Source organism: Pecten maximus, chromosome 8, assembly GCF_902652985.1.
Source record: "Pecten maximus chromosome 8, xPecMax1.1, whole genome shotgun sequence".
Taxonomy (NCBI): domain Eukaryota; kingdom Metazoa; phylum Mollusca; class Bivalvia; order Pectinida; family Pectinidae; genus Pecten; species Pecten maximus.
Window position 1 is genome coordinate 34,005,138 of NC_047022.1, and position 70,069 is coordinate 34,075,206.

Genomic DNA, 70,069 nt, shown 5'->3' on the forward strand with positions numbered 1-70,069 from the left:
GAAAAATTTAAAAGAATTTGATAATTTCCTGCTGGGCCCTGCCTTCAAGACCCTTTGGGGCCAGACCCACCGTTTATTCATTTATATTTGTAAGTAATTTGCTGTCGGAAAAACGTTGAAATCTAGAAAATAAACTATTTACAATGATATACCACATCCTATGTGAATATCGACATAGTTAAAGCCTCAAACTTTCACTAATGTTGTTTTGATCGTTCGAAGCACAGGCGTTTGCATAGAATTATTTTATACCAGTGACATGTGTATTGTGGAAAGTTAAAGGTTGGCATTTCCGTCATGGGCGAAGAAACGACACTCTACCTCACTTCAATAATGTAAGCGCACGACCCTTCAACGATTTAATAAATGAGAAATCTAGACAGGCTGAGGGAGCAGTTTGTAAAATGGGGTGCTGAAGGAGGAATTCGGCGATGTTTTCATGGATTATTGTGTTTTGGATATAACAATTCGCATTGAGTGATACCATAGGTTAAAGATGAGTGTTTCTTGATGGCAGCCGATTATAGTATCCGCCGTATTAGTGTTAAAATGTGTTTTTTTTTGTCGAATTAAGTGAGGTGAGGTATCGTTTCGCTCATGAAGAAGTTTCCAGCCTTGTACTTTACAGAGTACACATTCCACTGCCATATCAATTTTTTTTGAAAATCACATTTTCTATGCAAAAGCCTGTGATTGGAAGCCGAGTATCACGTGGCTAGTTTATTAACTCTTTCCGTACTTTGTGTTCTTTTCGGATTCCGTACCGGAAGTAGTTATTAGGCTCGCCCCCGGAAGTTAAACAAAATGGCAGACTACATGTGTATTTTTGGTGTGTTGTTATTTTCATATAGAAACAGAAAGGTTAGTGTTATCTTTGTACATGATTAAGAAATATTTAACAAAATAATATCTAGATAAGATTTATCACTCTGAAACGTTCTAGACTCTGATATCTAAAATGCAAATGTAGCAAGCCGCCATATTGTTTACATTAAGAACATATTGAGAAAATATCAACTATTATTCTACCGAAAAAAGACGTAAAACAAACGAAATAAAAAATTATTTAACAACCAATGTGTTTGTTTCAAAAGCTTTGAGCACATTTTATAAATCATTGCATTTGGTAATTGTATTTATCGGTTGATGCTGCCAACAAATCAACACTTTAAAAACGTCAACTTAGTCTGTCGACTATAGTCGACAACGGGGAAGAGGGAGCACATTTTTATTATGTCGACTATAGTCGACGACGGGGAAGAGGGAGCACATTTTTATTACTATAGTCGACAACGGTACTGAAAGAGTTAATTAAAGAAACATCGAATTTCGAGGCCAACTGTCAAAATTAAAGTGTCACGTAGCGGCTCGAAAACAGGCTTGTTTGGTGAATAATGTCGGCCATGTCCAATGTCGCATTGGCACCTGTGCTACAGTGCGAACAATGCATCATACGACAAAATTACCAATCCGACAGAGCGACATATGCTTTTAAATCGCAATCGTTTACATATAATCACAGAATAACCAGCATAGGCTGTAGAGGGTTTGGTTTTACACACGTCTTATCAAAGAAATCACAGAATATGTGGCTTTCAGCGTTGTATCTTCTGTAGTAAATAACTGACCAGAAACTGACCTCAGTTTTTACTTGATCTGGTTTATTATTTTCAGAATGGTCAAGGTTGACCTTTCGTTCGGTGTTACTCTTACTGTCCGAAGGAGAACCAACCTTCCCTGAGGCGTCATCTTGAGCACTGTATACCTCAGCATCAGCCTGCTTTTCCTTGTGTATATCAACACACTGTTAACTGTAGTGCCTGAATAACGACGTTTCCGGTCAAGTAGCCACTGTTTTTCTCTTGGCAAATATATGACGGCGACTCTTGCTTACGTTGAGGTAGTTGTTAGGCGTATACACAAGTGCAGTACCTATTTCCTGATCCTGTTCACAACCATTATCACTGCCGTAGCCCTTGTTAAATGATTTGACGATTTGTTCCAGGTAATAGAAAAAAAAGTATTACCATTCTCCTTCCTTGACAATTCACGTTGGAATTCAGTTGTGTTTTGTTTTTGTTATTTTTTGCATTCAACACTGTAATTATTACTGAAGTAAATTGTCCGGACAGACATGCATGTTTAAACAAGTTCTATCGGGTACTAGTTCAAATACATTTTCCAAGCTGCCATTCCCATATGTTCAGACACCTTCAACTGTTCACATTCCTGTACGGGGATACTTGCAGTTGAATGAAAAGTCTAATAGCAGAAAAAATGTCTCCTTTTGTCGTTTAAATGATCTCCAAATATTTTGGCGGAAACCCAAGGTTACATCTAATTCATGTGAAATGAAGCGTAATACGGACAACAATTCCGGATACTTCTCTGGAGGTCTCAAAATATATATAACATATATATAATACTAACGAGTGTTATAGTCTCATAGAATTTTATCAAGTTAGTTTGACCAGAAATAGCTATAAATATCTGAAATTGATATTAAACTTTGATAGGACTTATCACTTTTTGAACAACTGGGCCCTGATAGGTGAACCATGAGTACGTGATCATTGTTAAATATCAATGCAAATCTTAATATAATTAACAATACACCAATTTCTGTTTCTGCCCAGATGGAAGCCCTCAGAAATGGAATAACCTTGTATATGACCTGATGGTCGAACAGAAGAGTTTGTCACGTTCAAATCAGGCATCCAACCCAAGTCAAATCTACACGTAAGTGATAAGTGAGGGCGCTACCAAGATCCGTCTGTTCACATACCCATGTCTCTTACGGGAGGGGAAAGACAGCTGCTCACAAACTAGTAACGTCATCATTTCATGTAAGGTACCAACGTTGCAAATGCATAGCGTCATCAATTTTGACGCACATTTTCATGATGGCGCGATGAAGAAAATAATAAACATGACCCTGCACCGTAGTCAGAGATATTTCAACCCTTTTAAAGTTTAGCTGGCCAGCACTGGGCAAGCCTCTTGCTGACCAGCCAAACTCTTACACTCGGGTCGATATTTACCTATCCATTGAATAGGTCCATTTAAGATTCTATTAATTTCGTTGTAACGAGAAAGCCTTTCGTGTTATTACAAAAAAAATTATTTCGTTATTAAAAAGATCTCCGGGCTTTCGCAGTAATGGTAGGAGTAATAAAAACATGCCAAGTAAAATTTGATAACATCAAAACTGATCTATTAAAACATTAAATATATAGAATGGGGAAGTAATTGAAAGAAATGCTATAAAATCCACATAAAGAATGTCACTGTTGCTGTTAGGCCGTAAATCAAAGGTAATTGGTAATAAAATTTAGGACTAGTTTTCAATTAAAATTTAACACTCGTAAAACAGAATAAAACACGGACAGATTTACGAAATAAGACAAACTAATAAATTCCTGACCTTGCTAATGATATTCTGTTCCGTTGCAATAATTTTAAGATATACTGTCAATACGCACGCCTTTTGAGAATAAATGTACCTTTGTATTGGTTTTTTCAACGCAAAAATCTCTTTTGAATGACCGGGGAAAAGTAATATTGAACAATTGCATGCTCATGTAATTGACCTCTGTTAATGCGGTAGGCAAAATATGAAAACTATAATGTAAACTATAGCGTGTGTTTGCTCAGTTTCCATGTACATATGGGTTAGTGCGTGTTTGATTAATTACATCGTTTGAGTTTCAAATTAGGGCAAACTCGTCATAGACGCACACATTGTTATGGAATATATAACAAGGTTTGAGTGGAAAGGAGAGTAAATTAACGATATAGTTATTTTCTTTTTTCGACAAAGTTTATTATTTTACTTCGTTCATTTCGATTCAACCTATATCAGATTTACATGCCATTCCAAAGAAATATGTCCTTATTTGTGTCAGAAATAAGTGTCGATACTTCAGTCGTATATAGATTCAGTATAATTACTGAGACAATTTTATCATTTCTATCATCTTAAATGTGATTAGAATTAGCATAAGATAGACAATGTGGTGTCATTTCTGCTGTCTTCAAACAGAACTTTCTGATGTATTAATATGTGAGGACATGTCTAACTGGGTACTCCCAATCATTTACATTTCGCGTGGGATTAATTTTCGCGTTAATGAACGAGGGGAGGCAATCGCCAATTCCAATCCTTCCCAATTATTTGTGAGAAACTTTCGGTTACCGATAAAGGTAAGTGCGGAGTCGATGACAACAGTACCTCATCATTCGCCATTTAAAGTCATTTTTAGATCAGCCTTAAGTCCGCGAAATAAAATATTCATGAAATCTAAGTAATTTACAGTATACGGGAAGAACTCTCAGGCACATTGATATATACTTATATACCCCAGTTCCCTCGGCACTGTACTTCTCAACATGTTTCGTTGAGCTATGTATGGTATCGACAGGGCATGAAATGTCGTGATGTTATTGTGTGACGAATAAAGAAACATCCAGGGAAATTCTACAGGATTGAGCAGAATATAGTGCTAAGCTTTTCGGAATTTAGAGCGTATATTGCTGAATTCACGTTGCAATTTCCTTTTCAAGCATTGGAAAAAATAAAATCAGCAACTCCCGCTGAAGATATGTTCTGCAATATTACACGAATACAGACATTTGTTTGGAGCAATCCATGGTTTTACGGCCGTGACGTGGACTCTATTCACTGGAGCCGAAGGCCAATTTGTGTGTACATCTTTGTATCTACATTAATATTAATTATACTTTTATTGATATGTGACCATACAATGAGATATAACCATTCCTCTCTCTTAAAAAAGTGTACATATTAATCATATAATATGAACAAATGAAAAACACTATTTTTTGGAAAACGACAATAACTATCTTTGGTCAATATAACCATGTATAGATCGAAATTGAAACGCTATAATTGTTTTATCTTTATTTCCCGATTATGTAAGAAATCAGAAAATTGGGTCTGTAGATGATACAAAAATCATTATTATATTATATACATATGAATCAGGGAAGCCCTTTTAAATCGATGACTACACATGTTCAATTTAACAAGATATCAAGGTTATTCTTTATCATATATATTGATGATATAACTCATGCATGAACAGTATTTGTTGTTCTAGGCCCAAATTTACACAACTTGACTTAATTTTGAGATAATATGTTGCTCATTTTATATCAAATGAGGTTAATATCTCGATTTCCTTTCTCTATAACTGGTCTTTGAATTTTCGTATCTTCATTGTTTTAAATGTCTCCAGCACGTCTGTGATATATTTGGAGACCGTTGGTTTTACAACTCCGTCTGACACCGCTGTTGATTTTACGCTTTGTTCATGTTGGCCCAATGACACAGATATCTAAAAATAGCGAGCAATATACGTTTTTGCAAACTTCTGGAAGCAGCGGTCAATATGTTTTATAGAAAGTAATGTGACCTCTTTTTAGCCGGAGAAAATTGGCAAAATATCAAGACCAATACTATTGTTAGCTTTTCAACTAGAATGAGTAACAGAAATGCAAGCTTGGAAAGTATCTAATTACTGACACACTTTTGGGTGACATTTATAATTTATATATAGATATATATATGATTTATTTTTTGATAATTTACTTTTTATTCTGTTTTATCATGAATACAACATACAAGTACATAACTTTCTCACACATACACACCCACACACTATATATATATATATGGATTCTACAGCATATTGCGTTGTCATTTGTTTGGCTTTCTGTGGCAATAAACAAATATATGGTAGTTATTTGATCCAACAATTCCCGTAAAACTTGTTGCTATGACGACTTTATATTCGGATAAAATCGCATAATAAAGTGACTAGACATTAAACACAAACACATCGCTGAGAAATCATAAGCCGATTTACTTCTATATGTTCATTTTTCTAATTTGTTTTTGCCATCCGTCAAATCAAGTTATACCGTTACAATGTCAACGTTTGGTTTTGTCTACATTTTCACGTGTTCGGAAAACGTGCCAGCGGTCAACCCGTGATACTGTAAACAATTCGAATTAAGGATGGCTTCAGCGCTACAGAAAATAACGATTTACGATGGTGTCTTATTATTTTGTTTACAGTTGATGTACTGCCGAAGTCCGCATAAAGAAAATAGCAACATCTTTTATTCCTAAAAAACACAGAACACAAATAAAGTATGCATAATGACGTAAGCAAAAAATTATTCATTATACATTACTTATGTAGTATAACACGTAACAATTTTTTTTTTTTTTTTTTTTTTTTGGATATATTTATTTTTATATTTGTTTTATTTTTTAAGACATTTTTAAAACATAAATATATAAGAACCACACACACACAAACACACATCAATTCCAATTGGTATGGTTTGCCTGTCATCACAATCATAATCGTATCATACTAATCATCATCATAACCTCATCATCATCATAGTAATCATCATCATCATAATCATCATTGTAATCTTATCGTACTCAACATCATACTAATCATCATCATCATCATCATCATCTCATCATCGTCATCATAGTAATCATCATCATCATAGTAATCATCAAAAATCTCATCATCATCATCATCGTCATAATATCATCATCTTCATCATTATAATCATCATCATTGTAATCTTATCATCATGCTAATCATCATCAGCTCATCATAACCATAATCTCATCATCATACTCATCATCATTGTAATCTTATCATTATACTCAACATCATACTAATCATCATCATCATCATCATCATCATCATCATCATCGTAATCATCATCATCATAGTAATCATCAAAAATCTCATCATCATCATCATCTTCTTCGTCATCATCATCATCATAATCAACATCATTGTAATCTTATCATCATGCTAATCATCATCAGCTCATCGTAACCAAAAACAAAATTTGTTAAAAGGCAGCAAGGACTAGTTGGGTGGTTTTAAACTGGGATTTTTTTTCTAAAGGTCAAAGGTCGTGGTAAAGGTGTGCAAATGTAGTACCCATAGGGATATGTTGTGGTAACGCATGGTGATTAATGTCGTACTCCCTTCTGTACCACATTAATGTTTCCATGTAAAGCATTACTGTACATTGTATGTCATCATTCGGATGACGTCACACTATTAATATTATGTGTTTTCAGCGTTCGCGTTAGATATGGTGAAGTCGTAGATAAGACGATAAAAAATACTGTAACATTAAACAATGCCAGACAGGAACGATTTTTTACCAAAAAAGGGCAAACATTTCGAACCAGAAGTCAACTTACCTCAGATTTACTTTCACATTCATCAGTTACTATTGCCATTGGTATTCAACAACACAGAATAGTTTCAAAATTTGCGAACCAGCATAAACACCCATACCGTAAAGCAGGTTGGCGTAACTTTTTCCGGGGGATAGGCGATTAAATTAGAAAATTCAATGGAAACCGTATTCACTGAAATGAACGTTGACAAATTTGAGCAGTGACGAAATATTCTTGATAACGTCAAATTTAAGTTTGGTTAGTCGGCATCCTTCCCTATTGTTCCATTTCCTCATCTATACTGCGAGTTGAAACTTTTCCAACATGCTGCCATGTATTATTTCTAAAAGTTCGCAAAGGCCAGTTGAATCTGAAAGGGAAATGCTTATACGGGAAAAAGGTTGCCCCGTGAGAATTATTTTTAGTCACGTGACCCGTCTGAACGAACGGTTAGGCGATATGTCACCATTCAAGGTCAACGTCTTGTCACAAGAAACACACCTGTGAAATACCTAAGTTATGTGCTGACATACCACTATTAATAAGTACTGAAATTTAGCTGTAATTGGATGCCAGGGCTTTAGCAATAGCTCCCTTCAACATCGTCTCCGGATAAAAGGGCTGAAGTATTAGCTCCCTTGAACTTCGGGGCTTAAACAAAAGCTCCCTTGCACTTCGTCTCCGGATAAAGGTGCTTAAGCAATAGCTCCCTTGAACTTCGTCTCTGTATAAAGGGGCTTAAGCAAAAGCTCCCTTCAACTTCGTTCCCGGATTAAGGAGCTATAGCAATAGCTCCCCTTGACTTCGTCCCGTAGAACAGGGATCGGCACAATTACTCTACCAATGTCATTGATTAAATTACAATTACTTTAAGGTTTTGCTCAATTAAATCACAATTACAATTACAGCAGTTTTACAAAGTAATTAATTGAATTACAATTACTTAACGTCCATTTCATTTTAATATAATATTAAATTCATTATCCGTGGAGACAATATAATAACATGTGCTTATGAATGTGCACCATATATTCATATTGTCTAGCAAACCTTTTTATAATTTTATGGTTATATTTTTAATGTTTCACACTTCTATATGTTAGAGAGCGGAAATGTTTACACCTTGCTTTCAAAGCATTGAGATATATACTTGACAACTTGAACAAAATCTAGATATACTTGTACCGCCTTGAAAACTTCCCCTTGGTCTTTATCAGCCGGAATCTCTCGAAACCCTTTTGTTGCTATTTTATCAATCATCAGACGACATCTGTCTCTGTTTCTCCGTTTGGGGAACTGAGATAGCTCATTCGGTTAGAATTGGCTTACTCAGCCTCGGGTGAAGATCTGAGGTTTGTCGTTCTTACCCGTGTCGGTTTGTGTTTCTTGGGAAGCTGAGAAGCGGACCAACTTGTCGTCACGTGGTAGTTTCTAATAAATAAAATGACAAATAATGATAATTCGTCTTATTTCTATTTTAAATGATTTACATAATTTGTGTTTTTAATGTACGTAATATCCTCGACAGGGCAAAATGTAAATGACAGGATGCATGCATTCAGATATTGTCCATTTAGAGAAAAGTAATGGTGTTTCAGGTGTGTAAAGTACAATTAAAGGTGAAACGAAACGTGATACAGAATGTAATGTCAATTGTGTTTAGGATGTTCTCTGTCTCAGATATATTAAGTTTATCACATATAAATCAATAAATCAACAAGACTAATGATGCTGTTGTCCAAGAGATATGAGCTTCAGATTGTCCAACAAATGTCTTGAATAGCTTTTACTACATTTTCCTTTTAAATGACTCAACGTTTATGCTTATACATTATTTCGTTCTTTAATTTCAGTACTATACACTAGAATGCATAAAACTTTTGGAACATTACACCTTTACTGTTTATTTACTTTACTGTATGTTAATTTTATTCGAATCTGTGTGTCATGTGTGAAAATATATCATTTAGCTTAATAATGCCAACACGGTAAGCAGATTTAACTTATCTTTTCCAATCACAGTTCAGCGGTATTAATTCGTTACATCTCACTATCAAGCATAGTGTACGGATAAATAATTGACGTCATTCGAACATGGATCGTATTTCAATATATCCACGCAAATGTCGCTGAGGGTAATATATCTTAGTCCCAATGCTAAGTATGATAAGGTATGGGGTCACCTGACCGGGTGCTCCGGTTTCCTCCCATAGTAAGACCCTCGCGCGCTTCAGTTCGGACCAACAAGCGTGGTTATTTAAGAAATAATTAGCGATGATTCGTGTATTGTTGCAGGATATACAACGAGGACGAGGATTTTTTGCAATTAAATTAATAACGAAGGCCGCGTACTGTTTAGCTCTAATATCTACCTCTTCCTAATAGAAATGTCGCTACATGGCTGTTACATTTCTCAAGAAACGATATGGCGCGCGTGCTAATGAATATTCAAAAGCTGACGTCAATCCCAAGCCACTTGACGACAACGTTACGAGAACTTTCGGGGATTTCGGCCAGCAATTAATGTAGACATTCCCTCCACAGGTTGCCTGTGGAAATTGACCTTACACCATATTGTTTAGCAAAGTCTGCTTTGGGTGGATAGAAATTAACAATCTGGCTAATTTCTCCGTTGTAAAATACACGGTCTCCGACGTTCAAACGTTTTGGTGCCGCCATGTTTGTTACAAGTGCACGATTTTGGAGGGGAAAGATTGCAACAGCCGTGACACACGAGCGTGTATTATTGACACGAGAGTGGATTACTGGCAAATCATACACGGTTTAAACCAATAAAAACTGGCGTTGCATAGCAAACGTGTTAGAATATAAGTTTACACAACTTGTTCCGCAATTATTGGAAAATAAAGTTCCTATATCTATATTGATATTTTAGCATGTTGTGTAGATTATCAACAACGTTTAGTGTAAGGTTACCGTAACAATTTGTCAAGTACTCGTTTTTGTCTGGCGCCATCAGAGAGGTGGTTATAGCAATATTTAGCCTATGCCAGACAAAAGGGAAAAAACGAAGGAAATCCATCTTGCAAAACTAATCTAATCATTATACGGTATAGTATTAAACTTAAAAAGTAAAATACATTTACAATATTGTTAACAGCACCTGCTGTTTCTGATTCTGTTAAAATCCGACGAAATTAATCATATGGGAGACGTAGCAATTATTGTAAAATATATCTGATATTTTGATGATATCGAATTGACATGATGTTTGCTGGAGTATTGGTAAAAAAAATCCCAACGCTACCATAATATAGCATAATGGTTATCAGATATATATCATCAGGCAAAGTGAGATAATTAGACATTTGTCTGTACTTATAGGACAAGACGTCTTCTTTAACCTTTGGTAAGGTAACTTGGTAGAAAGTGTTAGGCGACTCTAGGTCTTTCTTGTATATAGCTTTGAAACTAATGCAAGCATGTTGCCCTTGCCAAGTAACGTTATTTCTTCTCGTAGCGACGCGAAACATTACGACTAGGGAACAGTACATGTTCAGATTTAAAGCAACTATATGTATTAATTAAATTATGTGCAATTTGTACTAGAAAGTAATATTATGATTGTTTAATTTTTTTTGAGAATCGGGTAATGTAATTTCTAAGTTTGATATCCTACAAATGACTTTGATTTAATATAAGGACGGATTGGGCAACACTAATGTGTAATAAGCTTTCCCGGGGTCAGTACTCTATTCTCATTTTACGGTATAATTGATTTTAACCAATATTGTTCACTTGACATGCCTACAACAGGAAAAGACCACCCGAAATAACAACGGAATTACTGACTATATAATGCCTATAATTCAGAGAAAAATACCACCCAACCCTGGATAACTAAGAGGTATAAGTCCGAAATATACTACATACTTGACTCTATGAAAGAGAAAGAAGAACCGGCCAGCTACATGTAAGCCTCTGTCAGACTGTCGTATAATACTAAAATTCCCAGCCATATAACTAAATTTAATTGTATGCCTCGAAATACACCTGCAGTTTGTCCTAAGACTATAGATAGACCGATACCTGAGTATAGAGTAATGTACAGGTAAGGTGATTATAAATAAACACATACCAGGCACATTAGCCAATCAGAAAACGTCTATAAATACAACCGGAAGGGATTCCCCCTTGACCTTCGAATGACATCCTGGTAGCAAGTAAACGCATTGCCGTGTACTTTCTCTCTCTCTCTCTCTCTCTCTCTCTCTCTCTCTCTCTCTCTCACCATCAAAGCCTTTTTATACTTGTTTCTTGGTTTTTCAGAGAAATGCTTTTGATTTTTGGATCGTCATCATTGGAATAAAAGAGAAAAAGGAGCGACATCATGGAAATGTTTAGAATAATGAACGACAATGACAAACTTAGCCAACAGCCGAAAAATTTCCAAAACAACATTCAAGGCTGAACAGAAGGGAATTGGTTTTGGAATGATAGTAGTTGATGACTGGAACGGCTTGTCAGGCGACGTTTTAAATCTCGCCTGAACCGTTGCTGGTAAGACATTTCAGTCAAGTTTAATCCAAGCTGATACAATGCGCAGTTCCATTAGCATTGATGGATATGAGTAAATTAAAACAGAACTATAGGTACCAGTTTCACTTGGGGCCATATGAATCCACCAATATATGAACAAGGAAAAGAAATCAAGGTGATCGAAAAGCTTACAGATAGCTTAAAATAGAACGGCGTATAAATGATCAGATAATTAAAATGACAGAATTTTGAAGACAAACGTCATATCTCTCGCTAGCAATCTTCTTTTGTTTAAGTCTGGACTTTCTGTCTGGTTCTGCTTATTATTTTTTTCGTTCAAAGCTTCAACGACGAGACCTAGGACGAAACAACCCTACATTATTTTTTTTCCATTATTCAGCGTAAAGTTTATCATTTTGTTATTATATGCTTGTCTTTTGCACATAACGATGGACCTCCTTATAAAGAAATGTTAAGTGGATATATATTTGCTAAAATACGCCGACTGTTTCTGTGTTATGCGCCGACTGTTTCTGTGTTATGCGCCGACTGTTTCTGTGTTATACGCCGACTGTTTCTGTGTTATACGTATGCTGATACTATTTTCTCTTATTAATACTTATCCAAAATGTAACTCCTGGCAGGTATAGATTCTACAATTTTAAGGCATATTAAAATGTATGTTGCAATTATATTTGAAATGTCAGCTAACTGGAATGAAGGCATGCAAGTTTTGTTCAAAAACGTAACCTTCGAACATGTTCAAGATTCCATTAAAACGTGTCAAAAGATTTAAACGACTTTCCCCGAACATTTTGAAGGTCTACCTTCATGACATGTTTTATAGAAAAATGTTAAACATGGTACATTATGGGTATATGATGAATATAATGACGTCTATGTTGTTCCCATTAATTTGTGATGTGGTACCCTATAGCTCTCAGAACGATGTCAAGGATAGTTATCGATAGACGTTATTGTCGGCAGTATGTTATTGACATTTTCTTGATAGAAAATTTAGAAACATTTCAATTTCCAGAATTTACCTCAAGAGCTCAACTAGACATTTAGTAATAGTTTTAGTTGTTCATCTGTTTTGAAGTATGTTCTCGGTATCACAGTGTATCCCTTGTTTCACCGTTTACAAAATAAATATCGGTCCTCTATCTACATGGACTTTTTATGAGCCAATGAACACCTCAATAATCATTAAGGGGGCAAGTAAATGAGTTAAAGGAGTGATATCTAAATCATTTGACATTGTCAAAGATCAGCAGGTCTTCCAATGGAAAGATCTTGTCACATTGAGCACACATATCATTGAGCACACATATTAAATAGCTAAGTTATATCCTCATAAGTACTGACACGGGACAGTTTATAGTAATTTAAACCTAGCTGTATACGGACGCAGATGCCGCGATTCACCAATAGTTCCCTTGGACTGCGTCCTCGGATTAAAGAGCTATATATATAGCTTCTCAGGACTCCGTCATCAAAATAAGAGCCTATAGTAATAGCTCACCTTGAAGTCGTCCTCGGTTTCAGGGGCTATAGCAATAACTCGCCTAGACTTTGTCCTCGAATGCAGGGGCTTAAGTAATAGCTCCATTGAATTTCGTCCTCGAATTAAGGGGCTTAAGCAATAGCTCCCCTGGAATTCGTCCTCGGATAAAGTGGCTATAACAATAGCTCTCCATGACTTCGTCCTCGGATTAATGGACTTCGTCTTCGGATTAAGGGACTTTAGCAATAGCTCCTCTGTACACCGTCCTCGGATTAAGGGACTTTAGCAATAGCTCCTCTGTACACCGTCCTCGGATTAAGGGACTTAAGCAATAGTTACCCTGGGTTTGACATATCCATTATCGTTTAATTGTCGAACTAATTGGTTTCTTTATCCATCTAGATAACAGAGAATGAAACAAAAGTCAATTTATGCTAGCTCTACCTGAACATCTGTTGTAGTATACAGCTTTGCATATTATAAAAATGATATGGAATTGCATTTAATACGCGGATGGTAGAAGGTTTTACCTTCGATACTATACAAACAGTCGTGCCTTGAGAGGTGGGTTACAGGTTAGAGAATGGCATACTTGCGCCAGGCCAGTTTGTCCTTCCGATACACATTTGTATGGCTTTAAACCCTGTGTACATTTTATCCTCTAAATGTCAATGATGCATATTGTAACAAGGAAGCCTCATCAAGTCATCAATGACGCCCTTTAATGTGTACAGTGAACAACGGAAAGGAGCAGAAAGAACTATTAATCTTAGCTTAAATTGATAATAACGCATAGGCATTTCTGACTTCTTCACGAAATATGTAATATAAAGTTTTTATTGAGATAGCCGTCACAAAAGCACAAGGAGCTGATGTCATTTAGGTAATAGTGCTCACGTGATTAAGAAGCTTCATTCGTAAATTGTATCAATTCATATCCTTACACATTGGATACATCTTAAGCCTTATTCATACACTGACCGAATAACTGTATATTGCATAAAACTCTTCATATACACCAATTGTATTTAATTAAGGCTAAATGTTAAAGCAAAAAGGAGTTTAATTGGTTAATACTTCGTGTGGCTGCAGCGACAAAACATCATTTTAAGGAAATATATGGTTTATTTTCCATCTGTATCAGTTGTAATATACGTCTATCACAAGGAGCAATAGCACAGACGTCTGTTATTGATTCTAATGACGTTCCGATACACACATTTGTCGGGCTTTAACAATGATCTCGCTATATTCCCTCTCAGTAACACGGATGTCACACGTGGAAACCATATTAAGCCACCGGACATGTCATGCGGACGTGTTCACATGGCTAAAAGGAAAATAAACATCCCTCACGTGCACAGGCACGTTTTTCTCTTTGTTATTTATAGTAAGATCTCTAAAACTTTAGTCTGGTTGACAGTAACGCAAAATTTGTGTGGTTTCTTCACAAAACAACAAATTCACATTTTCTAACAATGGTATCACATCAGCAAAATTTAAAATCTCAAACGACATATTTCATATTTGTAAGTATTGTTTTTATGCCGACTTGGTTTAAAACAGTGTTTATGTTTGGTTATTTGAAAAATATCACATGGCTAGCTTTTCTGTTCATATTTGAAAAATTACTATCTTTGAATATAGTAGATAATTTTTGTAAACAAGCTAACGCTGTAGATTCTCTTCCCAAAATAATTAAAAACATATGAGTATTATAAAGACATTTGCACATAACAAAATATATGATAAGTTGTGGGAAAAAATAATTGTTTTAACATTAATTAACCGGTAATGTTTGAAATGAACGCAACTGTCGTATTTAGGAATACCAATAGTTACAAGCTTAAGCACGTGTATATCAAATTTCAAACAAAGACAGGAAAAGAAAAGATATAATTGAACTAAAATGAAATATAAATACATTTATTATTATCGAATTTCCAAAAGCAAGTTAAGAAAAGCCTTAAAACTTCTTATTTGTCATAACATATGCCTAATCCTTTATTTATAACTTCCATTGGCGTTCCCGTACAATGAATAATAGTCTTTAAGGTTTCGACTTTTTTGTTTTCTTTAATTGCTAAAAGGATGCATTTTAGGGTTTTGCAATATATTTTATTGACTAGAAAATTTACAAATTCAACACAATCTTAACTGAATGAAAGTTGTTTTGATACCCAAGGTTGATTGCGCTCAGCCACACTACATTGATCAGCCTTGAGTCATCTCGGTGAAAAGTCTTAGTTTCAATGACGTCATCCTATAAATAGAAGCTAATCAGCATACATTTTTCACAATAAGAGGTCTTAAGTAAAGCAAGGTAAAAACTACAGGTAAACAATTTGGCTGCACCTATGAAGGCGTACAGATCCTGTGATCAACATATAGTGGCAAGAAGGCGACAGGTTTTGCAATGTTTTAAATGAGCCTAGAACGGCAATGATTTTTGGATACTAGGACCAGCCAAGGTGTGCGTAGTATATAGTTTGAACAATGACTAGACGGTGTTAACATAGGCTAAACTGTTAATAACAGGCTTATCCACCGCCTAAGCGTGTTTTAAATGATATGAGGACATCTATGTTAGACAAATTGGCATCAATGATATTCTGCTGAAATGGTCAAACACATTCATATTAAATTTCTGAGAAACGTTGTTGACATATCTCTGCCAATTTTATTGATATCAATTTCCTATAAACGCATGTTACCTTCAATCTGATTGGCTGAAATTCAAATAGAAAAATGTGATTAAGCCAATAAAATAGCCTCTATTGAAACAAGTATTTTCACTGAGTTAACCTGATGAAAGGTGTAGCGTAGCGTAGAGCAATTAACCATGTGTATCCGACGATGATGATACATGTATCTATAGTAACAAGATCACTTTTCTCACTCGGACGTATTAACAATAAGCAAAGTATAAAGGATAAGACAATTATAGAAATTACAAAATAATATCTCCGCGGCTACGCATTACTGTGTTAACTGTTTATGTGGCATTGACCATGGACATTGAAATTAAAGAGTGTTACCTGGCACTGATGTATGAGATTTGTATATACTTTCTTCAAAATCTGTCACGACATGAAACTGATGTTGGTCTATAAACAATAGCTAGTAACCTTGACCTTGGTCATGTAATCATTCTATGCAAACGCATTCGAGGTCTTCTTATGCATGCCATCTTATTGTAATATGATCAAAATGAAAGCTAAATAAAATATTTCTTATGTGTTTACAAAAATAAGGGAGGGACACACAACATACAGGTAAGCCCACCCGACCCCCACAACCCCACCCCAAAAAAGAATTAATCCAAATTCTGAATACAGTGGTAACTTTTGACTTTTGATCGAGCCGCACGCGGTAGCTATAAAAAAAACATCCAATATCGTAGACAGCCATGCTCCAATACACCTGTGTATCCATATTACTTGACCTGGCATTTGTTACAAAATTCAAATTACCCACTTAAACTGCTCCAGAGTACTAAAGTTCATTCGTTTCTGTCAATATGTCGCTGAATGGGTACTGTGTGAGTAAAACTAAATTTCACGGTTATCCTAGTCGGAGCTAATTTCTGAGTAATAAATTTCGCACCATACCGCCTTGACCCTTTAAATATTCTCCAGTAAACACTTTCAGTTACACATTAATATTCGCTGTGAATCAATGTATACTATTATTAAATGTAATGATCGCGAACATGGCAATATTGAACCCCCACGAATACCATACAATACCTCTACAGAATTGGCTGTAAATGAACTACGTACATGTAGTTAGAGAGAAAACTTCGGCAGTCGCGGTCAATAGTTGGCAGTGTCAGCACTGAAAGCAAATTTTTACCTAATTTCCCATTTTGACCCCGTCCTTGTATATACAAAATGTATTGACAAAATACTCATTTATTTACACACCTTCTGTTATTGATTGTCCTCCTATATGATGTCCTTTACCAATATTGGTTAAAATCTGTTTAAACATTTACGGTAGTAGTATCTTAAGCAATCCTTTAGTTGAGTTCACCTTTTGGGACTTCTTCCTCCGTCCCCCTTAATAGATTGTTTTATTTACATTATCCATGTAAATTTCCAATAAACACTGGCTATAAACGCTTACTCACTTTGCCAGGATAAAGTCAATCTTGTAGGAAGTGTGGTTTAAAGAACTGTAATAGACATCCATCGTCATGCACGATCTGGTTTCTACTCCACTGCCCTTTTTAAACGATATTCACCATGGGTAACGCCGCTTTTGTTCTAGATGCCATTGTATTCGTATCGTTCAATATTGTTTTGCAGACGCCTTTTTGATCGCCATCTTTTTCCTATATACTTTTGTATACGTTGATAATTGAGATTTTGTATCATTATGTAATAGCTTTGAACACAAATGTTATGTTTCTATTATCAGAGATATGTAGTGCTGCACTAAGTATTCGAATCAAATAATAGATTGACAATCACTCGCAATGTTCACGTTTGTAACAATGTATGCATATACACGTATGTCTGCAGCATATTTGGACAAACAGAGCTTCAATGAACTCTTCATCTGTTTTAAACTTAGCATAGAAAATCGCGTGTTTATTATGACCAGTTGTTTAAGATATCATCATTGTAGCAATGAGAATAGAAGCAGTTCGCCTACGAAAATTAAGATCCCACTTTTTAGGAGTAATGTGTTGAGTTTAATGACAAGCGTATACAATATCGTATTGGCATACTAACCTTAAATACTAAGGCTTATGTAGTTCAATGAAAGCAAATGCCTTGTAATTACTGAAATTTTGGATCTTCGAACTTGTTTATCGTAATTTCATGTTCGTAGATGAAACAGAAGATGTTTACCCTTCTTGCACTTTTTCAATTACTTGAACAAATTTAACTGATCCCTGATTTCACTTTTTTTACGACCTTTTCCTTATAAAAAAATGTATTGTCCCCCTTCCAGGTAAATCCTCGAATCATTGTCCGTTGGTGTTAACACTTAACACGCAACATTCTCGGATTTAAGGATACAAGGATTTAACGATACATAGGCCACAGTTAAAATCCTAATAATTGTCGTGTTGTTCTATTTCCTTCATAGTTTTTACCACTGATTTTTATTTTTGTTTCTCGACCACAGATTACTTTAAATAATAAAAAGCTGCAAGACATCTTAAGATTTATCAACATTGATGATGGTCCTTTTAAAACATTTTCTATGCAACGCTTAAAATGTCGCTCAACCAAACGTTTCATTTCGAATCCTGATCAAATTTTTAAAGCAAACCGTCCATAAGAAAATTTAGTGGCAGTCACTTTGCAGGAATATAGTCGAGCGTTGCATGGTTGTCATATCATATTTATCGAGAATTATATATTTCTCTTAAAAATGGTTCGATGTTTGCCGCACCAAATATTTGATATCAAGTCCGTATCAATGCATTTTCATTATTAAAATGACTGAGGGGCAATTGCCCTTCCTCATTCAAATTTTTCATTTCCTTTGACCAATCTTCCTCTGTCGTCTTCTTGGCACAAATACTTGAGACCAATGCCTCACTAATAAGCTTTAGGATGACGAGGTGTCTGTTTGTTGCCGTTTTAATTCCTAATTGTCCTGACAACAAATGCTAATATGTTCCTTTGTTTTGTGTCTACCGAAGCCGTTCTTCTAATCACGTATAAGAGATGCATTTATCTGAAAGATACAATGCTTAAAAAATTAATTTTCTCTGCATGTTTTAATTGACAAATTTTATGTTGGCGAAAGAAGTTCAAGGAACACATTGTGCAGAAATAAGCATTACTGTACGTATATAATATAAACAATACAATTAAAACGTTCTTACAATATTTACTTACATCGATACATATGCTACAGGGAAACACTGAGCAAAACGGGAAATGAAATAAACACGTCATGTATGTTTTATTATTTAGCTTAAAAAATGTCTTGACTTACAGATATTTCACAAAAAACATCGATAGCTCAAACATTGCAGATGTTTCAAGACTTCTTGCAATCAATTTTATGAACTTTCGGTTTTCTTAAAATAGTTTTCTCTGAATGTAGAACATATCAAGGGTTTTGTTTGGTTTAGTTTATTTTGTTTAACGTCCTATTAACAGCTTAGGTCATTTAAGGACGGCCTTCCGTGCGTGCGACATGTATGCGTGTGGTGAGTGCGTATGCGTGTTTTGGGAGGCTGCGGTATGTTCGTGTTAAGTCTCCTTGTGATAGGCCGGAACTTTTGCCGATTTATAGTGCTACATTGTATCTCACTGAAGCATACTGCCGAAGACACCCAGCAGTGCACCCAACTCGGTCACATTATACTGACAACGGGCGAACCAGTCGTCCCACTCCAAATATGCTGAGCGCTAAGCAGGAGTAGCAACTACCAATATTTAAGACTCTGGTATGTCTCGGCCAGGGGATAGAACCCAAAACCTTCCTTATAGCAGCGAACGCTCAACTAAAGGCCAAAAGTTAGGCATTGTCAAGGGAGACATTAGGAAGAAAAAATTGTCAAGAAAGAAGAAAAAAGATAAGATCCCAAATTTAGTCGCCTCTTACGACCATGCAATGGGGCAGCGGGTACAATTCTTACGCCCTACCTTCATGGCAGACATATCAAGGAAACATATGAAACAAAATGTCAATGTCTCAATAATTTATCTTTATGTGTATATACATTGTATTCATATCTAACTTGTCTTTATTGAGCACAGTTGCAAAAATGCATATTGTCTTATAGCAATGTATTGCCTAAACTGAGTTGCCTCATCAGCATATAATTGTTTTACATGTACATTGTATGTCGGTAACATATACTTAATGATATTTAGTGATACGATATTATCATCACGGAATTTGCGTTTTACCGGAACTGTTTTTTAAAAGAACTCAAAAATAGTAAGATAAAGTACAATGAACGGATGACAGCATTGTATCATTGTTCCATTGTTTTCATCTTTAACACGATTTCAGTGATTTTAAGATACACAATCCTCTATTAGAATATTTAATTGCATTAATATTTCCTTTATGATGAATGTTAAAGTTTAAAGATACGGCCCTTGGGCAGCTTATTTAATGTTTTGATGGTGTATTGATAATTAAGACACATTAAGACTCGGCATTTTTATTATTATTTTGTTAGATACTTTCGATCAAGATTTGTTAATCATTCTTTGTGGAACGGATTTAATCCAAAACTTAAAATTTTAATGTTCCCACGCTAAAACTATTCCATTTTCACCTTGTCCCTGAACATGTATTTGATAATTAAATTAAACACCATTGCGTACTCAATATTTCATATAATACCATCAACGTCTGTGGATCAAATAAAAAGTCCCCAGCAGTACCGGTCATACGAGTACTACAGTCTTGACGGATTTCGTCAGTGGAAAGTTATTCACAGAAAGTATACAATAGAACCAGGATGAAAAGGACAATGGCACATTTCATGGAGTTGTGATACGAGTAGCATTCATATTATCTTTGGTGAAAGAATGAACCTTTTGATGCCAAATATACTCATTTCATATCAACTGTAAATTTGACATTAATGTGCATGTGCCACAAACATATTTACCAACCGTGAATATTAACACCTGCTTCTCTCAGCTGCCAGTGGGTGCAATGAGGTCAGATGTTTTGCCCTTTAACAAACAGCTATCATGTGATACAACATGTCACATACCTTGTACCAGAAAAAAATGATATTTAGTCAACATTTTTCCGTACATGCTTTCAGTATGAACCAATGAGGACCTGTATCTATCTTAAAAAAGTACTTCAGCCGTATGATTTTAAAAATAATGAATTGTGAATTATCATCCGATATTTTCATTACACCGCACGCCAACCAATCGAAGACTCGAGGACAACAAATTATTACTCATCTAGTGTTTCGATGTCTTATATCTATCATTGGATAGTTTTGCTAAAGCAGAATCCATATCTGTACAAATAAACTTTTCACTATTAGTAAGAAAACCCCATGCGTCCTCCTTAATTTTTCGATATTATTGATGCCTCAGTGATGAGATATCTTACAATATCATGTACAGAATGCCTCTTGTATACCGATATTTTTTTATGAACCTGACGGGTTGTCGGCCTTATATCGAATAAACACCTACAAACGAACAAAACACAATCACAAAGTTCTTATTATGATCTCTTATATATTTATCTCCTGGGAAATTTAGATATACCGAGCATTTTTATTTGTATGTGTAATTACTATTGCACATTGCTGCATTGGATCTTTTACAAAATCAAGATACACGGCGGATATATTGGAAAACATTTTAACTTGTATGTGAATTTAACTTCTTGGACATAAATCTCCACTGTATACTGTACGATAGCGAGACGAGGGAAGAAAGATAACTATTTCAAGTTTCTATTTTCCCAGTGTTGCGCTGAATATTCTAATCATTCAATAAAGTGGCAAACAATCGAAATTTTCACATTTGTTACACGGTATGCATGTGCATGTATGACTGCAACATCGTTTGAATTGAGCTTCTATAGCAGCCGTTGAATTCTGCATCTGTTATTTACTTAGTATAGCGAACGCAAATCGCGTGTTTGTTATGACCAGCTATTTCATTATTTTAGCGACTGGGATTACTTGACAAAGGTATGCAATATAATGTTGGCATATAAAGCCCTTAAATTCATTACAACTTTAAATAATCATGCTTGCGCAGTTTATAGCTGAAATGAAAGCAAATAATTATTGACATTTTGAGTCTTCGATCGATCAATGTAAAATGTATACATTTACATGTATAGCAAGTTGATATGCACAAAACACGAACTTGTTTATCGTATGTTCATGTTCTTTTAATTCCTACTTGTGAAGTTAAACCCATTGAATTCATTCAGCTGATTAGGTCGGAGATGTTTTAGGTTGAAGGGGAATATTTTTTTGTTTAAATCTTGTGCCAGTGCCCCTAGCAACTGAAGTCTCCGTCTTTCAAATGCTCCTTCCTTTGAGGAAAAGGAAACCTATGACCTCGACTCTCCGCAGAGGGGCGGGTCAAATGGGGTTTTGGCCCTCATTGGGACGTATATATAAAGTGTTTAAAACTCTTTTTTTTTTCATATAAATGATAAAAACATTACTCAGAACAGAAGACTTCCATATGTATCCAAATTGTATTTTTATCTAGTTGGGCCTAATACAGATGTAGCAACAAAAAGTGTGTTTTCAGTTAAATATACTATGAATCATCTAAGGAAAATTGCTGTCAAAGACAATGGTTGCTGAAACATCCAGCCCAGCAAAAGAAGCCCTATGGGACTCTTCTTTAAGAATTCATGTCAATGGAAATGCAGGCGTCTTAAATATATGCTATCTTTCCTTGCTTTTTCATTTTTTCTTTGCATTTTTCTCCCTTTGTGTAAAATTGTCGACCTTCTTCGTATGACTAAGTAAAACCAATACAGTGAAAAATGAAAGTAAGTGTTTTTTATTATCCAATACATGTGCTAAAAGTTCTTTTACCGAATTATGTGCTTTAATATTGTCCGGCATAGGACAAGAATACGAATGATTTTCATGACAAGCAGATACTTGCATAAACAGAGTTAAAGGTAAGAGACCTCGATAACAGATGAAATATGTTATATACATACAAGTTGAATAGAAGAATACATGCAGTAAATCGCATTCTCTCAATAAAACAAACAAAAATAGTAATGCTACCACAAATACGTTACTTGAACAAATTTAATTGATCCATAATTTCGCCATGTTTTACGACCTTTTCCGTATAAAGTTTTTATTGTTCCCATTTCAGGTAAATCATCAGACAAAGGTTCGTTGGTATTAACATGCTACAGGTAACATTCTTGGATTGAAGGATACAAGGATTTAACGATGTATTGTCTACAGTTTAAGTCCTTATAAATGTCGTGTTGTTCTGATTCATCCATAGTTTTCATCTCTGATTTTTATTTTTGTTTCTTGACCACAGATTACTTTAAATGATGAAATATTGCTGCAATATTGTTTCAAAGTATACATATACATGTATATTAATTTTCCATTCCTATATAGTAACAGCATTGTTTATCTACCTTTTGTGTTGACATGTCCCATTTGAATCGTTATTCAAGCACTTGTTCCCATTGTAATGATTCCCGTGGCAGCTTTCGACTAACAGACAAATTAACAGCATGAAGTTTCATACAATACAGGTGGATCTAGACAATGGTAATTGTTACTGTCGACACAATTATCTCAACTGGATATACATTCTATTAACATGTGCTATATGAAATCGGGCAGGGTTGATTCCTGATGATATGCAGTGTTTCAGCTGTCACCATTCATGAGAGTTTCTTATGAACTAGATCTGTATGTCGGTTGTCATCGATGAAACAGAAGACGCTTACTCTCTTAAACACCTGGTCCTAGTCTGGTGGTTTTTTTTAGAGATAAATAAACAAATCTGTGTAGTCTTTGTTCGTAATTTGCCCTCGTTTGATCAGCTTTGAGGAAGCATTTTGCTTTCTTTAACATCTTTGCATTAGTTGTATTTTACCCATGTCCGTGACACCATGTTTTGACCTCTACCGTCTAAGCCGTGACCTGTATGTTGCGTTCGAATTATTCTCATTAACCTAACGTTCCTCTGAAACCCGATATTGAAATGATTGAATTTAGTGACTGGGGAGGGGGTTGCTATTGCACTTCCTCTTGTTGATTATGACATTTCTTTGAGCAATCTTGAATTCCTCAGGCGTCTCCAAACTTGTCCTTAACATGCTAATATGTTGTGTCTTCAGTACACTCCTTTGTTTTGTGTTTGGCGATGCCGTGCTTTATCTCATGTATTTAAGAGATATATTCTCTATTGTTCAAATCTGGGCTTGGTTTTCTTTCGTGCTGGACCGAATTCTGTACCCATGTCTTTCCAAGACCTACACTTTTGATATCAGATAAATCTTAATAGACGAGATTTATGCAGCACTGCGTCCTTCAGATGTGTTTATTTTAAAGATACAATGCTAAAAGTGTTCTCTGCATGATCAATGGGATAAAATAGATGTTGGCGATAAAGTTCAAACAACATATTATACAAACATGATCATTACTGTTCGTATATGTTATACTATACACAATAAAATAACACAGTTCGTTGAGTTCTTACAATATTTACTGATATCCATACATTTGTGCAAAATGCCAAATAAAATAAACACGTCATATATGTTTTGAGACTTAGCTTGAAACATATTGACTTAGAAAATATTTCACACAAAAAAGCATCGCTATTCCAAAGATTGCAGACGTTCCAAGGCTTCTTGCAATTAATTTAATTCATTTTAACAGTATTCTCAAAGTACCAATCGAATGCAGAATATATCAAGGGAAATCAATAAAAACTTTTTGTCCCGTTCGAAATAGGGACCATTTTAAAATGTCAATGTCTCTTCAATATCTTTTTATGTTTTATGGGCATTTAATCTATATGTAATTCGTCTTTATTGAGCACAGAAGCATAGGTGAATAAAATACACATTGTCTCATAGCAATACATTGCTTGAACTTAGTTGCCTCGTCAGCAAAATGTTATTTTATGTCGTAAGTATTTATTTTGTATGTACTTGAACGTCCATTCACCTGACAAAATATACCTTACATATACCCCTTACCTGTATGCATTTGGTAATGTTCTGATGATATGATGATATGTTTTGTTTCTTCCCCGCATGTACATGTATAATGTAGTGCGATATGATTTTCACGAACTAGCTTTTTACTGGAACTTTTTTAAACAAGAACTCAACGATAGTAATCTCAAGAACAATGAACGTAATGATAATTAAGACACATTAAGACTCGGCGTATTTGTCATTATTTTGTTTCGCGCTTTCAATCACGATTTGTGAATCATTCTTTGTGGAAAGGATTTAATTCAAAAGTTAAAACTCTGATGTTCCCACGCTAAAACTATTCCATTGTCACCTTGTCCTTGAACATGCATTTGATAATAAAATTAAACACCATTGCGTATTTAATATCTCAAATAATACCATCAACTTCTGCGGATCAAATGAAAAGTCACCATCAGTACGGGTCATACGAGTACTACAGTGTTGATGGATAATGTCAGTGGCAAGTCATTCACAGGAAGTATACAATAGAAACAAGAATACCACATTACAACGTGATGTGATAAGGGTAACATTCATATTGTCTCTAGCGAAATATTGATTTTTTTTGTTGCCAAATACTTGACATTAATTTTCATGAGTCACCTTGATCCAAACACATTTACCAACCGTGAACATTAAACACCCGTTTCTGCCAGCTGCCAGTGGGTGCAATGAGGTCAGATGTTTTGCCATTTAACAAACAGCTATCACGTAATACAACATGTAACATACCTTGTACCAGAAAAAAAAACGATATTTAGTCAACATTTTTCCGTACATGCTTTCGGTATGAACCAGTGAGGACCTGAATCTATCTGAAAATAGTGCTTCAGCCGTATGATTTTAAAAATGATGAATTGTGAATTATCATCCGATATTTTTATTACACCGCACGCAAACCAATCGAGGACAGCATATTATTACTCATCTAGTGTTTCTATGTCTTATATCTATCATTGGATTGTTTTGCTAAAGCAGAATCTATATCTGTACAAATAAACTTTTCACTATTAGTAACAAACCCCATGCGTCCTCCTTAATTTTTCGATATTATTGATGTCTCAGTAATGAGATATCGTACAATATCATGTAGAGAATGCCTCTTGTATACCGATATTTTTTTATGAACCTGATGGGTTGTCTGTCTTATATCGAATAAACACCTACACACGAACAAAACAAAATAACAAAGTTCTTATTATGATCTCTTATATATTTATCTCCTGGGAAAGTTAGATTTCATATACCGAACATTTTTATTTGTATGTGTAATTACTATTGCATGTTGCTGCATTGGATATTTTACAATATCAAGATACACGGCGGATATATTGAAAGACACTTTAACTCTTATGTGAATAAACTGTTTTTTTAATGAAAATGTTAAATACATGTATGTATTTATAATAATTGTGTTTTGTAGTGATTTGTAGTGTATAACTGACACATTGAAAAAAACACCGAAATTGAAAACATCAAATGTATTGTCTTTTAAGACATAAATCTCCACTGGATACTATACGATAGCGAGACGAGGGAAGAAAGATAACTCTTTCCAGTTTCAGTACTCTAATATTTGTTCGGCTTGGCGATTACGGTTTCCAGTGTTGCGCTGAATATTCACATTTTTTACAAGGTATGCATGTGAATGTATGTCTGCGACATCTTTGGAATAAAATTAGCTTCAATACCAGCCGTTCAGTTCTGCATCTGTTATTTACTTAGTATAGCCAATGCAAATAGCACGCATGTTTAAGGATAAGGCAGGACTGGGCGGCTGGGTAATGTGGCCTCCCCAGCCTGGCAGGCGGGAGGATGGGCAGCCCGACTGGGCGGCCGGGAACTGTAATATACAAATATTCAGCAATTCTCTGTTTCCTTCTATTATATCCGTTTCACATGTACCGCCCGGATCGGGAAGGATCAGAAACACGACCTATAAATGTTTGGAATTAATTCAATTATACTTAATTAATAAAAACAAAAACAAAACAATTATATATTATATGGATAAATGAAGCTTTTTTGATTAAGTTGTTTTTTTTAATTAAAGGAAAATCGTATGAAAAGAAGGGGAGAGGGGGTTGGGGGGGGGGGGGGGGGGGGGGGGGGGGGTTGGAAGTGATAGTGTGATAGTTATTCGAATCTTCCCGACCTTCCCAAGAGGTTTTGCACAACTTTGGCGATTTTCATATTGTCAGCTGAGGAAATATTCATGTCACCATTCCAGGACATTAACAGGACCTTACCAGGTTAGATCAGCAATAAGAGTTATTGTACAGGGGACAGATAAGGAAAACATTACGGTAATCTTTACAGGGATGTCCTGGCTCTAAAAAGATCATAGCTTAGTGCACTTACTCAATTTCTTATTCTGTTGTGTTGAATATTTAGTTTTCGAGGACCATAGCTGATAAAATGCTTGTCATATACATGTGTACTGTTTTCTGTCATAGATTGTTTTAGATTAGATTTGAAGGAACTTAAAGAAGGCGAGTTTCTGATCGTGTTATTTAAGTCATTCCACAGTTTTGAAGTAGAAGGAAAGAAAGAGTTTTTGATAGTTGTAGACGAAAGTGTTGTTCCCTAAATAAATCTGCATTTCGTAAAGTATAAGGAGCTATGTTGCCAATATACATTGGTAGTAGGTCGATAAGAAAACTAGGTGCCAGATTATTGACTATAGAATAGAATAAGGAGAGTTTCCGAGCATCTCCTCTCTTCGAAAGGGGTAACCAACCGGTTTCTTGATATAAGAACTCTGTTTTTTTGTGAATATGGGCAACCCTGTGACTATTCTTGCGGCCTCTAGATTTATCTTTTCTAATAACAATGAGTTTGTTGTACCGCAGTTGTCCCATACTTCACATGCATATTCAAGTAGTGGTCGTACATAGGTAAGGTACATTTTTTTTCTAATGTGTTCTTGTTTAAAATAAGTTTTAATCTATTGATAAATACAGCTTGTTTTCTTTTTGAAAGATAACTAGCCACCCAACGAAGAAGAGGTCCGGAGATACCATAGTTGTTGAGTTTATGTAAGAGGCCTTTGTACCACACGCGGTCAAATGCCTTAGGAAAAAAATAAAAATAAAGATAGAATGTTCATAACTTTCTAAGGAAGAAATGATTGAATGTTATATTTCAATAAGTTGATGTGTTGTGGAGTGATTTGGTAGGAATCCAGACTGATCCTTATAAATAAGGTCATTTTCGATTAAAAAAATGTAAATATGCTTATAAACATGTACTACACGCTCACCTATACAACTTAGCAGCGAGATAGGTCTGTAATTAGAGACAGTGCTTGCGTCATTGGCCTTCAATACAGGCATGACATGAGCAATTGTCCAGCTCTCCGGAAATATACAAGATGACAAAGAATAATTGAATATAAAAGGAAGTGGTATAGAAATTTCACTTGAGAGTAATGTTAGCATTCTGTGGCTGATACCGTCAGGACCTGACGCCTTATTAACATCTAGAATTTTTATAATGTCTTCAACTTCACTGGAAACTATATGTATTTCTGATCAAATAAAATCTGTCCTCTTTTCAACAAAGGTGTAATTCTATATCTATGACATTTTCTGACAGAGTGCACACAGGGCTAAAATAATTATTTAACAGTTCACATTTCATATTGTTGTCATATATAGTTTCATTTGTAGCACTATCAAATAGGGGAGATATATCTGTGCTTTTTTGTTTACATCTGATAAGGTCTCCCAGAGGTTTCCAATACACTTTTGGGTTGTTATTACTATTGTCTATAACTCTGTTAATATTTTCATAAAATATGTCTTTAGCCCTCTTTATCATATTATTTACTTTATTCCTCATCTGCTTGTATTTATTCTTATTGGACTCTGAATTATTATTAAACATTATTTGTTTAAGCCTGTCTCTTTTCCTTATATTACGTCTTACCATTCTATTCATACACGGTTTATCACTGTCGCGTACTGAACCAGTTCACAACGAGGCTATAAAGCATGTACCATATATGGAATGTGTGGGTTATATAGAGGTTACACAACGAGTGGCTGTTGGATATGGAATTTATTTCACACGAGTAAGTTATTTTTTAAAAGTTACAAAAGACACGAGCTTTAGCGAGTGTTTTTTGCAACTTTTAAAAAATAACTTACGAGTGTGAAATAAATTCCATATCCAACAATCACGAGTCGTGTGACCTGTTTCTACCACAATAATATCGGCTTGAATCAAAGGGAAACGTGGCCAAGTATAATATTCGCGTATGCAAATAAAGTGTACCGGTGACGTCCGGGACCCGGTGATGTGACGTCATTAGATTATTGATGACGCCAATAACAATTGCGGCTTGGGTCAAAGTTCACCGTGTTAGCCAATCAAAATGCGTACAGAGTTTATACCACGTGTGGTATAAACAGATTGTTAATCAACAGCTGTAATGATTAACTGATGGTCTGAGAGTTGAATAACACGGGGTATTGTGGTAGAAATAGAGGTTACACAACGAGTGGTTGTTGGATATGGAATTTATTTCACACGAGTAAGTTATTTTTTAAAAGTTACAAAAGACACGAGCTTTAGCGAGTGTTTTTTGCAACTTTTAAAAAATAACTTACGAGTGTGAAATAAATTCCATATCCAACAATTTCGAGTCGTGTGACCTGTTTCTACCACAATAATATCGGCTTGAATCAAAGGGAAACGTGGCCAAGTATAATTTCGCGTATGCAAATAAAGTGTACCGGTGACGTCCGGGACCCGGTGATCTGACGTCATTAGATTATTGATGACGTCAATAACAATTGCAGCTTGGGTCATAGTTCACCGTGTTAGCCAATCGAAATGCGTACAGAGTTTATACCACGTGTGGTATAAACAGATTGTTAATCAACGGCTGTAATGATTAACTGATGGTCTGAGAGTTGAATAACACAGGGTATTGTGGTAGAAACAATCTTCTCTAATGACGAGTCGGTGCCAAATAAACATTATGCATTTATGGCCCTGGATGCAGGGAAATATGAAGGTTTGTTTACCCGAAGGTATCATCTTTCTCGAGGGCTTGCCTGAGGGAAATATGAGAGCTGAGGGTAAACAAACCTTCATATTACCCTACATCCAGTGCCATAAATTGTTTATTACACCGAAAAATGATCAGTAGTGATGATACTCAAAAATAAACTGAAGATATGAAATATTATTTTATCACAAACCCCTGTGATCCCGGTCGCTCAATTGATACGATTCCAAGTCAAGGTGTTATTGAAAGTTTCTTTTAGAAACTCTTGGAAACAGTTGGCGTGTACCTTTGTTGATATTTTCGTGTCGTGCGCAACCTTGTTTTGCAGAATTTTATCTATTTCTGCTTCTTCGACTGCACGAAAACGTTTGCGTTTCTGTTCGTCTGCCATTTGTAAATAACTGGAAGGGAGACAACTCCTCAAAACAGAATGTGGGGTCGCCATGGGGGCACGAGGTCCAGGGAGATATGATATTTGTCTCCCTGGTTCACGCGCCTCAAGGAGATATGATGTTTTGTCCCCATTCCACGTGATGCGTTATCACAAGATGAAAAATGTTATTTTAATGGTACATTACTTGAAAATGTGGATAGTTTTTGCTATCTTGGTTTGCTGTTAAACTATACCGGTAATTTTAATCTATCGCAAAAACAGTTAGCTTCACTATGCAGGAAAGCTCTATAGTAGCTTTTTCCACAGACCAACTCTCAACACTGTATCGAATGCCTTTTTAAAATCAATGAAAGTACAATAAAGCTCCTTTCATATGAGAAATACATAGAAATTAAAGATTACAGTACAAACATATTATCTGTTGATGAGTAGCCTTTTCGGAAACCAACTTGGGCACAGCTCATCAAGTCAAATTCATCAAAAAATTAGTTCAGTCGATTACTTATGACTGAGGTGAACACCTTTCCGGGACACAAGATACTATAATTATCCAGATCTTTGGGATCACCTTTATTTTGATACACTGGTTTTATATATAATACCGATTTTCCAAACATTTGGTATATATGCTGTATTAAATGTAAGATTAAACACCTTTTGGTAAATTGGTATAAAACATCTATAGAACTCTTAAGGTATTCATTTAAAATTTGATCTACACCAGTAGTCGAGCGTGCCTTCCTTGTCGTTTTGCTTCCTTAAAGACAGGGTATAGTAACCGCCGCCGTTCATTGATTTATGGCGGGAACTGCTCAAAGACTGAAAACACTTTTTTCTCCGTATCTTTGGGACAGCCTTCAACACTTTCTCTCAATCTATCCTGCTAGAGAATTTAGCCACAATCGATCTTGGCTTATGATCTGTCCTCTTCCGAAGACGGTGAGCGACGTGAAGCTGAATATCATCTGATATACCGAGCTCAGTGGGGCCGCGGTGGCCGAGTGGTTCAGGTGTCCCGACACTTTATCACTAGCCCTCCACCTCTGGGTTGCGAGTTCGAAACCTACGTGGGGCAGTTGCCAGGCACTGACTGTAGGCCGGTGGTTTTTCTCCGGGTACTCCGCCTTTCCTCCACCCCCAAAACCTCATGACACGTCCTTAAATGACCATGGCTGTTAATAGGACGTTAAACAAAAACAAACCAAACCGAGCTCAGTTTTTATAAATTCCTTCAACACAGCCTTTGTATCTTCCGCAACGCTACCATTCCCCCTATCAAGAGATTGTCTCTCATAGATCGTGTTTGTATCTCAAGTATCTGTTCTTTAAGAGACCGATTTCTTCCCTAACATCTTCTCGTTCTTGTTCAACTTTACTGATTCTCTCTTCTCGAAGTTCATTCTTAACCTCCAATAATGATCCATCCATCTTACTGAATTTTCCATCTATGGTACCAAGTCGTGATAGAATTTGATCAAGTGAATCCAACTTGGTTATTTTTGATAAATGTTATGTAAAATCTGTTAATTGAATGGTGATGGTGATGGAGTGGTCATCTGCATATACTGGGGGTCCACCGGGCTACCTGGTTGTAAACACGGACTCTGTACTGGAAACTGTGGAACCGGTCGGCAAAATTGTTGTGTGGCTGTCACATTACCATGTGAAGGAGGACCATAAAGATCTCTAGGAGCCATAGCCAATACGTTACTTGTGTCCTTGTGTTGTTTACGTTTTTTACCCATGGACTACATGTAAATAATGTTTAAGGTAATATAGACAATTCATCCAATAAAACACATGAGAGTTCCAGTAAGTTTGATAAGGGTGAATATCGGAGTCAAATAGCGCGTGACGACAGGTCGGTCGTACAGGTAAGGTATCCGAACAATGGAAATGAGAAACACAAGTATGGTGGCTATAAATAGCCATATAGAGCTCACGTGCGTGTAGTCTATTATATTAACAAAACTTCATGGAAATCTGATGAGGTGTTAATTAATCATTTGGACCACACAACTTTTACTCATGCCGGTGCTAATTTTCAGCAAAAACATGGTCTTATTTCAGGCATGAGGCCGCTGAAGGCCAGGAGCTCCTCCGGCCAGGTGTGACCAATACCGTCGCCATGTTACCCGTCCTCCGGCTATGGACTGTCGGGAAGATAGATAGTAGACAAATAAATAAGCAAATACCGCGGGAAAGACATATAAAGCATATCGCACGAGGTGTCCATAGTCATTCAGTCAAGTCAGCAAAACAACATGATTGACAGAACATGCAGAATACAATATACAAACATGTGAAACGGAATCATCCTAGTCAATACAGCTATGGATAATTATAAGTTATAGTACAAATCTGGGACCTGTCAGGGTTAGTATTAATGTCTGTGAAGCTTACTTACTTGTATCGCTATTAATTAACGGTGATTTGGGGACCGTTTTAAGTGTACGGGTGTAGTTTACATCTTGGTAGTTCAAATACAGCGCTACAGGCAGCCATTTTGCGGGTCACTACTGTCAATGACATGAGACGTCGGCTGTGATTGGTGGAACCGAGGTCGCAACAAACAGCGACAGCCATCGTCTCTATGGCGCGCCGGGTATATTTCGTGCATCGTGCGTTTTCCGACAGACTGACAGGACTGGTGAGCCAGTCTACTACCTGGTAAGTGCCAACAGTCTCAGGAACCGGGACACTCTGGTGCCATATGTCCCCATACCAACTTCAACTTCAAACAGTTCCCAAGTTAATTTCATAATAAAAATAAATACTTTAATTTAGACCCAGTCACACACGGGTTAGTTATCTACTATGAATTAGTACTGTGTTACCTCGGTCCTCAAACTAGAAAGAATTGTTAAGTTAAGGGATTTGTATTATTGTTTCATTATACTCGTCGTTACATCGTTACATTTGCTCTATTTTTGCAATGATTTAATAAGAGTTACTTCCCTTTGTTTGGTTGATCATCTCTTTGGGTTTATGTCTCTTTTTTTTGTACAGATTTAATAAGGGAGTTAATTCCCTTTGTTTTGGTTGATTATCTATTTGGGTTATGTCCCTTATTTTTCCCATTTTGCTATGATTTAAGTTTATTCTGTTATCTTTATAGTTATTTTGAGCTACTCAAGTAGCTTTTTGGGTTAAGTTTGTTGAGTTAATTAACACTATATTTGTTATTGTTATTTTGTTATCCATCCGGCTCTTTTAGGGGTTTATTCCCCACTGTTGAGTTAAAGGGAAAGAATTCTTTTTACTTATGTTTTCTATTGATGTTAGTTTACCTCCAAAGCCCTTTACCTTTTGTTACGAAACTTTTACCTTTGTTAAAATAAATGATCAAATCTATTTCAAACTTCTGGTTGTACTTTCCAACGTGTCCCACCGGGATTGGAAACGAACATGCATGACAGTGGGTAACGAGGAATGGGTGCGAAAACAGTATACATAACAAAAAACACACCGCGAAGTCAAATACCACTATATATAGAAGTACCACCCATTCGCCAGGCCTCCCTGCGTGCTACACATGTACCACCGCTTACCTGTACACACTCACAGGAAAAAACGAAAATATGCGACAAACGGTCACGTGACATCGTGAATTTACACATGATATCAATCTTAAAACTTTATCTTAAAACTTCATCTTACATAATGTAAAACTATACCTTCTAACTATATTTTAAAATTTCATCTTAAAACTACAAAATTGTATATCTTAAAACTATATCTTATGACTATATCTTAAAACTATATGTTTATTAAAATATTTACAGTGACATTGACGATTATAGACAGTGTACATAAGTTTATCAATTGCTGTTGCCTGAAATCGTAGAAAAATAGTGTATATCTGTAACAGTTCTTACTCAATACTAATACTAACATGTATTGAATTAAGTTCCAACATGTACATACAAAATGTATATGCATGTTGATTATGTGCACAAAGGCAATAATGCCTATCGCAAAATAAATATTTATAATATACGACAATACATATATAAATTGTAGTAGGGTCGCCTGAAATGAAATACATGTACATGTACGCTACACAGGTATCCTCGACGAGATCTTATAGATCCTAATCTAGTACAAAACTAAACAGTCGGGTAATAAAATAAGTGGAATGGCATGAATAAATACGGAAATGTAAACATGCATGTCTGGTCTGTACATAATTAAATCATGTTTCTATAGATGTGTTAATAAGCAACGAAGTGCTGATTTGTGGGTGGGGCTGCCTCCCCAGTTTTCAGTCTCAATACTTCCATGTCAATACACTACAATGTGAGTTTTAAGCAAACTCTATAATTCAATAAACTTTCAGTACTATTTGAAAAATAAGTAAAAAACACATCCACATAATATTATGGGAGCACTGTATACTTAATAGACATGTGTATACATTGATGTATTGCAGAACAAATATGAAATATCGCAAAATCATTAATTGTCAAAATTCACGTGAACAATGAGAGGAAAATAATCTGATATATGATAAAACTCATTGTTAACACAACATATCTCCAATAATGATCACACAGGCTACCTGACTACACAAGTTGTGTCCCTTGGATTGTAGTCTGTAGAAACCAGTATAGTACATACTATTATCATTTCTTTCGTAGATTAATAAGCTATTTTCTTGGAAAATGGGAAACATATTTTGTATAAGTTTTATCAAACATTATTTATTTACCAACGTTTACGAGACAAGTAATATCAACTTACATTTATCATGCTTGTTGGCCCGGATTGTCCAAAGCGCGCGAGGGGTCCTACTGTGGGAGGAAACCGAAGTACCTGAGGAAAACTCAGTGTAAAACAATATCACATTCAGGATTATGCGAAATATCATCATACAGGTGGCTCATCATTTTAAGACTCGCCTGTGATGTAAAGCTCAATAGTGTAACAGTAATTTGTAAATTGTAAATGAAACACATGGATGAAAAGGTGAATTCCTCGTAGATATAATATATAATAAAATTGTAAATAAAACAACACCACACGGGCAAAGTGTGTGAATTCCTCGTAGATACACCACACCTTGCGTTAGTAGGACATCCACAGGACCATGCGTTAGTAGGACATCCACAGGACCCGGTGTTAGTAGGACATCCACAGGACCATGCGTTAGTAGGACATCCACAGGACCACGCGTTAGTAGGACATCCACAGGACCATGCGTTAGTAGGACATCCACAGGACCATGCGTTAGTAGGACATCCACAGGACCCGCTGCTAGTAGGACATCCACAGGACCCGCTGCTAGTAGGACATCCACAGGACCCGCTGCTAGTAGGACATCCACAGGACCTTGCGTTAGTAGGACATCCACAGGACCCGCTGCTAGTAGGACATCCACAGGACCCGGTGTTAGTAGGACATCCACAGGACCATCCGTTAGTAGGACATCAACAGAACCATGCGTTAGTAAGACATCCACAGGACCATGCGTTAGTAAGACATCCACAGGACCATGTGCTAGTAGGACATCCATAGGACCATGCGTTAGTAGGACATCCACAGGACCATGTGTTAGTAGGACATCCACAGGACCATACGTTAGTAGGACATCCACAGGACCATGTGTTAGTAGGACATCCACAGGACCATACGTTAGTAGGACATCCACAGGACCATGCGTTAGTAGGACATCCACAGGACCATGTGTTAGTAGGACATCCACAGGACCAAGCGTTAGTAGGACATCCACAGGACCATGCGTTAGTAGGATATCCACAGGACCATGCGTTAGTAGGACATCAACAGGACCCGGTGTTAGTAGGACATCCACAGGACCCGGTGCTAGTAGGACATCCACAGGACCATGCGTTAGTAGGACATCCACAGGACCATGCGTAAGTAGGACATCCACAGGACCATGCGTTAGTAGGACATCCACAGGACCCGGTGCTAGTAGGACATCCACAGGACCATGCGTTAGTAGGACATCCACAGGACCATGCGTTAGTAGGACATCCACAGGACCATGCGTTAGTAAGACATCCACAGGACCATGCGTTAGCAGGACATCCACAGGACCATGCGTTAGTAGGACATCCACAGGACCCGGTGCTAGTAGGACATCCACAGGACCATGCGTTAGTAGGACATCCACAGGATTTGTTTGTTTGTTTATGTTTAACGTCCTATTAACAGCCAGTGTCATTTAAGGACGTGCCAGGTTTGGAGGTGGAGGAAAGCCGGAGTACCCGGAGAAAAACCACCGGCCTACGGTCAGTACCTGGCAACTGCCCCACGTAGGTTTCGAACTCGCAACCCAGAGGTGGAAGGCTAGCGTTAAAGTGTCGGGACACCTTAACCACTCGGCCACCGCGGCCCCCCACATCCACAGGACCCGGTGTTAGGAGGACATCCACAGGACCATGCGCTAACAGGACATCCATAGGACCGTGCGTTGTTGGAAATAAAGTAAACAAGACAAGCGCCAATCATCGCAATCAATTCCACTTCCGTACGGTTTATATCTTTCTCTAAGTTCACTCGCTCATTCTCAGTTACGAGGATGTTTTTACCTGCATTTTATTTTTAAAATATTTTTTTCTGGAAATTGTTTTAGAAGTTCAAGAAGGCCAAGTACTCGTTTAATGCTTTCAAATTTAAAAGTTGTGAGTTGTTGACACATTTCAATTTTACTTTAAATCTATTAAGTTTTTTTTCTATTAGAAACAAGATATAAAAAAAATGATGTTTTCCTCAAAATTTTCTAAATTCATCCCTTTCATTGATTATTATTTTAGAACCTGTTTAGTGTAATTTTCTGGCAAGGGTATCGATGGGAAATCATGGATCATGAATCTTAAATTGGAAACAGAAGAATGATTCCTAATAACAGTTTGTCATGTTGCGTTTGTGGCGATGTCGCTTACCCACTATATCCCTATCAAATTCTACTGACATAAAATAAATGTTTGGTGACAGTCAGGCCACTGCAACTTACCAATCCTGCCTGTTTAAAAACTTTCGATATAGGATGTGGCATCCAATGTTGTGAAATGTTTTCATATAAAATCTATGAGTTTATATTGCTTATGATTGCGACTATGGAACGCCAACAGGGTCAAAATTCGAACTTCTTATTTTCTTATCCTTATTTATGGAACGGAATTCAGGTAAATGTTACACTATCCGTTATTGCATTCTTGCGTGCAACATTGACATTGTGTTATGCGAGTTGAACTTTATCATTTCCTTTATTATCATTCATGTATTCAGTGTTAAGATTGCATATTGCAGTTTGATTATTCCAGTCGTCAACATTGTCATTGCGCAATCCGGCATTCGCTAGGTCAACATTCAGTATTGCATTATCGGCATTCGCGTTCACTTTGTGATTGTTGGCGATCTCATTCTTTAGTTCCTCATTATGAAGTATGGGGGCGCTGCAGTGTTGTATGCTATTCGGAATTCATCGGACTTTGCCTCAGTAATCGAAGCATCGTTTAGAATAGCGTTGTTCGCAAGTGAAGTCATTTCTCGTTTATCGATTACTTTTGCCTGAAATAACGGACTACTTGTAGCATACACAGGCACTAGGTAATTATAATTCAGACAAATTTCAGTGTTTTGGTGATGTTGACTAGACATAATATAACCACAGGGACATGTCTAATCTATATTGAAATAGCCAGAAATACCTCGACTATATATAAAGACAAAGTTTGCACATAAGAGAGTTACTAAATAAGGAGGGTAAAGCATTTAACATTCCAGACTACTGTTTGTATAATTATGACTCAAATATGTTATTTTCATTTTTTACTATAAACTTTCTCAATATTAATATATATTCTATGATTTTTTTGATTTTTTTGATTTTGATTTTTTTTTTTTTATTCACAATTATTTAAAAGTGTACTTTATAACAACCAACATCTCGTTTTTGATGCTACTAAATTGCATAAAACTATTACTTGCATTTATACGTTAAAGGTACTCCAACAATGTTAGAGGTTTTACACGGCGAGATACTTTTGACAGGCGTCGCAGCCGGCAAAATCATATCCGATAGAAAAAGAGCCGACCAGCGGCCTCTTATGTTATAGCAGTAACGTTAATCGAAGGTTACATAATTATCGATTTATCATTGAAATGTTAATTAAATTAAGCCATTCATATGTTACATTTGTACATGGCAGTAATTTAAAAGCTCAAGATACGCGGCGGCTACCTCGTATGTCACACCTTCAAACAGTAAATGTTTGTTATATCGATAGATAACTCATATTTTTTCTACATTATTTGTTAATTTTTATACCAGTACACAAAATGACTGCATTTTAAGTACCAAAAGAAACTGATTTTTCAACTTCAAAACTATTTAATAAGTTGACAAATTCCACATAAAAAGACTGTAATAGTCTGAAAATGAATAAGATATTAACATAATAATTAAATCTTTTGAAGAAGTAAGCACACATACAAGTATCTTTACTACATAGTTTCTAAATAAAAATTGGTCTGATTCTCTACGACCTCGGTTTTTTCCTTTAGTAGTTTGTATACATGTCATAAAAATCTCAAAAATGTATTATCACTACGAAATGAACGACAACAGTTTGTGTCCTGTATTTCAGAAATCTTTTACCAAGATGAAAGAATGATAGAACTTGAAAATACAAACGAAAAACATATATATATGATAGGGTATTTTTTTCTTCTAATTTGTTCAGTTATACAAGTTACAAGGAGACTTCAAAGAAGAAACAATTATCCCTGCATCAGAATGTAGAAAAGCTAAAGTTGACAAAATTTGTTTTTATATAATTAGTTAAAACCACTTAATGTTCCGTATAAATGGTCATATATAGGGAAGGTAACTTCACTTAATGTCCGTATAAATGGTCATATAGAGGGAAGGTAACTTCACTTAATGTTCCGTATAAATGGTCATATAGAGGGAAGGTAACTTCACTTAATGATCCGTATAAATGGTCATATAGAAGGAAGGTAACTTCACTTAATGTTCCGTATAAATGGTCATATAGAGGGAAGGTAACTTCACTTAATGTCCGTATAAATGGTCATATAGAGGGAAGGTAACTTCACTTAATGTTCCGTATAAATGGTCATATAGAAGGAAAGTAACTTCACTTAATGTTCCGTATAAATGGTCATATAGAGGGAAGGTAACTTCACTTAATGTTCCGTATAAATGGTCATATAGAGGGAAGGTAACTTCACTTAATGTTCCGTATAAATGGTCATATAGAGGGAAGGTAACTTCACTTAATGTCCGTATAAATGGTCATATAGAGGGAAGGTAACTTCACTTAATGATCCGTATAAATGGTCATATATAGGGAAGGTAACTTCACTTAATGTTCCGTATAAATGGTCATATAGAGGGAGGGTAACTTCACTTAATGTTCCGTATAAAAGGTCATATAGGGAAGGTAACTTCACTTAATGTTCCGTATAAATGGTCATATAGAGGGAAGGTAACTTCACTTAATGATCCGTATAAATGGTCATATAGAGGGAAGGTAACTTCACTTAATGTTCCGTATAAATGGTCATATAGAGGGAAGGTAACTTCACTTAATGTTCCGTAAAAAAATGGTCATATATAGGGAAGGTAACTTCACTTAATGTTCCGTATAAATGGTCATATATAGGGAAGGTAACTTCACTTAATGTTCCGTATAAATGGTCATATAGAGGGAAGGTAACTTCACTTAATGATCCGTATAAATGGTCATATAGAAGGAAGGTAACTTCACTTAATGTTCCGTATAAATGGTCATATAGAGGGAAGGTAACTTCACTTAATGTTCCGTATAAATGGTCATATAGAGGGAAGGTAACTTCACTTAATGTTCCGTATAAATGGTCATATAGAGGGAAGGTAACTTCACTTAATGTTCCGTATAAATGGTCATATAGAGGGAAGGTAACTTCACTTAATGTCCGTATAAATGGTCATATATAGGGAAGGTAACTTCACTTAATGTTCCGTATAAATGGTCATATATAGGGAAGGTTACTTTACTAATATTCTGTATATAAAATCGTATAGGGGGAAGTTTACTTCACTTAATGTTCCGGATGCTTCGATTACTGCGGCAAAGTCCGATGAATTCCGAATAGCATCAAACACCGCTGCGCCCCCATACTGCATAATGAGGAACTAAAGAATGAGATCGCCCACAATCACAAAGTGAACGCGAATGCCGATAATGCAATACTGAATGTTGACCTAGCGAATGTCGGATTGCGCAATGACAATGTTGACGACTGGAATAATCAAACTGCAATATGCAATCTTAACACTGAATACATGAATGATAATAAAGGAAATGATAAGGTTCAACTCGCATAACACAATGTCAATGTTGCACGCAAGAATGCAATAACGGATAGTGTATTCCCTCATCCCTACCGGTATCATACTGGTCTGTCCAGGTAAATACACCCATGCTTGCTGTGTATATATTACCTCGCTTCCGGTGTAGGATAGCCACGCGCGCGGAATGATACAAAAGTAGGTCGCCGAACCGAAAGTAGATCTATCTATAGATTTGTAAACACATCGTCTGCTCCATGTGCTAGGCCAGATCTAATAAAAAATTTTATTTATGATATAAATTATGTAAAAAACACGTTCTTTTAATGTTTTTAATTAATAAAACATGGAACTATATTTTCACGCGAAAGGACACACTACCTTGGCCGACATCAAGTGATTTGGCTTCGCTTGCAATGACAGGGCTGCTGAAACAACGTTAGACTGTGGAAATGAATGGTTTCCTTCGTTTTTAGAACAACAAACGTCGTTTGCATATATGGGTATGGTAAATCGATTAGCGCTGTTCTTTTTTTATTATATGCAGTAGAAAAAAAGTTTAGATTGAGAAAAAATGGCGTCTATCTGAGAAAGCTATCGACAGATAGTGCCTAATTTTGCATATTTTAGTTTGAGGAATGAGAGAAAAATACTCAATCATATGTGGTTCATGTAGGATAGGGATATTTCACCCTCTGGGTCACAAAATGTGGTAAAACCCGAGGCTCCGCCGAGGGTTTTACCACATTTTGTGACCCCTCGGGTGAAATATCCCTATCCTACATGACCACATATGACAGAGTCTTATAATATTTACTTGAATTCCGTTCCATAAATAAGGATAATAAAATAAGCAGTTCGAATTTTGACCCTGTTGGCGTTCCATACGCGACCGTTGCAAAGATTTGGTTTGTTTGTTTTTGTTTAACGTCCTATTAACAGCCAGGGTCATTTAAGGACGTGCCAGGTTTTGGAGGTGGAGGAAAGCTGGAGTACCCGGAGAAAAACCACCGGCCTACGGTCAGTACCTGGCAACTGCCCCACGTAGGTTTCGAACTCGCAACCCAGAGGTGGAGGGCTAGTGTTAAAGTGTCGGGACACCTTTAACAAGGACAGATTATTGTAGCTACCACAAGGCAACATATGCGATAAAATTTGACAGTTTAGCTTACGTCCTTCCGTACCGTATGCTAATAATGAAGGTAAACGCGCTAAAGGTGATAAGTAGTTTAAATCAACTGTACCACCAGGTAATCATTCCCCAATTAAAGCGCGTCTTAAGTTTTGTTCTTGTGTATTAGCGTATCGGTAGAATGATGTACAAGTACCACTCCCAGTGCTTGATTTTCTACATTCTTCGATAAACACAGCTATAACAGGGTTTTGATTTTCAATAACATCATTTTGATCAGTGGAGAGTGAATTAGGTAGGTTAAATCTATTTCTGTCTTACTTCATATCGCTAATATCGTTTGTTATGTTTGTTTTCTCCTCGGAAATCACATATCTGACGATCGAGTTTCACGCGTTTTTCTTCAGCGTCAAGCAGTGTTTTCTTTTCAAGTCTTAAAGCACCCCTTTCACTTTTCAAACTTTTAACCGAAGAGACTGTATTTCCTGGTCTTTGAGTTTCAGTAGAGCGCACATGGATTACATTGACTTCTGATGGCCAGTTACATAATTACAGATTCGATTAGCAATGGAAAATTCTATTTACTTTTAAACGGCAAAGATCGAATCAGTATCAACAGCGTCATCCTCATCAACTGCTTCAGCACCGCGACATGGATCTTCTAAACTCACATCAATACATTTTCGCCATTTGGGGATCATAGAGTCCGTATACAGGCCACAGTCGCTGTTGTAAGAGTTATGCATTGTCATAACCTACGAAACATTTTAGTTTCTCATGCACGGTGAAAACATGATAATATTACACGAGTCGTATTAAAACTGCTACAAGAGTTTTGAATGTATGTAAAACATTCATTTCTGACAGGTTAAGAAGTATATAATGTGAATCAACAATAAACCAATTTTGATATATATATATATATACATAATACATGTACTTAATAGGTTATTTGTTGTAAGTCCATGGGGGCTCCTCGGATGGGACTCCCAGACTCGGTCTCTCGTAGCCAGGGGAAATTCAGGGCGTGTCCGTCGCAATCCTGGCAGAATTGAGTGCATCTCGTTCCTGTGAATGAGGTGATTAAAAATAACGATAGCTCTTTTTGGCACATGTCGCCTGTCCGACAGGGCAGCATTTTCTCTGTTCCAACACTCGTAGTGTGAATGCGTCTGCGAAATGGCACACATATGCTGAGCAATAGTAATAAAATCATGTACATGGTGTTACTTTATATAAGTCCAATTTCTAGCTGTAACTCGGGTATTAAATGTAATGCGAGAACTGCTTAAGGGTCATATATATCATATAGATATATCATAGGTGTCTCGTGTATTAGTCCAGAGTATTCGACCTGAGGTACTGGTAATCGACCGATGTTCTATTGCACGAGGACGAATATTCTGGACTATTTCACAGACACCCATGATATACTTGTTTTATACATAATCACGAAAGCACACTTAGAATCACTGACATCTCGACTTTCCTGTAGGCCTAATCCAATCGGAACTCCTCGGGTATTCTTTTCAATAATCGCGAGCTTGCCGGGAAGGCCCGAGGTTATCCGATCGGAAGTCACCATGACTGGCGTCGGCAGTGTTGACATTTGAGTGATTTAGACGCTTAAAAGGGTAGGATGAAATTCCGAAACGTCACAGGTGTCCAATAGTTTGCACGTGACCAAATTTCAAAGCGTCACAGGTTTTCAATAGTTCGCAAGTGAGCGTGCAATAGTCATATTAGCAGTGCAATGGTTCAAAATACAGCTTGGGTGTATAGTTAAGGAAAATCATATACATTATGTAATAAAGGAGAATATTTTTGAATTTGAAAAGCGAATAATATCTCTAAATTTGTACAAAACTAGTCTAGTCATGTAAGATATCAAAATGTTAGTTTTGACATGTAGTTTTTTAAACACAAATAATTTGCTGTAGATGCTAACAGTTACGTTACTTCTATAGAGTTACGTTGTAGTAAGATGTAGCATGGAATAATTCACACAGTCACACAAATAATCAAACCATAACAAGAAATATCTTTAAAAAAAGATAAACGGCATAGTTTTAATGCTTGTGGTTATAATGTAAACCTGCCTGTGAAATAAATCAACGAACTAATGCGTTTCAGCACGGATAACAAAATTATATCAGTTTGGATCATTTTTGGTGATACTAAGACTGCATATTAATCAGTAATATAATTTTATTAATGCGTTTGAAAAGATACATGCACTTATTCAGCTTGCATTCAATCTTAACTTTTTTTTTTCGTTTTTAACTGCATATCTGCATTTTGCATTAACCGCTACATTGACCAATCACATACTTCATCCTGACTAGTAACGCCACAGGTCGCGTCATATCCGAGGCCAAAAGCAGCCATGTTTTCATGCTCATTAGAGTATATAGCACACAATAGGTGAATTTGTTTGACCGAATTTGACTTTATGTACGTATAAACACTTATTTTGTTTTGACCTTGAAATGCAAAAAGCGGCTGTGAATAATATTAAACAAATATGGCATAAAGGGAGGTATTTCAATCAATAAAGATACTCATATTTCATATTTTAAAGACATCTGATAGAAAGAAGGACGTTGTTAAGACACATTTCAAGAAAAGTATAAATTTAAAGTAAAACTGGTGAGTCTGGGGCCTTTTTTCAGAAATATACCTCTTTTACCCAAAGCACAGCCGTTAAACATTTTTTCCTAAAAACAGTCTTCATACCATGTCTAGAGTATAATAAGAGCAGTGTTGATGTTTGAAATTCCTCCTTATATGCCATATTTGTGTGACATTATTCACAACCGCCATTTGCAATTCAAGGTAAAAATAGAATCAGTGTTTATACATATCATAAAGTCAAATTAGGTCAAACCAATGCTCCTATTTTGTGCTATAGACACTTCTGAGAAAAATGGCATGGATATTTTGTGCAGTACTTGTGATGCAAATGAGATAATTGTGTTTTATTGGAATTTACAAACAACTTACAGTAAATTACATGTCAACAGCAAGGCCCACGATTTCCTATGATATAAAAGTTGATCAAGTTGCTTCTCTTAAATTGCACCATAGTAGGAATTATTAGGCCGCTGAAATTACTGGATTATGCTTTTTAGATGCCCCTTAATTCTCGTGTTATGTGTGTTACACGTGTTAGCAAAAAAACAAATATTTCCTGAAAATTGTACATGTTAATTGCTCGCAATGCACGACGGATAACAAGCTGATGATACAGTTATACAGCGATCGACTCGACATGTTCTGAAATAAATACTGTATAAATGAAGAACAATTGTGTGCTAGGTTGCGATAAAACTTCTTTACCCAAAGGACCTATCTTATGTGATGGACAATGCCCACAAGCTCAGAGGTACGGATTACAGAATCAACGACCAGCGATCAGGAAAAACAACTTTATCCCGTTATGAAGGCATCTAAACGAGAAGCATATGGAGGAAGCTGATGCAGGTGTTGGCACGGGGGTCCCCCTCGTCATTCGGAGGATAATTGTCATTTTGTTACAACGCAAAGCGATGTAGGGACAAAACAATTTCCACTCGAATTTCGGAGTGATGGATTTCAGGTTCAAGACTGGGGTTCAATATGACCACTAGTGTAAATAAGAAACAACGCACAATGAACAATTAATATATTTTATTCCATGAAAATAGACATAGACAAGTGACGACGCCCCTTACCTATAAGGCCACCGCTGGGACACATTAACAACAAATATGGTCAGTTACTTGGCTTCGCCCGGGACGAGCACACCCCCAACATTCTAGACACAGGACATTTACATCCACCTGAAGAGAACATGACCCGTTAACAGCTAACAATAAGAACATTGAGATAGACTCAGCTCGGGGAGCTACCACCAAACTCACGAAATGCACGTGTGCTGTAAATAGAAAATACGACAACCACTGACAGATGAGTTAAGAATTACACCAATCAGCACACGGCTACTTGATCTGGCTACCCCGGAAATATATACCCGCATATAAACAAACATGGATGACACGAGCGACAGTTAAACACGTCCAAGCGGCACCAACAAACGAATATAAAGGATTAAGGTATCAGCACTCACACAATCACTGGCTCGCCGGTCTACACACACCAAGGTATTCGCTCTCATACATCCATCAATATGATATAATAGGCCTATATTCACGCATACCGTACAAACATGCTCAACTTCCACACTAATATGGTGGCATAGTTTTGCAATCGTATTATCTAAGGTCGCGTTATTTAATACAATTTATGACATGTCGAGATAATTTATGTATATACATAACGATGATTTAATAATCATTTATCTCGACATTTATTCTTAAATTTTGGCAAAAGTTGTGTTGGTTTAGCATGTCTAAAACGAAACCGGTTATGTTAAAAACGCGACTAAAATAACACGATGGCAAATATGTGCCCCGTGTAATCGGGAATGAATTGTCATTGGTTTTGTGACGTGTTACCAAATTAAATTGATTTCGTTCATTGAATCATTACTTTATGTAAGATATGCATGTGCTTCGGTGATTTGTTTTTACATTGGAATTTTTTTTCACGTGAAAATCGCTTGACCAGAATTGCACAAGGATTCCGCGGAATTTAGAGAACCCTTTGACATTTCCTCGTTTGATATCGCCCAATACGTACGCTATGACACTCATTTCACCTGGCTGAGAAATGCACGTAGACAATGGACTACTCGAAACTACATGTTTGATTTCACAATTAATCAATCAATCTTCCCATCAATCATATCTTATCAAAATGTCACATGCTAATACAAACATAATAAATACATGTTAGATAATACGGGTAGAAAAATCATCTACTCAAAATGAACTTATTTCATTGGCTAAAATCATTATTGATATAAATGAGATATCTGATTCACAATACTGATGTCCATCATGTTTTACCATGCATTATTGTTCCATTTGTTAATATTCATGTTCTCTGCATTGTACTGTTTACGAGTATAACCATTTGCCTTTGTCGTTGTCATTGTGTATGCATCAATTTTCAATTTATTTATTCCAAATGCAACACAGCATATAGGATAACACAATATTCATATAATATGTATACATATTGCAACTTGAATGACAAGATGGCGGAGGGCCCAACACAGGCAATATACTTACGACACATAATAATGAATAACATATTGCTTTTGAAAACTTGTAACTGATGCATAACAATTACAGCGTCTACGTATTGCATGCCTATGACGTCATGACAGTATGACGACATAATTTAAACATGTACTATTCAATATAAATAACATACTTTCTACATACATATATAATGTATATACAAGAACACTACATATAAAAACTGTGATCATAATTTCCAAAACGCATTTAATTTAGTTACTTACAAGGAGAGTTTTTCTTTCTGCAGTGGCATGTAACAAAAATTTACCCAATCTATTCAAGGTTTTAACACTTTTACTGGAAAATAATTCTATCAATTTATAAACACTTGGACGAGAATAATAATACTTTTTGATGTATGTTTTTCTTAGTTCAGAATATGCAGGACAAAGAAGCACAAAATGTACTTCGTCCTCGACGTCATTTTTGTCACAAACTGCAAACTCTTTGACTTCTAGGTATTTTATTGTAGCGCCCAGATTCAATATTTAGACTGTGTCCTTGCATACGGAATTGACTCAATAACTTTTTAAATTTATAATTAATTGGCTTAATAAGATAAAATTGAGTATTGAAGGTATCCACAATATGTTTGTATAAATAACATTTCGACGATATATCAAACGCACTGCGTAATTCTTGAATAAATACATCATGAACACGCTGGACATATACTTGCATAAAATGACTTTCATTTAAAACGTATTGGCTGTTCCAAATATAACCAAAACCTAAACTACAAAGCTCATTTTTAATATGATAAACCCAATTACTTTTACAATTAGGTTTTTTATTATTCAATTCGACAAGTGCGTCATAACATGATTTTAAAACACAATTATTGGTTTTTAGTAATTTCAGCCAATATTTCATTACTGCTATTTTACGTTGCACATACAATGAATATCTACCAGTTTCGAAGAAGACCATAGAAGAATTTACCGATTTCTTAACATTAAGTAAGTCTTTGAGAAAAAGAAGATGATTTTTTTCAATTTGTGGTGAAACAGCTTGTCCCCATACTTCACATCCGTAATTCAAAACACATGCAACATAAGTGTCAAATAAAGACATTAATTGTGTATGCATCAGGCGCGAGATACGTGGATCGAATCAGCACGGACCACAATTGATCGACCGCGGCACGGACTACTATAGATCGTCCGCAATACGGACCATGCTAGATCGACTGCAGTACGGACAATGCTAGATCGACTGCAGTACGAACCACGCTAGATCGACCGCAGTACAGACCATACTAGATCGACCGCAGTACGGACCACACTAGATCGACCGCAGTACGGACCACACTAGATCGACCGCAGTACGGACCACGCTAGATCGACCGCAGTACGAAACCGCTAGATCGACCGCAGTACGAAACCGCTAGATCGACCGCAGTATGGACTATGCTAGATCGACCGCAGCCCATGCGAGGCTTAATCCACCGCAGTACGGACCACACTAGATCGACCGCAGCCCATGCGAGGCTTAATCCACCGCAGTACGGACCACGCTAGATCGACCGCAGTAAGGACCACACTAGATCGACTGCAGTACGGACCATGCTAGATCGACCACACAACGGACCATGCTAGATCGACCGCATCACAGACCATGCTAGATCGACCGCAGTACGGACCATGCTAGATCGACCACACAACGGACCATGCTAGATCGACCGCATCACAGACCATGCTAGATCGACCGCAGTACGGACCATGCTAGATCGACCGCATCACAGACCATGCTAGATCGACCGCAGTACGGACCACACTAGATCGAACGCAGCACATGCGAGGCTTAATCCACCGCAGTACGGACCATGCTAGATCGACCGCAGTACGGACCACGCTAGATCGACCGCAGTACGGACCACGCTAGATCGACCGCAGTACGGACCACGCTAGATCGAACGCAGCAAATGCGAGGCTTAATCCACCGCAGTACGGACCATACTAGATCGACCGCAGTACGGACCATACTAGATCGACTGCAGTACGGACCACGCTAGATCGACTGCAGTACGGACCACGCTAGATCGACCGCTGTACAGACCACGCTAGATGGACCACAGTACTATTATTATTTCTTTATTTCCTCCAAACTGAAGAATTACATACAAAATATAAATATATACACTATACGACTACAAAAGTGCTAACGCTTATATGTAAATCAGAAAATTGTTAATTACAGATAAAATTAGAAAATATAAATATATACATAATATACATGTAGTTACAATGCATTGCTCGTATTAAATTCCATCAACATTGATGTTACATAAATGTAACAGTTTGCCAATAAAAATTGCACAGTCTAGGGTAAATTTCACACGATCTTGAAAATTTAACATGTGAAGAGGGATTCCTCCCAGAAGTACATGGATTAAGTTGTAATCAGACAACGGTGTAGAATGGTGTTTAATTCCAAATCACAATCTAAGCAAAGTAGACACCATAAATCATCTCTTATGCTTTCAGTTTTTGTATACTTTAATATTACATGTGTTATACGGTCATTATGAAAAATACCACAATAATGACACAGCTCAAAAGAATTTGATACACGTACATTAACGCATAACCGAACAATACTGTTAATCTTATTGAGTTGTTCAGGAAACGTTTGTGCGACTCTCCATAGAATATGTGGAGTTATTACATCGTGAATGAGACGAAATCTATCAAAATCTTAATCATTATTCAATCTATTAAACATGTTTATTTCTTCCATATGATAGACAGTTTTATAAACAATTGACTTCCATGATGAACGACTTGGAAAAACTGTATCTACAGAATATTGTAATAGGTAACTAAACAGATCGTACTTGTGTAGTATTCTTACAATGTCAGGACGAGAAACTACCTACACATGTATGAACTTGATTGTGAAAAGTGTGATATTAAAGTTGTTAACCATTTGTTTCCAAGGTTAAAGGAAAATTATGAAAAATGCAAAGCACTCCATACAAAAAGGCACCACTGTACCATGTAGCAATGCGTGTACCGACAGCGCACGGACAGAGTCCGACTTTGCCCCAGCAAACACTATTCGTGGGGGATAACGAGATCCAGGTAAGTAGTAAACTGTACTGGGGTGTGTATAGTAAGTATCGACACATGTAATCATTAGGACGAACAGATCATACAACGTATAGGATATATATATATTGACTACATACATATATACATTGTACTAGACCTGACGGGGCATGATGATGGCGCATAGACATTCAGCCGTGGAAGCTCGCCGGCTTTTATAGTCTTTACAATGGACATGCAAGCTTATTTGCTTAAATAGCTGCACAACAATGACATTATAACAAAGCCTTAGCTAATAATTTCCCATGATGATTGTAATCTTAATGATCATCATAACCATACTGCGAAAATATTGACTGGTACCTGTAATATGTCCCGTGAGGTTCCGTTACAATCTCCAGCCTCCGGCGGTACTACTCTTGTATAAACATACTCTGTAACTAATCTGTATAATTCTCAAGCCTAGTTAGCTTAACCGTGATGATTATATCAACTTATTTTCACTTTTCCTAAGTAATTATTTACATGCAATCTATAACAATAAACATCGTATAACCTCGCTTGCCTGCCAATGTTTATTTCCAGTTTTGAAGAGTGTGATGCTCCGGTGTTGATATCAAGTAAAACTCTATCATTTTGTTTTTCTGTCAAGGGTATTGTATTGGGAGTCGATAAACTGCCTGTGAGCGTGTACGAGAGTCAGTGTTTCATTACTTCATTAGTCTTTTTGTTACCTCGAACCAAAGAGAAATGTAATACCATATCGTTACTCCGAATGATGTACACAGTCGTCAGTGAAATGACACTGATACCCACATCGCTGGTACATCTAGGATAGCACACGTATATATTCTAGTTTAAAATCACTAACCACGGTCACTAAAAACTATACACCGTTAACGTTGTTACTACGATCACATTGACACTGTTCTCGTAAGAATCTGTTTTCACCGAAATCTCACTGAAATTGTTAACTCCGGGACCTCACGAAGATTGGTTTTTACCGGGATCACACGGAAACTGTTGTCATCGAGATCACACGGAAACTGTTGCCATCGAGATCACACGGAAACTGTTGTCATCGAGATCACATGGAAACTGTTTCACCGGGATCACGCGTAAACTGTTGTCATCGAGATCACACGGAAACTGTTGTCATCGAGATCACATAAAAACTGTTGTCATCGAGATCACGCGGAAACTGGGATTAATGGGATCACACGAAAACTGGGATTAACGGGATCACACGGAAAATGGGATCACCGGGATATCACGGAAACTGATATTAAATGGATCACACGGAAACTGATATCAACGGCATCACACGGAAACTGGGATCACCAGGATCACACAATTTTATACAAACTTAACAACGGAAACTGTTATCGCGGTGATAATGCGGAAACTGTTTTAATCTTGAACACATAGGCCTGATATAACCGGGAGCTCACAGAAACTGTATCGGTATCAGACAGGATCTCAAAAGCAGTTGAAACATGTGCACAAGCCGAGTGAAAAGTGGTGGGAAAATATGGTTACTAGTAGCTTATTACTGTAATCGTGTCAGACTTTGAGTCAAACATACGAATGCAAAGGCGTTCTTGAAAATTTTGATATTTTTATGAGTAAAATGAATTACATTACTCTGAACGTGAGGGGAACTATATTCATTGTCGAGCAAACTTTCGTTAATGAAAATTTGAAGCCGTCTTCACCATTGTTCGACCTCAATGAGAACTCCAAGTATTACAATAGAGAAAGGGACGAATTTTACTTCAACAGGAGTGCGCTGGTGTTTGACGCGGTGCTCGACTATCTCGCTACCGGAAGTCTCCATGTTCCAGGAAACGTATGCCCGGGGAAATTTCAAAGGGATTTAGACTTCTGGGGAGTTCCTAATCACAAAATAGAGAAATGTTGCTGGAATGTGCTTTACAGAGCAGATGAGGATATTGCAACTATCGAGAAACTGTTGAATCATATTTCATGCGATAGCACAACCAGACGTGATCAGGTCTCCGAACATGCTGCTGTAAATTGCTGTTCAAGGTCTTCTATATACAGTGTTCTAACAGACAACTCAACAAACGGTGGAAAGGTAAAAACACTAAATTAATTAGGCAGCAATACTAAACTCTCTTGATATCACTAATGAAAATATGTTTTGATTTAAAAAGGTCATTTTATATAGCTTATGGTCAATAACATATATATGCATGTTTGGTACGGGGAACTGTGTGTGACGATTCTCTTGTCTTTACAGGTTTGGTACGGGGAACTGTGTGTGTGACGATTATCTTGTCTTTACAGGTTTGGTACGGGGTACTGTGTGTGACGATTCTCTTGTCTTTACAGGTTTGGTACGGGGTACTGTGTGTGACGATTCTCTTGTGTTTACAGGTTTGGTACGGGGTACTGTGTGTGACTATTCTCTTGTCTTTACAGGTTTGGTACGGGGTACTGTGTGTGACGATTCTCTTGTGTTTACAGGTTTGGTACGGGGTACTGTGTGTGACGATTCTCTTGTCTTTACAGGTTTGGTACGGGGAACTGTGTGTGACGATTCTCTTGTCTTTACAGGGTTTGGTACGGTGTACTGTGTGTGACGATTCTCTTGTCTTTACAGGTTTGGTACAGGGTACTGTGTGTGACGATTCTCTTGTCTTTACAGGTTTGGTACGGGGTACTGTGTGTGACGATTCTCTTGTCTTTACAGGTTTGGTACGGGGTACTGTGTGTGACTATTCTCTTGTCTTTACAGGTTTGGTACGGGTACTGTGTGTGACGATTCTCTTGTGTTTACAGGTTTGGTACGGGGTACTGTGTGTGACGATTCTCTTGTGTTTACAGGTTTGGTACGGGGTACTGTGTGTGACGATTCTCTTGTCTTTACAGGTTTGGTACAGGGTACTGTGTGTGACGATTCTCTTGTCTTTACAGGTTTGGTACGGGGTACTGTGTGTGTGACGATTCTCTTGTGTTTACAGGTTTGGTACGGGGTACTGTGTGTGACGATTCTCTTGTCTTTACAGGTTTGGTACGGGGTACTGTGTGTGACTATTCTCTTGTGTTTACAGGTTTGGTACGGGGTACTGTGTGTGACGATTCTCTTGTCTTTACAGGTTTGGTACGGGGTACTGTGTGTGACGATTCTCTTGTCTTTACAGGTTTGGTACGGGGTACTGTGTGTGACGATTATCTTGTGTTTACAGGTTTGGTACGGGGAACTGTGTGGGTGACGATTCTCTTGTCTTTACAGGTTTGGTACGGGGTACTGTGTGTGACGATTCTCTTGTCTTTACAGGTTTGGTACGGGGTACTGTGTGTGACGATTCTCTTGTCTTTACAGGTTTGGTACGGGGAACTGTGTGTGACGATTCTCTTGTCTTTACAGGTTTGGTACGGGGTACTGTGTGTGACGATTCTCTTGTGTTTACAGGTTTGGTACGGGGAACTGTGTGTGACGATTCTCTTGTCTTTACAGGTTTGGTACGGGTACTGTGTGTGACGATTCTCTTGTGTTTACAGGTTTGGTACGGGGTACTGTGTGTGACGATTCTCTTGTGTTTACAGGTTTGGTACGGGGAACTGTGTGTGACGATTCTCTTGTCTTTACAGGTTTGGTACGGGGTACTGTGTGTGACGATTCTCTTGTGTTTACAGGTTTGGTACGGGGTACTGTGTGTGACGATTCTCTTGTCTTTACAGGTTTGGTACGGGGAACTGTGTGTGACGATTCTCTTGTCTTTACAGGTTTGGTACGGGGTACTGTGTTTGACGATTATCTTGTCTTTACAGGTTTGGTACGGGGTACTGTGTGTGACGATCCTCTTGTCTACCTTCCTCTTCGTCATCGTGTCCGTCCCAGCATTCCGTGTACCGGTAGACAATACGAAAACCTACCCATATAGTGTGCCGTCCAACACGGCCTTTATGTACTACACAACACGCCCACATTACGCCGTAGTTGTTCTGGACAGCGCTTGTAACATAATTTTCACGGTCGACTGGCTTATCCGATTTTTCTGCGCACCAAGCAAAGCATCATTTATTCGGGGGTTCCTTCCTTGCGTGGAACTTATCTCCTGGGTGTTTCAGTGGATTACTTTGGTGATGGAGATTTACCGGGACTCACTTGCTGTTGACGGTCTATATCCAGTCTTGTTTATTATTTCGTTAATCTGTTGTACGAGAGTATTACGAGTCTTCAGGCTCATCAGCCATAATGTCGGAGTTAAGGTTTTGATCTTGTCCTTGAAGTCAAGCGCCAGAGAACTGTTTCTACTTGCTGTGGGTTTCGGTTGTGTAGCCATCATTTTTGGTCTTCTTCTTTACATGGCGGAATTAGGAACAGATTCTGAGGTGACGCTCCCCAATGTCCTTGTGTCCATCTGGTGGGCAGTGGTAACGATGACAACAGTGGGTTATGGGGATTATTATCCGACTACCCCACAAGGCTATTGCATAGGTTGTTTATGTGCTCTGACGGGGATTCTGCTGATTGCCCTTCCGATGGCTGTCACGTCGTCAAATTTCAGTGACTTTTACACGTTTAATAAATATCGCGAACGATACATGAAATCGCTAGACACAAAAGATGATTCGGATACCTAAAATAACCGAATGACAATAATTAAAATATGCGAACTTTGGTATTTGACAATAAGTGTGTTTAGCGTTTGATTAGGATTTTTCCTGCTAAGCAAACCATGATCATTAAAAATACCTAAATCCGGAGTTCGAGCTAACTATGTTGTTTACGTTGTATACCCGATACTGCAGTATGTGGATAATTCTGGTTGTCATGCCTAATTGTTCTCCTCGGAAGTTGATCAGATATATCTGTCCATGAGAACATTACTGGTACATGATACAATTATGTACTTATCATGGTATATCGAGGTAGTTGTCTGTTGTGATTACCAAGGAAAGGAACCAGTGTCCGACCCTCTTCACTGTATCCAGGAGTCATTCTGGAAGCCTACGTAACACCGTGACATTAGTCTGTCACGTGGTATCAGTCTTAGACTTGGTTAGTTTATCTCAGAGTAGTGGGATATTACCAGACTCTCTATGTAAATGTAAATCCAGTATTTTCGACTGTTAACCGGTTAACATTGTTTATCATTGTTTTGTTGAGACTATTGGGGTTTTAAATGATTGCTATTATTATCTTTCGTGGAATGTTTATTATCTTACATTCTCTGAAATAATCGTTGTATATTTCTTGTGTGAAATTCACGCTTGCGCTTTAGTTTTTGTTTCGTTTGTTTGTTTTTTTTCTCTTAAGTTTCCGATCACTTACTTACGTTATTAACGTACACTACACATCCCGATTATTGTTAGTAGTGTTAAATATGCCAGTGTTTCTAACTGTTTCTTGTTAATTATTTGTGTATATTTACATCTCTCCCTTCTTCAGCTTAGAAAACTCTGACTGTGAATAAATTGGAGTATACGCAGTGAAAAGGCTCAGCGGATTAATACGCGCGGGAATTGGTAACATAATCATGACGTCGTCTCTTTGTGACGTTACCTGTTACGGCGCCTGTTCAGCACAATTTTAGTGTTTTCTCCTGTTACACGATGATTTCTGTAACAAAACAAAAACAAAACAAAAGAAAGAAAAAATCGTCACACGAGTATTTAATCAAAAAAATAAACCGAATATTGCGGAAATGGGTGCATATTTAACTTCTCCACGAGATAAGCTATCTATCAATAACAGATGACTGAAGCGTACAGTAACATTTGACCACGTCACTGCTAAATCTGTGTTAATACACGGTTAGCTTGATAACCATAGTTAATCCGAGACGGAACTTGCGTTTTGTAACTATACCAATTAATGTATTAACAAAAATGTTGGCAGCCTTCCAATGTGTGTTAAAAAATGTTGGGTTCTCTCTTTAAAGTTTGTTAATAACACTGGTGTCATTGCATAGATTCACTGGAACTATATCATCTTGCCAACCACAGCTGTCGTAATTACCGACGTCGCAACACGGTATTTCAACGAATTGTTTGATGTAAATATATGTATTGAACGTTGTTAAAACACCATTCATTCCCTATATATAGTCTGGTGTTGTCCATGTATTGTATGTATCGATCTGGGTGTTTAATAAACGCCTGTTTTGTTCTGATTATAGATAATGAACTGAAAAGAAGCTTACTAGGTTTATAATTGACACTGCAAAGCCAATGTAAATACACGTATAGGAATTATACAAGGAATGGATATCATATTTCTTTAACAACTGTGAGATGATAATACTATCACGGGAGTATACTGATAATTCGACATGTATAATGATACAGAGATTATACCGATCATACATCAAATACGAGTATCACAACAAAAGGACATGCTTTATAATGATAAGGGTAGAGAACAGGAACATAAGATGGTCGTTAAGAAGATATGACGTCACGTCAACAATTAAATCAATTTCATGAACTTGCAAAGAAATTTTATTAAATTAAAAAGGTCTATTTAATTAGTTGATTGAACTTAGCTTAAACTTTTTTTTCTCGGTAAAATAAACAATTGGTGGCCCTCTACGCCGTCGGAGGAATAGGATTACTTTAGGCAGCCAAATATCCATTACCCTTCCAAGAGGGTCATAATGTATGATATTTCAACATGCTACTATATACTTATAGCCTTTACCAAATAAAACGGAAAGTTGTCGGATCATAATTCTCACTAATGACGTCATTTTGTCTGACGTCACCGTATTAGGTGTATTTTGACGTCACAAAAGTTCGTGTTACCGGAGAAAAAAACCCAGATAGATAAATGTAACTCGGGACATTTTATGTATAAAGGTGAGTATCCTCAGAGTGGAGTATATTGATAAAAATGTTGAAATCAAATTGATGAATTTGTGTTTATTTTCACGAAGTATATTTTGGCCAAACAATTGCTTGTATTCGTGACGTCATATGAACAGGTCCTTGATAACGCGAATGTTGACTTTGGAATCGGATAACACTGGTACAGGTTGGATACAAGAACATCATAATTAATCTAAAACGAAACTAAGCATCAAACTGCCTTCTTTTAATTTCTTGTCAAACAAGTTAAATGCTTAAATATGAAAGACAATGCAAGCATGTGCAACACTATACTCAAGCATTTGTGGGATTATGATATCTGTTGTCTCGTGCATATCGTCATCTGGAGGCTGACCAAATCATCACTCGCCCTTGTCTGCATGTCAAGCGTTACAGACCGGACATTATCACATCGTGGGGAATCTACAAATGTAGTTATTCTTATCCCAAAGTTCGACCAGTCTGGCACTTATCTGCGATATCACTGTCGCGATGACTGCATATTATTAAACGGACGCGCTCCCTCTTTCTCCTAAATTGCGTATGTCAGTATTGCAACGGCCCTTTACCTATCAGTTTAGGAAGTCGGAGATCCAATCCGAACCTTAACACGGTCATATGATCATATCTCAGGACGTTCCACCAGAACACCAACTCTGGTTAGGGTGGGGTGTTGACACAGGGGTTAGGGTGTGTTGATAGGGAATTATTGTCTGTTACAGAAATATCATCAATGTAAGAACACAGGTAAGTCAGCACAGGTAAATCAACTCACTTGGTAGGTGATCAAAAAGGCATTAGCTGTTAATGATTGCCAAACTGTTTCAGAAATAGTGTATAAAACTGAAGCACACTTTGGAAAATCATCATATTTTGCTGATCATCTTGACATACATATTTATATGTACTTACTGAATCTTGAATTGTAAAACAATTGTATCGTTGAATACTTTTGAACATTTTATTAAAGGATGTGTCATATTGATTTAATTTATAGTGTAGATATTTAAAAAATACTTTAATACGATTGTTTAATTTACATTCTTTTATATTATTTCAGCAAATTCAGCCTTGTATCATTTTTCATTTATAGTGTAAATTTTCACTGTAAATCAATTGTATATTAATTAGACTTCGTATTTTTTTCAGATTTGTATAGATAATTCAATTATTGTAGAATTGTAATATTTTTCAAAAGTTGTATCTGTTCCAGGTTTAGTTAGTAGTAATAGTTTTTGTTTATATTTTATCTTACTTAGAATAGCTATGCATATATTGTATTGGATTTTTTTATAATTGTTATTATACAACAAATAGAGTTGACCCTATTTTTTTACCTGTGTTAGTATTCCATATTGAAACAGACTATAACTAAACTTCAAAGAACTTCCTATAGAAACACCTTCCTTTGTCTTTACCAGAGTTGGTGTTCGGGGAATGAGCCCCACCAGACAATCTTTCGCCTTGTTCAGAATGCCCGATCATACATTCGTACCACCTTCCTCCCCGCTGCCACGTCCATCTTTTTGTTGCCTGTCTTGGTTGACCCGACACGGTCAACTATACCAGCATCACATCAGTGATGTATCGCCCAGCCCTTGCTGACTTCCGGAGAGCTATTGTATCATTTCGCTTTCGGTCAGCCATAGTCCTAATCGTGTTCGCTCTGGGTTGTTGGCCACAGCTTTTTAGAACTACATTGGCTTTCGTTCAGGTTACCATCTGGACCAAGGGAGACAATTGCTTCAGGTGCAGGCATCTCTCATATGCAAACAATGTTATTAAAGAGGCTTACCCGCAGACGGACCGGTAAACGGCACATCTCCGATCACTAAATAAACTTCAGTACACGTTTCTATGTGACAAAATTAGAGGCTTTTCGACTTTATTTCTTGAAAACAATTACAGAATATGTATTTAAAAGACGTTTTAAAACTCAACCTGAGAGGGAAATGTATGGAATATAACGGCAAATCTTCTTTGTAAATCGCCGCTGCCTTTGAAGTTATCACCGTGCGGCACTGTGCACGTGCTTGTTTCTTTGATGTGTCAATCAAATTAGACTCCACTTTATAGCGGGGACTTATTGCGGGTTGCGATTAAATAAATAATGAAACCGAGGGGAATATGGGTGAAAATAATAACCCAGCTCGATGTAGTTTTTCTTGGAACCAGTGATTTATTATAGTAAATCTTTTACCCTGCAACGATACAAAACAAAGACTCTTACTACTCTCACACATTACATTATCGATACACACATTACAGATACGGTTGCAGTCTGACAATTAACACTTAACTATAAGATACGTACATTTAACCGGGAATAATATAATAACAAATGATGAATTGGAAATAGAAGATTCTGTATTTCCTTATTTATCAATTACAATATATATAATCAATTACTTTTACAAGGATCTCATTACTTTATCGTACTGAAACGTGTGAATGGTTAAACCCATTCACACACGTACACATTATAATAGGATATTCAGCATGTACATCGACATGGCGAAATATGTATATAAATAATAATCACCTCTGTGTGGCAGAAGGCCTTTACTAATTCCCAGCTCATACAATTCTATATATTAGAATTGAGATCTGTAAACATAAATGATACAGATAGTCAGATATAATAATAAAAATGAACACAATCGTACCAGCCAGTGTAATGGCGGTCACTCAGGTAAACCCCGCGTACGCACACATATGTCTTTTATTTAAAATAGGATAAAATGCCGTACAAATAATACTGAAACTGCTCACGGAAATTACCGCACGCCGGACAAGAAAAAGATCAAATAAAATAGACAGATACATTAGTTTGTTAGTTGAAATCGATTTCATACCTCACTCACACTCTGGTCAGTCTTCGCCGTTGTCGCTCGCCTGTCTACCTATTGTCACACAAAGGTCTCGCGCGCCAACCCAACTAGCCAGTCAGATATCATATATATACTGACGTCACAGTTTCAGACTTGACCTCTATACTGGACATAACGTTAATATAACTTTACGCAACTAACTAAACAAATACATTCAATAACTTTCAATCCTGCCACAATAATATTTAAAAAATGAGGTTTTAATATCACTTTTCAGCGTTTTATAGGAAAATAAAATGAAAAACTCAACAATTTCAACAATCTGTCATGTGTAAAAAATCTTTTTCTATTGGCCAATTTTTCTGATCTCTCTGCGGGTAAGCCTCTTTAAATAAATACTTTAGATCTATTTTAAATTGTTTTTCCTTTGTTGTGTAGCTCGATCGGTTGAGGGTAAGAAAAGGAAAGCCACATGTTTCGGATTCATCGAAATAAATCTGATTTCTCGTATTCTGCTTTACACATATATAATAGAATAAGAGAAGATTAAACTTTCTTTGAGGAGGTGACACAGAAATCCGAAACCCTCGAGGTCGTATTCAAGGTTGTACAATGTATATAACCCCAGGCTTTTCCGAGGGTCAGACAAAAGCAAAAAAAAAAAAAAAAAAAAATACCTATCGGGTTGGAGAGATTTCTTTGTCACACACTTAAGGTAACGATTCTCTTAATCATAAATGAACGTGGGACATAATTATAAGACAACAAGGGAGATAATGATAATTTAGTAGTGGCTACTTACATTGTACCTAATATTATCCTCAAGCTGCGATTTTGCCATAAGTTCTACCTAGATCGCTCTCCCGGTTACATTTAATAACGTATATGATGTATTACCATAGAAACGACAGTGTAAAGACAGACTTAATCCTGATTATCTGTGGGATCAAAATCTTCTTACTAGGTAATTCAAACTCCTTCGAGGGGCATTGTATTAATTTGATTAAAGATAGCATGACATATATATGTATTACTCAATTAAATATGGATCTTTCTCTTTCACTTGTTACTGAACCTCATCCATCCTGTGTTAGTTATACTCAGAGCTGGTAAGAAGGATATACATGTATCATGGTACTTTTGTAGGAAACGTCAACACTAACAATTTGGTATGTATTTCTCTGAGTGACCATTAAAGGGTTATGATGAGGTGTTTTGGAGTGACTATTAAAGGGTTTAAATTAAGTGGTTGGGGTGACCATTAAAGTGTTATGACTAAGTGTGACCATTAAAGAGCTACGATATAATGATTTGGGTGACTCTTAAAAGGTTAAGATAAAGTGTTTGGGGTGACTATTAAAGGGTTATGATAAAGTGTTTGGGGTGACCGTTAAAGGGTTATGATAAAGTTTTTGGGGTGACCGTTAAAGGGTTATGATAAAGTGTTTGGGGTGACTATTAAAGGGTTATGATAAAGTGTTTGGGGTGACCGTTAAAGAGTTATGATAAAGTGTTTGGGGTGACTATTAAAGGGTTATGATAAAGTGTTTGGGGTGACTATTAAAGGGTTATGATAAAGTGTTTGGGGTGACTATTAAAAGGTTATGATAAAGTGCTTGGGGATGACCATTATAGGGTTAAGATAAAGTGTTTGGGGTGACTATTACAGGGTTATGATAAAGTGTTTGGGGTGACTATTACAGGGTTATGATAAAGTGTTTGGGGTGACTATTAAAGGGTTATGATAAAGTGTTTGGGTGGCTATTAAAGGGTTATGATAAAGTGTTTGGGGTGACTATTAAAGGGTTATGATAAAGTGCTTGGGGATGACCATTATAGGGTTAAGATAAAGGGATTTGGGGTGATCATTAAAGGGTTATCATAAAGTGTTTGGGGTGACCATTATAGGGTTATGATAAAGGGATTTGGGGTGATCATTAAAGGGTTATAATAAAGTGTTTGGGGTGATCATTAAAGTGTTATGATGAAGTGTTTGGGATGACCATTATAGGGTTACAATTAATTGTTTAGGGTGTCCATTGTAGGGTTATGATTAAGTGCTTGGGGTGACCATTATAGGGTTATATTTCAATTTCTACTCAAGTTGGACTCGATGAAACTACCAAACTTAATCTGTTTCATTTGCTCATGAATTTGACCAGATTAACACTGATCAGTGCGTATGAATACATGGTTAAAATCCTTCCGCGGAACTATTTCACTTTTTCTACATTGTTGTTATAAACATGGATTAATTATTAAAATTATCAAATTGATAATGTATTCTTGTATTTTATGAAAGACCTGATATGCTAGATACTTTTTTTTTTTGACAAAATAATGCTGTTTTTAATCCTAAAATTGCGGACTATTTTACTCGACCGACAAGACATGCACAATCCGGAACTCCTCGGAATTTTCCGCATTTAGACTTGCACAAGATACAAGATATTAATATCTAGACCGACTTTTTTATTCGAAAAAAAAACAAAAACAATTGAAATATAAGGATTGAATCTAGATTTTGTCGATTTCATGGGGTCATGAATTGAGTTGCTCTTGAGACAAATTCAACATGAACTGCTCTTCGCAGTTCATGTTGAATTTGTCTCAAGAGCAACTCAATTCATGACCCCCTGAAATCGACCAAATCAAGATTCAATCCTTAAATGATAAAGTGTTTGTGGTGACCATTACAGGGTTATGATAAAGTGTTTGTGGTGACCATTAAAGGGTTATGATAAAGTGTTTGGGGTGACTATTAAAGGGTCATGATAAAGTGCTTGGGGATGACCATTATAGGGTTAAGATAAAGGGATTTGGGGTGATCATTAAAGGGTTATAATAAAGTGTTTGGGGTGACCATTATAGGGTTACAATTAATTGTTTAGGGTGTCCATTGTAGGGTTATGATAAAGGGATTTGGGGTGATCATTAAAGGGTTATAATTCAGTGTTTGGGTTGACCATTAAAGGATTATGATAAAGTGTTTGGGGTGACCGTTAAAGAGTTATGATAAAGTGTTTGGGGTGACCATAATATGGTTATGATTAAGGGGTTTTGGGTGATCATTAAAGGGTTATGATTAAGTGTTTGGGTTGACCATTTAAGGGTTATGATTAAGTGTTTGGGGTGACTATTACAGGGTTATGATAAAGTGTTTGGGGTGACCATTAAAGGGTTATGATAAAGTGTTTGGGGTAACTATTAAAAGATTATGATCAGGTGTTTTGGGTGACCATTATAGGGTTATGATTACGTCTTTGGGGGTGACCTTTAAAGGGTTATGATGAGGTGCTTGGGGTGACCATTAAAGGGTTATAATTGTTTGTGGTGGCCGTTAAAGGGTTATGATTAGGTGTTTTGGTTGGCCATTAAAGGGTTATGATAAAGTGTTTTGGGTGACCATTAAAGAGTTATGATAAAATGTTTGGGATGACCATTAAATGGTTATAATTAAGTGTTTGGGGTGACCGTTATAGGGTTATAATTAAGTGTTTGGGGTGACCGTTATAGGATTATGATAAAGTGTTTGGGGTGACCATTATAGGGTTATAATTAAGTGTTTGGGGTGATCATTAAAGGGTTATAATTCAGTGTTTGGGGTGATCATTAAAGGGTTATAATTAAGTGTTTCGGGTGACCATTAAAGAGTTATGATAAAATGTTTGGGGTGACCATTAAATGGTTACGATTAATTGTTTAGGGTGTCCATTGTAGGGTTATGATAAGTAGTTTTTCTGTGACCATTAAAGGGTTGTGATAAGTAGTTTTTGGGTGACCATTGTAGGGTTATGATAAGTAGTTTTTGGGTGACCATTAAAGGGTTATGATTAGCTGTTTCGGGTGACCATTAAAGGGTTATAATTAAGTGTTTGGGGTGACCGTTATAGGATTATGATAAAGTGTTTGGGGTGACCATAATAGGGTTATGATTAAGGGGTTTTGGGTGATCATTAAAGGGTTATAATTAAGTTTTTGGGTGATCATTAAAGGGTTATGATTAAGTCTTTGGGTTGACCATTAAAGGGTTATGATAAAATGTTTGGGATGACTATTAAAGGGTTATAATTCAGTGTTTGGGGTGATCATTAAGGGGTTATGATTAGGTGTTTGTGGTGGCCGTTAAAGGGTTATGATTAGGTGTTTTGGTTGGCCATTAAAGGTTTATGATAAAGTGTTTTGGGTGACCATTAAAGAGTTATGATAAAATGTTTGGGATGACCATTAAATGGTTATAATTAAGTGTTTGGGGTGACCGTTATAGGATTATGATAAATGTTTGGGGTGACCATTATAGGGTTATAATTAAGTGTTTGGGGTGATCATTAAAGGGTTATAATTCAGTGTTTGGGGTGATCATTAAAGGGTTATAATTAAGTGTTTCGGGTGACCATTAAAGAGTTATGATAAAATGTTTGGGGTGACCATTAAATGGTTACGATTAATTGTTTAGGGTGTCCATTGTAGGGTTATGATAAGTAGTTTTTCTGTGACCATTAAAGGGTTGTGATAAGTAGTTTTTGGGTAACCATTGTAGGGTTATGATAAGTAGTTTTTGGGTGACCATTAAAGGGTTATGATTAGCTGTTTCGGGTGACCATTAAAGGGTTATAATTAAGTGTTTGGGGTGACCGTTATAGGATTATGATAAAGTGTTTGGGGTGACCGTTATAGGGTTATGATTAAGGGGTTTTGGGTGATCATTAAAGGGTTATAATTAAGTTTTTGGGTGATCATTAAAGGGTTATGATTAAGTCTTTGGGTTGACCATTAAAGGGTTATGATAAAATGTTTGGGATGACTATTAAAGGGTTATAATTCAGTGTTTGGGGTGATCATTAAGGGGTTATGATTAGGTGTTTGTGGTGGCCGTTAAAGGGTTATGATTAGGTGTTTTGGTTGGCCATTAAAGGTTTATGATAAAGTGTTTTGGGTGACCATTAAAGAGTTATGATAAAGTGTTTTGGGTGACCGTTATAGGGTTATGATAAAGTGTTTTGGGTGACCGTTATAGGGTTATGATACAGTGTTTTGGGTGACCATTAAAGAGTTATGATAAAGTGTTTTGGGTGACCGTTATAGGGTTATGATAAAGTGTTTTGGGTGACCGTTATAGGGTTATGATACAGTGTTTTGGGTGACCGTTATAGGGTTATGATAAAGTGTTTTGGGTGACCATTAAAGAGTTATGATAAAGTGTTCAGGGTGACCAGTATAGGGTTATAATTAAGTGTTTGGGATGACCATTAAAGGGTTATGATTAAGTGTTTTGGGTGACCGTTATAGAGTTATGATAAAGTGTTTTGGGTGACCATTAAATGTTTATAATTAAGTGTTTGGGGTTTCCATTATAGGGTTATGATTAAGTGTTTGTTGGATGAATATGCCAGTTTTAAAAACAAAGGTTGATGGAAAATAATCATGCATTGATAACAGACGGACGAGTGCAGATGTTAATTATCAAAACACAATGGTGGGTAAAGAATAGCTTTAAAACATGACTACCATCTTAAAGGGTGAATAACATTAGATACTCTGCAAATGATTCCTTACAACTGAAAACCTAAAAATGATGTTAAAAGAAGATATGGTTACAAAAATTACTGGAAACATGTTTCTGAAATGTATCAACAAGTAGACGGAAACGTGTGTAGTTATTTTTTTTGAAAAACACTTAACATATGTATTATCATATCATATCATATATTATCACATAGGAAGTGTATCCGACATTCGTTAATATTCTATTCATGACATTCAAACCGGATTCTATAATCTTTCCAAGAATATAAGAAATGTAAAAGGCCCCAACTTCATCTAGGTTTCTTACCTAGGAATAATTTTGAGTTTGCTAAATATTATTCGATCCAAGAAAGCAAATATTAGTTCAGGAACTACAGATTGTTCTGTTTGGACCACTGTGAATTAATTACAGGTACACTCTGAGAAAGAAATGCACGTGCTTCATATTATAAACTGAATTCTGACACGTGGGATTCATCAGGATAATGTATAAGGGAGACGCATGCCAAGACCTTACGGATTGTTTCGTTACTTATTTTAAGTGTCAGTGTAGAGCCTGCAAAATTGGTGATATAAGTGGCACTTACAATTCACAACCGTTATATGTAAACAAAGCACAAGTGTTAGAGAAGCCTACACTAACAACGTATTTGTCTTTTAATGTGTCCTAACATAAACCCGGGTGTCAGACCCGACGTTGTGGTATCGAGGAGGCATCATAATGCTAAGCAGATATAGTGTAACTCTGCAACGGCATGCTACAGAAAGCCCTGTAAATATGTTACAATATACGACCATTCCAAGTATCCATTATATTAAACGACCATGTTTATAACATAATACATTACGATCATTTAGAGTGCCATGTCTCCCACAAAGAATAATTATTAAAGACTAGAACACCAAATAGACATTTCAGGTCATGGCTTTATTTTCGATTTGCCCTCATCGATGAGTGCTTGGCAAAATCGACAACATGAATAATACAAACAATACAACATTTGAAATTGGTGTATAGGATAACCATCATACACAGAGACTTAAGTGAAACAGAAAAGTTGTTAATTGATCATACCATTATTAATTAATTCATCAGAAAATGATAATTACTTGAAATGTATTTGTCACAAATATATGTCTGATAATCAAGAAAACAGCATTATCTATAAATGCCAATTAATTTTTCAATCAATTAAATGCACTATCGATAAGTGCCAACCAGCAAATAATAAACTGCACTATCGATAAGTGCCGACAAGCCAATAGTTGATTGCACTATCAATAAGTGCCAACCAGCAAATAATTAATTGTACTATCGATAAGTGCCACTAAGCAAATAGTAATTTCTTAAACACAAATTGATAATGTTCCAGTACTATGCACCATCACTAAGTGCCAGTAGAAATCAATAGCTGTGATAACTGCAAAAAGACACTATCGATAGTGTCAAATAATCCAGATTTGACGTGGTTCCGCCAAAGGGAACTGTAGCGGTTAACCTTTAACTGCCACAGTGACCACCGCCACATCATCTATATTTATACATTTACATTAAAGTGGAGATATAGTCTTGTATAATTTTATAGAGGATTAGATGTTACATACATCGCGCCATTACTGCCCTCTAAGAATGTCTTTTAAACGCAAAGTTCAAACAAATACATTGTAAACTTTATCTCTTTTACAACAATTGCGAAACAAGATATATAAACTTATATAAGTCATGCTCGTTGGCCCGGATGGAAGCGCGCGAGGGATCGTGCAGTGGGAGGAAACCGGAGTATCCGGAGAAAACTCACGTGGTCGGACAGGTGCCCCCTAACCGTTTTATGTCCGATCAGAGAATCGAACTCCGGCCGACTGAAAGACAATTGTATATGTTACCATTGTTCCCGACTTCCACAAGAAGTTCCATCGTAAGAGAGGATAACGTTCAAGGACGCTGTCATTAGTTTTGCAATTGTTATGTATTTACTGGGTACCGTGGGTACTATTTCACTTATGTCGGAACAAGCAATGTATACTCTGTCAACGTTGTAGCATCTTTAGTGAGGAAAATAACAAATTGGAATATGGATGGTTAAACCGAAATGCATTCCGAAAAAATCGCGAAGTAGTTTGTGTAAAATATAATTATGACATTTCGGGAGAAACCAATGAAGTAGAGTACTGTGTGAGTGAGGTTTCGCTATATAGTAAGGATGATTATGTACAGGATTACACTGTTTGATATGAGGTTGAATCCAGTCGTAAAGATGCGCACTGTTTCAAGCGGAATTGACTCTATACTTATCACTGTGTAAAGTGTGACCATTATTTGTAATGTAAGTTTTTTTGACGATGCATTATGTAAGAATTAATTTTCTTCGTGATTCGCCACAGAAATAAGCTGTTGTTGGGCACCACGCGCAAGCCCTAGTGATGTTACAGTAATCACTATATATAACACACCCTAGTGATGTTGCTGTAATCACTGTACGTAACACAACCCGGTGTTGTTACTGTAATCACTGTACGTAACACACCCTAGTGATGTTGCTGTAATCACTGTACGTAACACACCCTAGTGATGTTGCTGTAATCACTATACGTAACATATTCTAGTGATATTGCTGTACTCACTGTATTTAACATACCCAAGTGATGTTTCTGTAATCACTGTACGTAACACACCCTAGTGATATTGCTGTAATCACTGTACGTAACACACCCTAGTGATGTTGCAGTAATCACTGTACGTAACACACCCTAGTGATGTTGCAGTAATCACTGTACGTAACACACCCTAGTGATGTTGCTGTAATTACTGTACGTAACACACCCTAGTGATGTTGCTGTAATCACTGTACGTAACACACCCTAGTGATGTTGCTGTAATTACTGTACGTAACACACCCTAGTGATGTTGCTGTAATTACTGTACGTAACACACCCTAGTGATGTTGCTGTAATTACTGTACGTAACACACCCTAGTGATGTTGCTGTAATCACTGTACGTAACACACCGTAGTGATGTTGCTGTAATCACTGTACGTAACACACCCTAGTGATGTTACTGTAATAACTGTACGTAACACACCTCAGTGATGTTGCTGTATTCACTGTACGTAGCACACTATAGTGATATTGCTGTAATCACTGTACGTAACACACCCTAGTGATGTTGCTGTAATCACTATACGTAACACACCCTAGTGATGTTGCTGTAATCACTATGAAACACACTCCAGTGATGTTGCTGTAATCACTGTACGTAAAACACCCTAGTGATGTTGCTGTAATCACTGTACGTAAAACACCCTAGTGATGTTACTGTGATCACTGTACGTAACATATTCTAGTGTTGTTACTGTAATAACTGTACGTAGCACACCCTAGTGATGTTGCTGTAATCACTGTACGTAGCACAACCTAGTGATATTGCTGTAATCACTGTACGTAACACACCCTAGTGATGTTGCTGTAATCACTATACGTAACACACCCTAGTGATGTTGCTGTTATCACTATGAAACACACTCCAGTGATGTTGCTGTAATCACTATACGTAACACACCCTAGTGATGTTGCTGTAATCACTATACGTAACACACCCTAGTGATATTGCTGTAATCACTGTACGTAACACACCCTAGTGATATTGCTGTAATCACTGTACGTAACACACCCTAGTGATGTTGCAGTAATCACTGTACGTAACACACCCTAGTGATGTTACTGTAATCACTGTACGTAACACACCCTAGTGCTGTTGCTGTAATCACTGTACGTAACACACCCTAGTTATGTTGCTGTAATCACTATACGTAACACACCCTAGTGATGTTACTGTAATCACTGTATGTAACACACCCTAGTGATGTTACTGTAATCATTGTACGTAACACACCCTAGTGATGTTGCTGTAATCATTGTACGTAACACACCCTAGTGATGTTACTGTAATCACTGTACGTAACACACCCTAGTGATGTTGCTGTAATCACTGTACGTAACACACCCTAGTGATGTTGCTGTAATTACTGTACGTAACACACCCTAGTGATGTTGCTGTAATCACTGTACGTAACACACCCTAGTGATGTTGCTGTAATCACTGTACGTAACACACCCTAGTGATGTTGCTGTAATCACTGTACGTAACACACCCTAGTGATGTTGCTGTAATTACTGTACGTAACACACCCTAGTGATGTTGCTGTAATCACTGTACGTAACACACCCTAGTGATGTTGCTGTAATCACTGTACGTAACACACCCTAGTGATGTTGCTATAATTACTGTACGTAACACACCCTAGTGATGTTGCTGTAATCACTGTACGTAACACACCCTAGTGTTGTTGCTGTAATCACTGTACGTAACACACCCTAGTGATGTTGTTGTAATCACGGTACGTAACACACCCTAGTGATGTTGCTGTAATCACTATACGTAACACACCCTAGTGATGTTGCTGTAATCACTATACGTAACACACCCTAGTGATGTTGCTGTAATCACTGTACGTAACACACCTCAGTGATGTTGCTGTAATCACTTTACGTAACAGACCCTAGTGATGCCGCTGTAATCACTGTACGTAACCCACCCTAGTAATGTTACTGTAATCACTGTACGTAACACACCCTAGTGATATTGCTGTAATCATTGTACGTAACACACCCTAGTGTTGTTACTGTAATCACGGTACGTAACACACCCTAGTGATGCTCATGTAATCACTGTATGTAATACACCCTAATTATGGTACACGTACATGTACATGTATATTATTGTCGTGTGTTGGAAGGTAAGGGCAGTGTTAGAGGCCAGCTTTCGTGAAG

At 36.8% G+C, this 70,069-nt stretch overlaps 1 protein-coding gene and 1 long non-coding RNA gene across 2 annotated transcripts; one reads left to right on the forward strand and one right to left on the reverse strand.

Moving 5' to 3' along the window:
- The first annotated feature begins 50,835 nt into the window (after nt 1–50,835).
- On the forward strand, nt 50,836–56,190 carry LOC117333427 (potassium voltage-gated channel subfamily C member 3-like). The gene is made up of 2 exons (XM_033892714.1): nt 50,836–52,142; nt 53,843–56,190. Exons 1-2 carry the CDS (start codon nt 51,666–51,668, stop codon nt 54,656–54,658), a joined length of 1,293 nt encoding a protein of 430 aa, XP_033748605.1. The 5' UTR covers nt 50,836–51,665; the 3' UTR covers nt 54,659–56,190.
- Nucleotides 56,191–58,979: 2,789 nt separating this feature from the next.
- On the reverse strand, nt 58,980–59,962 carry LOC117333297. The gene is made up of 3 exons (XR_004533874.1): nt 59,740–59,962; nt 59,427–59,491; nt 58,980–59,085 (listed from the first exon to the last, which is right to left on the reverse strand). It is a non-coding gene; the product is annotated as an uncharacterized LOC117333297 (long non-coding RNA).
- Nucleotides 59,963–70,069: the final 10,107 nt, after the last annotated feature.

Excerpts from the sequence above, each read along its gene's own strand:
- LOC117333427 (XM_033892714.1), top strand. The coding sequence starts at position 51,666 with ATGAGTAAAATGAATTACATTACTCTGAACGTGAGGGGAACTATATTC. Across the intron at positions 52,143-53,842 it reads ACTCAACAAACGGTGGAAAG|GTTTGGTACGGGGTACTGTG; the intron begins GTAAAAACACTA and ends TTGTCTTTACAG.